Source organism: Phallusia mammillata, chromosome 5 (assembly GCF_965637545.1).
Source record: "Phallusia mammillata chromosome 5, kaPhaMamm4.hap1.1, whole genome shotgun sequence".
Taxonomy (NCBI): Eukaryota; Metazoa; Chordata; class Ascidiacea; order Phlebobranchia; family Ascidiidae; genus Phallusia; species Phallusia mammillata.
In genome coordinates this window covers 1,279,125-1,333,263 of record NC_137256.1, presented here as the reverse complement: position 1 = coordinate 1,333,263, position 54,139 = coordinate 1,279,125, and the positions used below count along the sequence as shown (strand labels likewise).

Below are 54,139 nucleotides of genomic sequence, written 5' to 3'. Positions count from 1 at the left end.
CACATGTGGTACAGGAAAAAATGCATAAATTAACTGATTTCTACAAACTGGTGGGCTTCAACGCAAATTAGACTTGCAAAATTAGATGAAACTTTTGGGTTTTAACATTTAAGCGTAATAATACACGCTGAATGGCGTGAATGCTAATATTTAAAGTCTACTTGAAAATTAGGCTGGCATATTCACATGAAAAAAGCTTCAGTTTAGGCATTCCTTAAAACATTTTTCTCCCCATCGGAAAAAAACGCGACCACATGTAAATCCTGATTTCAATTTCTTTCAAATTGGGGTCGCTTGTAAAAAAGGTTGAAGACCACTGTTTTACAACACACGACAAATGCAACATTTGTGACCTATTTTTGACCCAGACAAGTCAAAAAAAAATCGCTCATATTATACGATATCTTCCTGACATGTGCAAAAAACAAAACTGACTTTGTGATATTTTGTTTAACTAATGCGATATCTTGTTTTGCATGTGTCCACAAACTGTACGTGTGAACAACCAACAATAGACGGTAAGTTATTACTATCCATAGAACGAAACAGACCTGACATGTGTGATATTTTGTTTGACTAACGCGTTATCTTGTTTTGCATGTGTCCGCAAACTGTACGTGTGAACAACTAACAATAGGAGGTAAGTTATTACTATCCATACAACAAAACAGGCCTGACTTGTGTGATATTTTGTTTAACTAACGCGATATCTTGTTTTGCATGTGTCCGCAAACTGTACGTGTGAACAACCAACAATAGCGGGTAAGTTATTATTATCCATAAAACGAAACAGGCCTGACATGTGTAATATTTTCCGAAACCGCATCTTTTACGATAACAATTTTAAAGACTTAAACGTATCTTTTCTGCTTAAGGTTCCACGCAGATCTTTCAAAAGCCCAAACATAACGAAATCGCATCAATTTTTATCTTTTTCAACACATTATCGTTTTTCCTACTGTAGTCAAAAAAAAATTAGCAATTCATTGGCAGGTTGCCAATCATGCTTGAAGCAAATTTAAACCCCACAGAACTGAAATAAGGACGAAACACAACTATTCTGTACTAATTGCCTGGTAGATAAACATTTTTTCATGTCAAACGCGTAGGGTACGACCTCGCGTGACGTCATAAATTATTCGGTTGATTCGGCCGAATTGAAATTTCGCCGATTCGGTACATCACTAAATAGAACCTAGAAATACTAGAAATAGTTTTATAGCATGTTTATTAAATCAATTCTTTACATTTTCCGCAATACTTGATAAAAGTTGCATGAAAAATAGAAAAAAGTTGGAAAAAGTTGCAACATAAAATTCCTACAAACCGCTTATAACAGCATACTAGATAAATTCTGAGTATTTAGGAAGCTGCCGGAAGCTGTAAAAAAAGTTGCAAGAGTTGCCCTAGTTATTACTATCCATAGAACGAAACATACCTGACATGTTTGATATTTTGTTTAACTAATGCGATATCTTGTTTTGCATGTGTCGACAAACTGTACGTGTGAACAACCAACAATAGGGGGTAAGTTATTACTATCCATACAACGAAACAGACCTGACATGTGTGATATTTTGTTTGACTAACGCGTTATCTTGTTTTGCATGTGTCCGCAAACTGTACGTGTGAACAACTAACAATAGGAGGTAAGTTATTACTATCCATAAAACGAAACAGGCCTGACTTGTGTGATATTTTGTTTAACTAACGCGATATCTTGTTTTGCATGTGTCCACAAACTGTACGTGCAAACAACCAACAATAGTGGGTAAGTTATTACTATCCATAGAACGAAACAGGCCTGACTTGTGTGATATTTTGTTTAACTAACGCGATATCTTGTTTTGCATGTGTCCACAAACTGTACGTGTGAACAACCAACAATAGAATGTAAGTTATTACTATCCATAAAACGAAACAGGCCTGACTTGTGTGATATTTTGTTTAACTAACGCGATATCTTGTTTTGCATGTGTCCACAAACTGTACGTGCAAACAACCAACAATAGTGGGTAAGTTATTACTATCCATAAAACGAAACAGGCCTGACTTGTGTGATATTTTGTTTAACTAACGCGATATCTTGTTTTGCATGTGTCCACAAACTGTACGTGCAAACAACCAACAATAGCGGGTAAGTTATTACTATCCATAGAACGAAACAGACCTGACATGTGTGATACTTTGTTTAACTAACGCGATATCTTGTTTTGCATGTGTCCACAAACTGTACGTGTGAACAACCAACAATAGCAGGTAAGTTATTACTATCCATAGAACGAAACATACCTGACATGTGTGATATTTTGTTTAACTTACGCGTAATCTTGTTTTGCATGTGTCCACAAACTGTATGTGTGAACAACCAACAATAGCGGGTAAGTTATTACTATCCACAGAACGAAACAGACCTGACATGTTTGATATTTTGTTTAACTAACGCGATATGTTGTTTTTCGTTTGTCTGCAACTGTATGTGTGAACCATTGACAAGGTACGTAAAATCACTTTAAGATTAGTATTTGTCGTTTAGTTTGATCCTTTCAGCAACGAGCTGTTGTGTGACGGGAAACGAGATTGCCCGCTTGCAATTCGCAATGCTGATCAACGAAGGTTCAACCACGATGAGGACCCTCGTATCTGCGCGCATCGTAAACATTGTCCAACAACAAACGATCGTCTCAACATTCCTCAATCCAAAGTTTGCGATGGCGTTTTGGATTGCAAAGACGGAAGTGACGAAACCGTGGTGGAAATCTCTGGAAAGTTTCGTTCAAAAGTTTGCAATGGTTTTATAGATTGCAAAGACGGAAGTGACGAATATTCGAAAACTTGCACAAAACAAGGAAGGTTCAATTGTTCCGCGTTAAATGGAGCTAAGGTATGTTAGCATCTATGGATTATAATAACATCCCTACTCTATAAGCAGTGGTCTCAAACTTTTTCATTATTTTTTTAAGACGGTCTCGTTGTCATTATTTCAAGGGCTCGTGGGCCTTTAGATGGAATGTGTATTTTAGCAAAACGAAAGTTGATTGCAGAATTTTAAGTTACTTGTGCAAAATTACGTTTAACAATAATCCAAAAATTGTTTATGACATCACAAACAAGACAAGAAACATTACGATTGTGCGCGAACAAGTGCTTCTTTGTCACGCAATAAAGGCTATACGGAGACAGTTGATCTTTAAATGCTACTTTGATTTACACTTTTTTCAGTGGCATAAATTGACGCCAAAAAAATTATACAAGTTCTTCAACCTTTTCGCGGTCCCCGCAAAATTGCTTCACGGGCCCCTAAGTGACCGCGGACCGTAGTTTGAGAACCGCTGTCTTATAGGTTAATGTGTTTAGGTTTCCATAAGTAAATCTGAGATTTGTGATTTTACGATAAACTGTGATGATGAAAGCGACGAAACTAACTGCACGAGTGACGGGAGGTTCTATTGCGAAAACAAACAACCTTTGTTTGCGAAGAAGGAAAAGGTTTTTAATTATTCTATATAATTTTCTTTCATGGCAGTTTTAACAAAATTTGCCACTAATAGATGTTCAATGGATTTGGCGACTGTTCTGACTGGAGCGACGAATGCCCAACGAAGTCAAGCAGAGCAAATGAAAACGTTTTTTCCTCGCGATACGAGCTGATCGCTAACCCGGTGTTACGAACTGTTGTGTGGATAATGGCGTTCCTAGCAATCTTTGGAAACCTGGTATATTTTGTAAAGCTAAAAGAAAACACGTGGTTCTAAGTAGGTGGTTTTTGCAGGTCGTCATGGTTACTGAGATGAAACTGTTGGTGACGACAGAGTCACAATCGGCCTCATTTCAAACCAACCATCTTCTTGTCTTGAATCTGTCGATTTCTGACCTGCTTATGGGAGTTTATCTGCTCATGCTCGGCGTTGCTGGTGTTCAATATTCTGGAGACTACTGTGCCAACGACCTTGTTTGGAGGTCAAGCCAGAGGTGCATTTCAATGGGCATTTTGGTTTTGCTTTCCAGCGAAACATCAGTAATTACAATGGTCCTGCTAACAGCATTTCGACTTTACGCTGTGAAAAACGTGAGTATTTTTTAATGCATATGTGCTCTGGTGTTTCAACAAGCAACTTATTTTGCAGCCGTTTAATGCGCCATATTTCCCCAAAGTGAAAATTATTACCCTTTCCATCATCTTATCCTGGACTTTTTCATTCACACTGGCTTTTATTCCTCTCACGTCTCAATTTCAACATTTGTTTGAAACCAAAGCGTGGATGAAAGAAAACCCGTTCTTCAAGAGTCATGTCGTTGACTTTTCAAGTGAGCAATTGCAACACATGTGTATATTTAACCGTTTTGTTCCGCCGTATGTTTTCTTGCAGGCATGGACACTTTCATGAAACGGTTTGTAAAGTTTCGACACAATTTTACCATTAACGATTCCCAGACACTCGATGGCGCACTTCTAAGGGTACAAAATGTTTATTCTTGGGCGGATTTTGTGGATATTCTTGAAGATTATAACTACACTGAACTGTTTGACATTACAGGATATTTAGGGTACGTAGTTACAAGCAAATTAGATTATTATAGTTGTTGCTGTAACTGAATGTTTTTCTCAGGTACTACAGCACCAACAGTGTTTGCATCAGTAAACTTTACGTGACACCGACCGACAAGGCTTGGCCATTTTCACTTGCCATCATCACTCTAAACTTTGTGGCTTTTATGTTTGTTGCTGTGGCGTACGTTTGGATTTACAAGAGGTCGGCTGCCAGTGGCAGGCAAGTGAATGAGAGGGCCCAAAATGCGAGAGCTGAAAAACAGAACCAAGGTAAATCCGATAAGCGCAAATTAAATATTGTTCCTACTTCTGGTGTTTGTTGCAGAAATGCAAAAGAAAATCATCCGGCTGGTCTTTACTGATTTCTTCTGCTGGGTGCCAATCTCAATCATGGCTTTCCTAAACTTCGGTGGAACAACTGTACCTCCAGTGATTTACGCAGTGTCAGCAATAATCCTGCTTCCCATCAACAGCTCTCTCAACCCTCTCATCTACTCCAACGCCCCGAAAATGTTGTACGATCGAGTTCGGAAGCGTTTACATGACGTTCGACGACGTCAACAGCCACATGACAACCGACGAGTTAACGTGGCAGTTGTGGCTGAAGCCGCCCTCTGACAATTAAACGACAAGCGACACACATGATTGACAAGCCAAGCGGCTAAACCGCACAAACCACGTCTTGTGCGGCATGTACATATTTATTGCAATTTTCAATTGTTTGCGAATGTTTCGCAGTTTCGTGGTTCTTTGATCCTTTTTGCTATTTTGTGTAAAACTGGGGTCAAATATATGTTTTTATTTTGTGCATAATTTTGTTACAATGTGACTGCTGGGAACTGGCATTTACCGTTTTGAAACAATCATACAATGCAGTAAACCAGTGGTTCTCAAACTTATTCATTATTTTTTCAAAACGGCCCCTTTGCCATTATTTCGAGGGCTCGCGGTCCTTCAGCCTAAATAGGTTGTTCAGAAAAACGAAAGTTGATTGCAGGATTTTAGCTAGTTATGCAAAATCGCGCATAACAATTTCGATTGTGCGCGAACAATTACATTTTTGTTAGTTTCATGGGACAAAGGCTATTGTTTAGCAATGAAGACAGTCGATTCTACTTTGACTTAAACTTATTTAGTGGCACAAACTGACGCAAAATATGATTATACAATTACTTCAACCTTTTCGCGGTCCCCCCAAAATTGCCTTACGGACCCCTAAAGGACCGCGGACCCAGTTTGAGAACCGCTGCAGTAATGCATACCTCGGCAAAGTTTGGCGCAGTGAACTGAAGAGATATTAAAATCAAAAGGCTAGTTGGGCGTTGCACGGTAAGCCGGACTATTTGGGCTTGGGTTTAAGAAAACAAGTTTAAACTCTGCCAGGTTTGAGTAGTAGGTTTATTTTTCTATTCACGATTGATTAGTTGCACATAACCTGCATAAAATCCGACAACAAAATGATAAGTTTCTAAATGACAATCACACACAAACATTTGCCGTGAAAGGAACAAGACTCACCAAACTGCGATAATCACTAACCTTAGCACAAATGTCGGAATTAGTTTGTATTTCGAGGCGTTCGTACAATTATGTCATTCCCAAAGCCACATATTAAACACAAACAGTACAAATAATACAGCTACAATTATTAATTCGCACGCTACACATATTTGAAAGGACAATGACAGCAATGTTTTTAGGCGATCAATTGTAATGTTTGGCAGACTAACATCAAGGTTTAAAACCCTTCAATATCGAATCTGTCGATAAGTAACTTTAGGCGACAAAATGCAAATTATTCCAAACGCTCAAAACAAATGAGATTATGTCATAAAAATTACTATTAAATATATTCGTTTATTAGGAACTGCCACAAGCGGGTTTCTGGACTAGCTTCATACAATCAATCGTAACAAAGTTGTTTAAAAATTGTGCTAAACAGTAAATTACAAGCGGTGTTTTGTAAGCGATTCTGATGTCTTGTAACTAAATTTTAAATACAATTAATGTATTAAAACTGCATAAAACTCATTAGAAAAACATTCTAATCTGTTGGAGTTAATGTAAAAAGTAGGAAATGTTGAACCCAGGATAGTTAATGGAATCATCCGTTACAAACACCATCCATAAACCGCATGAGCCACAGTTCGGGGGATAACCGGAGGAAGCGTAACCAGAATAATAATTTCCTGACCACGACTGCTGGAAATTATTATGAGAATACAATTTTAAGATATCCACGTTCTGCTGGGTGCTGAAAAAGTTGAAGGTCAAATGAATGTGATCGTAATTTTCGGGGAAGTACCAGCTTTCGCTCCAGCGATTAGGATAATTACTGCGGTAATTGTGGGAAGAAATGCTTCCAGTAGAGCCTTGTTGGTGATGAGATAAATCGCAATGTGTGATATTGGATGATGGAACGGTGAGCTCATCCGGTATTTCTGTGGTTTCCTCGACAGGGTAGTAAGTTTCGTATCTTAGTTGAAAACCTGTGCTTGTGTAGTAGTGGTCCGACCATAAGCTGATGAGCATGTAGTACCCACTCGAGTATAGAGGTGCTGCGTTGTAGTAGTTACCCCGGTAAACTCCGAAGACATCAGAGTATTCCGAAGAACCGTCGAAAACTGTGACATTATCGCCAGAGGCAAGTTGCATGTGGAACACAGTAAGTTTTATGTTGTAGCCGTTGTAACCTGTGAACCGTCCACGAGCACTGCTGGTCGTCGGGATAGTTCCACGGGTAATTAGGGGAAGTTATATATCCGTAGCCCTGATAAATGTCCACGTGCTGTCCGTTCAAACAAGCCGCGGTGCTGGGCGCTCCCGTCGTCTCTGGCCGGTCGGTCGTCATGGCAACGGGAGTCGCGCGCACGCGGAATTTGAAACCGCGACTCGAGTCGGACGAAAACTCGACGGACATGCCGAATGTAGTGGTCCGAATCGGCGAAGTGTAGCTGCTGTAACCTGTGAAGGTCGCCAGCAGGTGGCGGTGTGCGTCGTACAGCTGAACTTTGTCGTGTGAGCTGAGCGCGAGATCGTCCACATTTAACTCGATGTCGTAACCCGCGTAATAATTATTCACAGACCACGTGCAATTCATGTCGTCGCTGTAGTAACCCGGGTAGTTTGGTGACGCAGGTCGCCTTCATCAGGCCCAATCATTTGTTATCGCACGGTATTTTCGTTGCGTTGTAACGTACTTGCGTTTCTTTTTTCCGTTGGTTTATCGTGCACTGTACTAGTAGCATTCAGTGTTATTTACCCTGATGAAGGCGACCTGTATAGGACGTCAAACGTCGGAATAAAAATGGCGCGCCTGACCCATATACAGACATAAAAAACCTGATCGGGATTCGTCCCCGGGAGGTTCCTGGGTTCGAACCCGGTGAAGAAAAAAAAAAAAAAAAAAAAAAAAAAAAAAAACTGTTTGTAGCAAAGGATCTAAAATCAAATTTTCATTCCGACCTTGTACATTATAGGCACTTAAAGACTTGAAAAACATTTTAAACAGTGGTGGGATTCAGCCGGATAACCCCGGTCCTATAGAACCGTGTAAGGAAATTTTATGACATTAGCGAACTGGTTAGCCTTACTGGTTACTGTCAATGGACATTTTGTGACAGAACCGGCTGAAAAAGATGACTTTTGTAACAGAACCGGCTGAAAAAGATGACTTTTGTGATAGCACCGGCTGACAACAAAATTTGAATCCCACCACTGGGTGCATCATAATGAATGTTTCTTCGTTTTATTATTCTGTTGAGAGCTTTAAGGATATTTGTACGAAATTCATTGCTTACGACGAGTTAAAATATGTTGGGTGGAAATTGAAAAGCAGCCGTGGATACGCAAGTTGACGAAAAAAGCAAAAAAAAAATCAACGTTGTACTCAACTTGTATTTCTTTTTTTGTGTTTTTATTACTTTAATGTGAAGACACATGGAAGAATTTGCAATGTAACCAATCACATAAGTTTTAAAGTTGCATATGTCGAGTTCAGATTTTGTAGTCTATTGTTTGCTTGTTGCAACAACAATTATGCAGCAAAAATGTTTACAAAAATATGTAGAAAAAGGAGTTGTAACCAAAGTGCAGGCAGATGGCTGAATGGTCTAGTGTGCCTGTCAACAAACAAGCGTTAAAATTTGATTTCGCGTCCTTGCTTCGGATCCCATTCGAAACGTAACCTGGAATGAAATTGGAATTCTAAATTTCTTTACTTTTGGGAAAAAAATTGAATTGGAAATGTATTAAAAAATGCTTTTGAAAAAATGAAAAACATTTTTGAAACATAAACATGCTTTGAGTTCTGCAAATATGTGTTGAATACTGGATAGATATAACATGTAACTGCACGTTAGGCGCATTATTAACCAAGTCAACAGTTTTACAACACCAGTTACTAACAGACCTCTTTCGATGTATGATTTTGATCAAATACATAAATTAAAAAACATATTTTTAAAACAAAAACCGGTTCAAACAATTAAAACAAAGTACGGGGTAAAATGATTCCAATTGTGTATTAAACTAGTATTAAAATAAGGTTTTTATTTTCCTCTTTTGCAAGTTAAAACAAAATCACTTCCGCGCCGAAATGCCACTCGACACACTTGAATAATTTTTGTGATGTCACAACCAATCAGCTTTCGAGCTTCTCCCGCGCCAGAGTCAACCCTTTCCTTGCAAAGTCATTTGCTTGTGGAGTTGGTGGCGTGCGGAGGTGGAAGGCTGGCGGTGTTTTAGGGTGAGTTGCTATCTGATTCTTTATAGTTATATATACTTACAACCAATTTAATTCTTTAATGTAACGTGAGTTTCAATGTAATTCTTCGTTGTAAAAGTTAAGTTATTGCTGTACATCGCCACATGTTATTGTGCAAGGATAATGTTTTGCCAAGTGTATGGCATGTAGTTTATAAATTTTGTGTGAATTGCAATTCATATTTCTATATACAACTAATTGTGTACCTATTTTTTGCGTCATTAGCGTAACAAATATTGTGAAAATTAGACTTGACATTAATAAGTAATATATTCTGCAGCAATCATCGAAAGTAAATACACCGTCAGAAGTTATAAAGAATTCTTCCGCCGCCAAGTTCAGGTAAAATTAACTTATTTAACATTTAAATTTGTGTTGTTAAAACTGGTAAACAAAAGTTAACTTGGCTGTCAAAACAGAACCAAGTCACTGAAGCGTTAACTGTATGTGGCAAGTTTATCAACGCACGCTTTTCTGTGACGTAACAAACGGCGCTTTTTCTTAAGGCGCTGATTTAGTAACTCGCGTCTCCCGCGCTTTTTGCCTGTAGAAGTGTTGGCTTCGAGCGCAACGAAACCTTTGTTGTTTTTCAATAACTACAAGGCTAAGCTTAAAACGTAGTGCTACAGTATATAATATTGTAATATAATGTATTTTTTATTGACAGATTCAAATCAACTCGTCTGCTCTACGATTTCATCTCACCCAATCTGAATCCATCAACCAACGTTCCTCAACTTCACATATTTATTTGTATGTAAACATAGGAGTCTGTCGTGGGTCAACCTGGTTTGCGGAACTGTTAGGCCTAACTTAGGTTAACTGGCGCTAGGGTGAGTGACCTATTCTTTGCCGAGGTTGACTCGTGAAGGAAGTCTTCCTCGGTGGTCAAAGAATAGTCCAAGTCTGCAGGAGTGCTACTATGTCAGCAAGTTGGCGCTAGGGTTATAACTAGAGTGGCACTCGTTAACTAAGGGTAGGTTATAGGTAACATAGGTGGGGTACGTTTGGGATTCGCGCGCCACGTAGGGCCTTAGTTTAGATCGATTTCTAGCTAGGCGTGGCGCGTTGCTAAATGGCTTTAGCTAACATAAGGTGCGTATAGAAGAAACACGGCCTTGGCATGGCCTCCACCGCATTCGCTGGCCGCGGTGTAGGCGGGGCCATAGTAGGGACACCGCTACTCCCAATGAAAGTCCAGGCTCGTGGACCTGAGGGGGCCGGCATAGCATTTTGCCCGAAAAGTCCCGCGAGCCACCCTGATAGGGCGCAAACTGATGTTAATTTTTTCCCAGCCCGGCGGTTGCGTAATTCATTTGGGTCCTTGCGGGGGGGCTCTGAGGGCAAGGGGCAGTGACGCGATACTGTTGAATTATACGCTGTAAATGTCACTGTTCCTTTTCAAACAAGACTTCTGCGCCTGTACTAACTGTAAAATTAGGGATGTTGTGGATTTTTTTTTCGGGTTTTGGCCAGCATGTATGATCCATGCTTGTATATCCGTTTCTAAGTTTTCTTCACTAAGAAGAGACTGCGAATTGGATGTCAAGCATGTGGTGTTAGTGGCCTTGATATTTACGAATAAATCGTTATTATGTAAAAATTGCGTTTATTTATTGCCCCAATGCCCTTGTTTGCTGGTCAAGCCCATTTTTATTCGTGGATTTAGGCAAACTTACTTACATCTTATTTCAGTTCAGTTTTTCTGCTTGACCCGGCCACCCAGTCATTTTGGGGCAGTGACATTTTGGGTGGTTGTAAAACACGACAGACTCACCTTCCACTTTTCTAGGCTAATTTGCGGCGGTTGTATGAAGGGCAGTTAGTTGAGGCAAGTTTGTGTGCTTTTACGTCGGCCGCGCAGGGACGATGGCGGTTCCAACGTTTTTTCAGGAATACTTTTCCGATCGAAGCATTCTAACACCGGTTGCGTGCGAGAGACCAACGAAGATTTGATCCACCGATTGCTTGCCTTTGTATTTTGAACTTACGTTTTCCCTCTTTCATCAACCAAAATGTGTGCCAGTCCACTTTTTCTATCCTTTTATTTTCCGTTAGTTAGACCAGTTCTTGGGGGGTGTTGTGCCTTTTTACATCAGCCGACAGGTTCTTTATTATATTGTTGTGTTTTTGTTTATTGCTCGTCGCTCTAACCATGCGAACCGCCATCGTCAAGTGGTAGAATGTAGAAAGTTCCAAGTTACTCCGAAAGTCCGTTTTTACATTACATTTCATTTTTAAACATTGTTTTGTGCTTTTTAGAATCAGTGCCACATTTATGTTCTTTATTTGTCAAAATTGGAAACAATTTGAATTGAATTATTGCATTCCAGGTATGTTTGTAATTTTGCAATATTTACAAACCATATTGTTTTATTTTTGCAGGTTTTTATTGTTTTTCAGAGTTTAACTATTACCTGCTTTTTTTAGGTTTTAACTTTATTCTTTTCTGTGTTTCAGCTTTTAGTATATTTATTGTTTTTCAGGTTTTAATATATTTTTTTGTTTTGCAGGATCTAAACTTTTCCTGTTTTTGCAGATCTAATAAGAAATTTGCATTTTAAATATTTTAATTTTCTTGCACTTTTCTGCAGGTGTAACTTATTTTTGTTTTGTGCTTTTGTGTGTTTTGTGTTTTTTGCTGAAATTGAATCTTTGCAATATAGATAAAGTTTTTAACCCCGTTTCTTATTTTTCAGGTTTAACATACATCTTGTTTTTGTTTTTCAGGTTTTAGGCGATTTAAGTTGTATGATTGTTTAAAAGTTTAGGAGTTTATGTGAATGTTGAAACATTGTTATGTTAGTTATCATTGTTTTCAAAAACAAAAAATCATTTTCTTGTCGTTCCGCCGACCTTTAGCGCCATCTACCGGCCAAGGAGGCCCCAAGGTTTTAAGATTCAACACGTCTGGTATTTGTAGTAAGGGTAAGCGTAGCATAAATAAACGATTACAACTGCCACTGCTTTACCAAGGTTTTACATACAACACGTTCTATACACATTTCATTGTAGAGTGTTTTTGTATTTTTAACAGGTCAACGAGCAAAGGTCAACAGGTCAACCAACGGGGGTCAACAGGTCACCGAACAAAGGTCAACAGGTCAACGAACAGAGGTCAACAGGTCAACGAAACCACCTAACCAGAATCGATGTAATATTTCTATGCAAGGTAATGCTCGTTTCGCGTTAGGCTGATAAACATTACACTGAACTATCTGACCGTTCTCCATATCTTGTAGTTTGTTTCCAGGTTTCACAGCAGATCAACTCAGCATCGATGAAATGGTCGAGATACACTTGCCCTTAACGTCCAAGTTTACAAGGTAGCTGTTTTATTTCTTAGAGAAACGTTGTTTGTGTTTTATGAGTGTTGATAAAAGTTGTTGATATTGCATGATTTAAATCCTTTTTCTAACATTGTTGGTTTGTTCAGGCGCTGAGCACATTAACTCATCACATCGCCGCAAATAAGGCGCCAGTTTGATCTGCGCACGAGATTCGCGACAAGCTTTAAAAGGTAGTTTGTTATTTTCATAGAGAAACATGGTGTTTTTAGTGTTTCTGCCAGATAGTGTTCGGTAAATGTATGTTGGGTTTTCCGTTGTTACATTCTTGGTTTTCAGGCGTTGCAGAAAAGGTGACAGCACAACATCGACCTTCTACACATGCAATGAAGTCACAAGGTAATGCCAAAAGTCTGTTTATGTGATGCTACACGAAAAAAACTTATATCTCATTTGTGTACATTTACAATAACTTAACACTGTCTTGAGCTAAAAGGAGTGTTTACAAATAAAATAAACTTTTTTGCCTTACGTACGCCTTCAAGGCAATTATTCCCGTTTCTTTTTATGCCTTGTATTAAGTAGCCTAAGTACACTGTTTTTTAAATTAATGTTATCCTATAAAATCGAAGGTAATGTTTTTAGCTTTGTGAACTTATATAGTTGGTGGTAATTTTCAATTTATTATTCAGGTCTTACAACCACATCACGTTGGTGAGATCCAACAAAACTAAGAACTTATCAACAAACCCACTTAACCATCGAGCTCAACGAACAAACTGACACAGCAAGAAGCATCAGCCTAGCTTCGAACCCAGCATCTACAAGTTCTGTGATGTTGCAACGGTTGTTATGCAATTGACAGGTGACTTATGCTGGACCAATCCGCTTGCTCGCTTGCCAAATCTGCTCAAATGTGTGTTGAACAATTTTCCAACGGTGGCGTTTGACAAACTGGTGCCGTTGCTGGCAGCAAAGTGACGAATTCAGTCACGCATTGGGACATAACGTGTTTTTAAATACATACTAACACTGTAAGCCGTGACTTGCATAGTCTTTACACCCACATTCAGGCAGCTTATAATCAAGGGCGGTGTAAACTTTTATGTTTAATGTTATTTTCCAGTCCGCTCTGCGTTTTTATTTTTTTCATGTTCAAAATTTATTTGCATTTATTCGTTACAGTTAGACCTACGTTCCGCTGGTTTATACGTTATATGAAACAATTTAGAACATTACAGTATCCGCTTTATAATCGATTAAATACGATGCATAATAGTTTGTAGAGATAAAAATAAAACCAGCATTGCACCAAATTACATTTCTAATTCTAACAAAACTTTCTTTTGTTTGTATGATTTTGTATTATTGTGATGAAATGCTCTACAACAGCAGTTAACCTTCTTGTTAAACAAACATTTGAATTTCATTTAAACCCCCTCTTTTCAAAAAGTAAATTACCTACCATAAGCAGCTGCTCTAGACCAAGTCTAGACTTGGACAACTAGATAATTCTAGTTGTCTAATTGGGCAAATTAGAGCAAAATGGCGGTAATTCTAGTTCTAATCCAATTTAGAATTATCGAGTAAGCTCTAATTCTAATCTAATTCACAGTTTTCCCCCAAAACGCTAGTTTGTCCAACGACATTTTTCGGCATGTGATCTGAGCATGCATTTTGTAACCAAAGCGCACAAAACCATGCAATTAACATGACCAAACTACATCACTGAAACACGTTTTTCAGTGAAATTTGGAACTCAGCTCCGTTCGAACACGTTTTAGTTGCACCGAATCGTATTGTTTTAAATGTGCAAATCTACACGTTCAAATTTGAAACAAACTAAAGTTGGTTGGCTTAAATCTAATTCTAATTCCAATCTAATTTGAAAAACCGAAAAAAAACCTAGTTGTCCAAGTCTGCCATAAGGTCACGGATGACAATGAAAATGACAAATTATCCCTTGGTTTTGGGGCGAGAAAGGGTAATTACCTACGGGGGAATATCCACTGCCGTTAAACCCGATATTAGCTCATTCAGCACAACGTGAAAAGTGATTTAATTTCTCCTTTCACTGCATTAGGTGTAATTGTTATGTTGTAGTACGTACGTGTTCTGGTGAAAACAGTCCTAAGCGTTTAAAGAGCAAGTTAAATGCCTTCTATCCAACTATATGCGTGCTGTTATTTATTAGGTGACAGCATTTAACATAGAAAATACTGAACAAACGTTTAATATGGTGTAGCTGCAGTGCGTTTAATGTTTTAGTGCCAAACGCAGATAAACCGGCACAATATCTCATTGTCTTGTCTGATTTATGCCTGATTAGTGTTTTTATGTGTTGAATCCTGATCATTTATGTACCAGTTACTGTTGTTACAATTCTTGCTTGTAACTGTGTCAGTGTTTCTTATTTTTGGTGTGATTCTGTTTGTTTGATGTTTTTTACGATTGTTTGATTCTTTCCTTTCAATATCAACATTTGTATTGTCTTTGCTTTTCTAACACATTTAAAGTACGCGAAGTGGATTAAATATAATATCTTGGTTTGAGAAACACTAATGGTCTGTCTTAGTGGTTCCCAACCTTTAAAGACAAAATCCTATCTTATCAATTTAAAACATTTCCATGCTTCCCCAATAGACCAAGATGCCAAACCATACAAAGATCATTTAATTTTATGTTGGTCTTTTATTAACTTCGCAGGGCACCTTACTAGAGATGTCTATTTACAAACCATATGTAAAAATGAAAGCGAATTCCTCCCCTCCCTGGTTTGAACCGGAATCGAAAATCTAAACTTTGACCCGATTTTGCGCAGTGTAAATGTTGGGAACAAGTTTGTGTGTGACATAGTTTATAAATTTACTTTAAATTGCTATTAATAACTTTTTCCAAGCATAATTAGGGTACAAGCATTGTGACAAAAATGCATTAATACTGATTATATTTCTGCAGCATAAAAACCAGGTAATTATAACTCAAACATTTAAATATGTGAGTCAAGTCAAGTCAAGTTTTTATTTGCATTGTCACTATATCCAATTGTCATTGATGACGAACTGTTTAATAAAAACAGCAAGGACACCGAGAAAACCCATTGGTTATCAAGTCAAGTGTCCTGTTATTTGAATGATGCTTGAAGTATTGTGGGTGTGTCCTGACGTAGGATCACAACCGACCGCACGAACCTGGCGGGGTACGTCCGGTTGCATAAGACGGTGGTTGAACCCGCGGGTTCTGCTGGCCAAATGAAACCCGCCTAAACGGAAACGTTTGGTTCCTCAGGACGTTTCCTGTGATCCAGTAGGCAGACCTGGGTGTCCCGAGGACAGTTCGTTGCGATGGAAGTTGGTTGAAAAGTGGCCGTCGCTCATCTCCTCTGTTTCCTAGGTTTCGTAGGATCGATGGCGGGGATCTCAGATGATCTCAGAACACATGTTGTAAATTGTAAAAGATTTAAACAACCTAAGGCTGGCCAAAGAATGGAGCATCCAAATAATGGTCACAGGAACCCACATTTTTTACATTGCCAAAGTTTATTGTCAGCAATCCAACATCCAGTAAACGAAAGTTACCAAGTCGACATTCAAACTAAAACACGAACTGAAATTGTGGAACTATTGGAATGACAAGAAAAACTTCTGGCAAACAAGTAAACTAATTTGTTCATTGTTTTGTCGTTGGTTTTTTTATTGTTACTGTCAGTATAGATCAATTCGCTGTTCTTGTTAGTATGATCATGATCACTATACTGTTTATATATAGTGGTGGGATTCAAATTTTTTTTTCCAGCCGGTTCTATCACAAAAGTCAAATTTTTCAGCCAGTTCTGTTACGGAAAGTCCATTGACAGTAACCAGTAATGCTAACCGGTTCGCTGATCTCATAAATTTTGTGAGGCGGTTCTATAGAACCGGTGCGAACCGGCTGAATCCCACCACTGTATATATATATTTATGCTTTAATCCAATAAATGATAAGATAGCCGCAAACAGTGCACACTGTTTCGACCTATAAAGTCTCATTAGTGCAGATGGTGGCAAGACATAGGTCTTGGTTAGAGTAGTTATCACCATTTACATTTGTATGAACACCATTGTATGGGTTTCAACCTTTGTTTTTAGACAGTTTCTGTCGAAATTTCCTGATGGAGGCAAAAAGATTGAAATAAAAGCTTCACAATTGAAAACAAGATTGCAAGAAATTGATGCCGAAAGCAACAGCCATGTGGAATTGCAAACCTGTACAATGGCTGTTGAAAATGTAAGTTATCGTTCTGGGCACCAAATGATTGTGGTGTAAATTTAACATATTTGTTTTCTATTCACTATTAATTATCAGGAAAGTGAATCTGTATCATCTGCAATGGATGAAGCAATGCTGGAAACACAAAATAGTTTGAAAGTGTTGATGCCAAGGTACAAGTTTCATACTACATGTGTTGAGGATGCATTGCTGCTTAAACATAACTTTGCTCTAGAAAATGAATGTGGATGAACTAAAAATTGTGGAAAGAGGCTTTCATGAAATGTCAATCCACGAAGGTCCATTTTATGATGTTGTAAAACAAGCAAACACCAAACGATCAAAATCAAAGTTTGTTTTGAACAGGTATTGCAATGTTTCTACACTTTTTATTTAACATAATAATCTACACTTAAAGTAGTCATCATGATAGACAAACGGTTAGTGCAACCACTTAAGCTACAAGATTGTGGGTTCTAATCCAATAGGCAACTTGTGTTTCTCTGAGAAAAACTTTATGTCATTGCTCAAACTTAGTGGAATCTGATTGGGTTGGACTTAATTCAAGTCACAATTTTGTAAAGTCAAAACATATAAAAAAGGATTTAACAGGCTTGCAAGAAAACAGGCAGCTTAAAGACCCGTTACACTGAGCGTAGCGTAGCGAAGTTGAGCGAACCGGGTGTTTACACTGGATGTAGCGTAGCGAAGTTGGGCAAACATGTAACTTCTTCTGGGAAACTCTTACACACATTAACATTTTGGCAAAGGAATACAAACATTTTAATGTTTATTTGCCAATAAATAACTTAAATCATATATATTTCACTACAGTTTGAATTAATTGACATTGTGACGTCATATTACGTGTACATATGTATCTGTTTACTGTACAGTAATAAAATGTTTGAATGGAAAAGGTTTCCGGATTTTCCTTTGCCATATCTTGACAGGATGTCATTAAACATATGTTACCGGACCCAACTACTGGTTTCTAAGGAAAATTTCTGTCCTATTCTTGATTAAAGACCTGCCTTTTTTATGTAAAAATGATGGTCACTTTTCATGTACAACATGGAAACATAAGCCATAGCCACAAACAGTTTATTGAAATCAAAACTAACATCAAAAATTACAGGTAAATTTGCTACAAATAATTATGGGTCCCCTTTGCTGAAGGGGACGCATCTTGATTTCACCCTTTTTTTTCTTTTTTTTCCGGTCAAGTTTGACCACGCACTTTTGTCCTGAAATCTTCAGTGGATTTGGATGTATATACACAAGTACTTTGGCAGTAGTGTTTATGATTAAAATACTTTTTAAGTCCGTGTAAAGTGTTCCTTGGTACTGGACAGTTGTCTGTAAACAATCTTCTGAGAGTCTTTTGGCTGACAATACCTTGTTTTGTACATATGTTCTTCGAACTATGTTTTCCTCACTACAATGTGTCTTAAATTCAAGGAGTAGTCTGGAAATTTGTGTTTTGCAGCTAAGTTATTAAATGTCTGCATTTTTTACAACTTTGTTAAACTTATTCTGTCATTTTTGTAACTAGCAAACTTGTAGCAAAACGTTCTGCTAAACATGCAAACTTGTTTTTTAGGTTTTAGTAAAACTGTTAACAAACAAAATTTAAACATGGTTAATAGCAAATCATCTGTTGCATATTTTCAAAAGTGTGTCACTTTTGATATGGATTGCATCAATTTCGTTGTTTGCTTTCCTACATTTTGCAAGTTACAACCAGAAAGCAATGCCAGATCAGTACATGGGCCCTGTTGGAACATTTTATCGATGGTTGGCTTACGAACATCCTTGGGGGACAAGAGTTGCTTATCAAGTGGCATTAGTTATTCATCTGGTTGAGGCTTTTTACACTCTACATCTGACAAACCGATACGGAATAACGGACACAGTCGCCAAGATAAAGTGGTTTCTGCAGACCCTAGTTTGTGGATTTTCGTCTTGGATGTTGTTGAACAAAAACTTTAAAAAACAAGCAGAGTAAACTTAACCACCAACGAAGACTGGATCAGTGTGTGTATGTAAATCATGTTTCAGATATTTGTGATTAATTGATCATCATCATTAGACCCACCAAACCTCCGTTGTATTGTTAATGACTTCCATGTCAAATTTCCTGTTCCATTGATTTATTGTTTAGTTTTACAAGTTCACTCTTGAGTGCATTGTCAACTAGTAATAGAGAACTTATGAACTATCGAATGTCAATAGTAAAAAATGAAAAAAAAACTGCTTATTTTAATCCAGTAAAGATTGTTTATATTTTATGTCTACAATTTATATTAAAGTTGTTGGCTACCATTCAATAACTTTGGATTTTCAAAATGCTACAAAAGTGAATTAGATGTTTTTATGCACTTTCTCTATTTCTTTATAAATCTATGTGTTGAAATCCATTTAACAGCACTTAATTTTTTTAATCAATTTTAGATGTTTTAACTTTTTTAGCTCACACATTTTAAATGCTCTCATCTCTTTTTAAAATATTTTAAATTGAAAATGTTGCTCCAGTTTCAAAACAACTTTGCAGTTCCATTTCATTATTGCTCTTTTTATGCACTATTTGGTATTAACATTTGTGTGGTACAGTATATTCAATTCAATTTAATTTTATAGTGTATAACTTTGTTTCAAAGCGATAACATGGATATGCATGATTACCACACTTATATGTTTCATTTCACTGCTCATTAAACTGTTAAGCAATTAAATTAGTTTTTTGAAAAACGATTTTAATCAATAAAACTTTTACCCCTAACAGCTATATAAGTGTGAGTCGTACTTAACATTTTTCACGATATAACTTCTTTAATTTTGTATTCAGGTCTTTGTTAGTTATTTCATAATATCCTAAAAATGTATTAAATTAAGAAAAGAATTCAAAGATGCCAAAACAGGAATCAACAACATTTTTCAAGTCCCCACATATTTTGTGGATGTTTCTGGTTCTTGCTGGAATGTTTTTATGTCATTGTGGTTGTTACAGACCTTAGTCTGTTCCGGACAAACACATGGGGCCTGTTGGTGTTTTATTCGTTTGATCTATCAAATTCGCGTTAAAGCCCACCAGTTTGTAAAAATCAGACAATTTATGTGTTTTTCCCTACACCTGCTGTATTAATTTGGACACAAAATGGCGTCCATGCGGTTCTATCGCGTAACAATGGGTTGGAAGACTTGTGTTTTACATATACTTTGATCAGGGCTGGTCGGTTCAAATTAAATTTTCTTTTCAGACCAGCGCTGCGGTGAATGGATTCACTTCGTGTTGTCGAAATAAAATTGGTTCATTGAGGTCACTTCTATCCTTGTAACATTTTAACCTAAAACGACTAAATCCTGCAATTTATAAGAGGAACATGCCACGCTGGGCCACTTGAGTGCGCCCCTGAGCTAAAATGCTCTGCCTTAAGCTAGGCCTACCATATTTCCACCCCAAAAAGGAGGACACATTGTAAAAAAATACTTTAAGAAATAAAGCTTCAGAAACTTAGACGTTGGATAGAGTTTAACGTTTATCACAATGCTGAAATAAGCGTAATACTTTCCAAAAATGTAAAACCTGTATTCGTAAAAAATAAGCTGAAGATGTATATTTGGCTGTTTTCAAAGGCATAATTGTCACATATGTGTTTGGTAAATCAGAAATTATTTAAAAAGAAGGGTATTTGGGCATTTTTTTGTCCTCGGAGGCCAACTTGGTTTTTGTTAAAAAGGAGGACATGTCCTCCAAAAAGAGGACGTATGGTAGGCCTACTTAAGCAAAACAGCTTTTAGATCGCTGGTTTCCCAAGCTTGACGATTCTATTTTATAAAAAAAAACATTTGTGCTATACCAACCACCACAAAAATACTTGCACTTTTCTTTTCTTGGCAACGACTGGTTTGTGGAGCAGAAAAGGAAGAAATCTGGAACGTTTGTTTGTGCTTGGTTGCGAATTTGCGAACTAAATTCCCTTGCATTGTTAGTTGGGGCATGAACAAAAGAAAAAAGCATTCAACCTGTAAAACGAAATTGTGCTTCGAAAAACCTATTTGTGATGTCACAAGTGTTTGTATTGCGCAACAAGAAATTGTTTTTAAATGTTGTAACCGGTTCAAATTGAGAACCTGTTCCAAATAAGATATAAAGCTGTTAAAATTGTCTCAATTTAATTCTGGAAAAATCTTATGATTTGCGTTTAAATTGTGGAATTCTGGTTCTATTTTAAAGATAATATTTTTGCAGCCATTTTATATCAATGTTCTATTATTAACACATGCGTTTAAATAAAACCACCAATATAATAGATTCGGAATTTTCGTTGCGCAATAACGGCTGAGGAAACGTCAATCAATATCACCAATAGCGGGATTTCTGGGAATTTATTGTTGTCTGCAATTAACAATTGATTTTTACAAGCTGTGTTTTGAGTTTAATCTAGTTGCCTACCACAAAAACTTACAAAAATATTTTTCGCTTTAAAAAGTACTAGCCATTAGGGATGTGCCAAAACTGCAAATGTTCTGTTTGGTCGAGCACCTCACGTTACCCTCGGGTGCATTATGTCACAAACATTCCCTATTACACGCAAGTGTTAGCATTACAACGTCGCTTACGTCACCAGCGGTGTATTAAGCTGTACAGGCCCATGAAGTACACGTTTTGTCACAACGTTTTTCACAAAAATTGTTTTTTAAGTTTTTGTTGCGTAGCAATAAACCAAATATCTACACGTTTTTTCACAATAATAACGCATTTAAATAAACAGTCATTTGTGTTCTTGTACAACCTTTCAAACAAAATTATCGTATGTTAGTATGAATATGCAAATTAAGTGCTCGGGTCAGTTTGTGCAACTGCTCGGCCGAGCACCGAGCATCAAAAATAGCGATGCTCGGTACCGAGTACTCGGGTTCTGGCTCGGCCCATCCCTACTATAGCCATTACTTCTGCGGCATTTTGCGTAAATATTTAGTGCACAGAAATTAATTTGCGTAATTTTGCACGAGAATGTAAACAGCGGAACAAATATTAAGAACAGTTTATTTTTTCGTAACAGGAAGTCTTGCTGACGTGCGGGGCTTGGGAAGTGACAATCATCTGCCTGGTTTGCTGAAAGCGGAAAATACGTTTGGAAACCATTGTGGCCGCAGAGGTAGAAGTTCAGTATTTTTAGTAAACAGCCTGGTTAATCCTTTATACTTTTTTTTGGGTAATTCACAGTTTAGAAAGTTTAAAAATTTTAGTTGTTTATTGAGAAAACTTCGACTAAAAGATTTAGGAAGAATGTTGCACCACTTCGTGAAAAGGTAATCAAATTATCTTACATGTAAAGTATGTTATGAGCACACGCTCAGGGAAAGACGCAGGTTCAAGTTTGTCACTCATGTAACAGTGCCGCTGTTGTGTTTCTTTAGAGATCTCATCGTAATGATTTTCGCTGCAACCTTGATTTGGTTCATCGCACCGGCTCCATGCCAAGCAGGGAGTAACTTTGAATGTTTGATTATTGAACAACAAACTAACGCTTTATTTAAAGCTAAGTTTATTCAGTGAAATAAATAAGTTATATTATTTAGAGGTTTTAATTTTTTTATTTCTGCTGTGCTTTTAAATAGTTATGTTGTAGCGCATTGGTTAACTGTCACTGTGATGCAAATATAAAACGACCCACAATTATATGTTTGTGATTGTTGATTGCAGAATTTACTTGCGATGATGGGAGAATAATTGACTTAAGGGACTTTTGCGATAATTATCCTGATTGCAGAGACGGAAGCGACGAGAAACGAGCCACATTTCCCACCTACCCTGCTAACCCATCGTCGAGTTATATCAGGTGAACTTTGTCGGTTATCATATGACGTTTATGTTGTTATTTACTCTACTTGCCGCTTTAAATGTTTAACAGTGAAGAAATAAATACTGATCAAAATTTTGTAGAAACGTCATTGTTGTTACAATCCAGCATCTGGCTTCGAAATTATACAGCATGCTTAAACCGTGAAATAAAGCAACAGTGTTTGCGCGACGCGTGTAAAGCAAAAAACTAGCAACATTTTTCTTCATTCCAGTCTTATCTATTTTACGCGTTGTAATAATTTATCGTTTATTACTTCATTAATGAAAAAATTCCTTATTAACCCGATAGTACAGATACTTTTGGTCGTTTACCCTGGGAAATACCCTGATGTGGGTGGGTAATTAGCAGCAACAACACGCGGCCAAACTTCAGATTGCTGGTTGTTGATTACACTTTAATCTGTGCTTATAACAGTCAAAACAGAATAATGCCACTTTTACAGCTGCGACAACACACGTGATATTATTTCAATAAACAAAGTGTGTGCGCTACGGAGGCAGGAATATTGCAAGGGTGAAATCTCTTGTCAGGATAAAACTCTATGTGACGGCGGTTGCCCCTCCCACTTTCGCTGTCCGAATTCGACATGTTTAAAGCGTTCAACTGTGTGCGATGGCGATCCTTGTAATGACTGCCATGCCTTTCAACACTGGAGTACTGGTCACGGCTTCAAATGTGTCAAGAACAACCGGATGTGTTTACTACCGCAAATGTTCGTGTGGGACGGCGTACAAGATTGCGATAATGGCTCTGACTTATGCTACACGCCTGAAAATGGCGATCCGAGGTATGTATATGTTTTTAGGTCGGTTGTGCTTCATACATAAACTGAGTTTTAAATACTATTGTGGCGCCCAATTTATTGGTTTTCCTTCGAAAAATGCACTAACGTCTAGCCACGAAAAACCCTAGTTTAGACGCGTTCGAGCACTGCTGTCTTTATTTAAAAACACTGGATAAAACTCTACGATATTGGCAAAGTCACTGCTCAGCACAATATTTAAGACATGTTAACATACGACAGGCGGGGAAGAACTCCCATCAACAGCACGTGGCCCACAAAAAATGCTTAAAGCACACGAAAAACACACGGCTCGCGACAAAACTAATACAGAAACAAGGAAACTCGCAAGTCACGGGGGCGAACTGGTCAATTATCATCACCCTAACGGTTGTTTAGTTGGTTACACTTGAAATTGTAGCTGCGAAAGGTTACGACAGGATAGGAGTTAAAAAGATGTAGTGAGCGCAAAGTGTGCCGGGGAATAAATTTATAAGAGGCAATCAAACAGTTAAAATGGTAAACTTGAACGTGACAAAAAGATGTGAAGAGGGATTAATGTCAAAAACATTAAAAACACATCGTGAAATTAAGATAAGCAGGTTTTGGGCAAATAAGCACCCATACAGAAAACAAATTATGATAAAAAACTTTGTAAATTAAAGACAACATAAGGACTGCGAGACACAGGTGACTACTGTAAAAAAAAGTGATAACGTAGAGACACAAAATTTATGGTAACACTTATGCAAGCGTACACATTTTGGTTATGCCTAAAAAGGAAACTTGCAATTATTAGATTTTTGGCGTGCAACGTTTTCAAGGCAACAAGTAAAAAATCATTTTACGCGTTTTTTTGTTAATTTGTGATGATGTGATAGGTTTAATAATGACCTTTATTTCGTTCTCAGGGACACCCGTCGTTCCTCCAAAGCCTCGTTCAACAATCAATTGTGCTTCCAGTGCAAAAACGACTCCATGATCATTGCAAGGTCAAGTGTGTGTAATGACGTCATCGATTGTCCTAATTTGAGCGACGAATGTAATTGTACTGGGAAAGTCCCCGAAATATGTGACAAATCAAAACGTTATCGTCGGTAGGTTTACTTGATTTTTTGTGAATAAACGATCGTGGCAACAAAGTAAATATTTTTAACAATCGTTTCTGAAACCCTTTTGCTATACTGCTTTAACAGCTTGACGGTTTGAAAACGTGATCCTTAATATGGACAAATCTCAATAATGGTTAAGAGTGGACAAACTGACACCAGTTTAACATCGGGATTCATGTTAAATTATAAAAACATTTACTCAGTACTCCCATGTGCAGATGTTACCAAATTTGCCTTGTTTAATTGTCAACGCGCGGGGCACCGGCGCCTACTCTAGGAACCATTGTTTTTGTTGCAACTAGCGTAACTATTTTTAACCCAGCTCAGCGGGACGATGCGATTGTTTCGACATTCATGGAGTTTGTCGCAATGTAATCGATCCAACCAACGCTTCCTGTCCAAAAACAAAAGATGAGGTCTGCAAATCATATGCACCTTGTGATGGAAATTCCCCGTGCGAACATCTCTGCCCTTCCCACTTCTGGTGTTCGGAATCGGTTTGCTGGAAGCGTTCATCGGTGTGTGATGGCGATCCCTGCAACAACTGCCCTGCGCTGCCCCGACCGAACGGACACGGCTTCAAGTGCATCAGAAACGGTAAAACTTGCACGTTGCCCCAGCAGTTGCTGTGGGACGCCATACAAGACTGCGACGATTCCGCTGATCTCTGCTTTACATCGGTTGATGAAATGATGAAGTCAGATCCCAGGTATGTTAGAGCGCTCACAATGCCCGATGTTTTAATCGTAGTTTTCAAATTTAATATTTCCCCTGCAGAGACATCCGCCGCTTGCCGTCTGTCACCTTTAATCACTCTTTGTGCTTCCAATGCATAAATGACCCCACGGTGATTTCAAGGTCAAGTGTGTGCAATGACGTCATCGATTGTCCTGATATGAGTGATGAGTGTCTTTGTGAGACAAAACAACCCACCGGTTTCGGAAAATTTTCAATGTAGGTTGAAACGAGTATTTTTCGGAACTAGTCCGTCTATTAATGACTAATATCGTCGCTTTTATTTGTCCTTACCTTGCTACCACTTTTGTCAAGATAAATTGAACCAAAAAAAAACCCACAAACACATTATTTTTGCATATATTATACATTGACATATATTATTTACATGATAACACAGTGTATTTCAGGGGTGGCAAACTCAAACAACTTTGAGGGCCAAATACAAACTTTTAAGTAAGTCAAGGTCCGCACTTTGCAAACATTTGTTACAGTGTAACATGACAACAACCAAAATGCACATGTCAAGAGTAAAATGTTCAGTAATACTATTGAGTATGTCAAAAAACAAATTGGTATTGTAATAAATAACAAACAGATATACATTGTAGCAGAGTGAACCAACTATGCTTTGAGTATAATAGAATGGCATACAATGACGCAACAATCGCAATTGCTGATTCTAAGGATGGGTACTTGATCATCCTTAAAACGTTGCATACATACCACTAAGAATGATTGAATTGTATCATGTGAACTCACTGATCTGACAGGGTATTCCGCCGGAATAAAAAACATAACTTCTAACAGTAACTTTGCGGGCGGCATGTTTGACACCCCTGGTGTATTTAATAAAAACGTTTTTGCTTTCACGAAACCTGAACATTACGACTGCACAGAGCGACCTGCGTAAACCCGAGCAGCTGGAAACGCAGGAAACGCTGGATGGCCAAACACGCATTTAGAAAGTGAACGTTCCAATAGTTCGCGTCAACACAGTAATCCACAAATTCGATTCTACCATGTTTACACAATGTAAGTGGTGGTGCGATTGTTTACAGTGGGAATGTGAGTGCCGAGATCGACTGTTCCACAACCAACAAGATTACGGAGGACGGGTGGAAATGTTTTGGTGTGAGTAAAATGTTAATTATGTGTTGGTTGAATTTACATGTGTGATATTTTGTTTAACTGACGCGTTATCTTGTTTTGCATGTGTTCACAAACTGTACGTGTGAACAACCAACAATAGCTGGTAAGTTATTACTATCCATTGAACGAAACAGACCTGACATGTTTGATATTTTGTTTAACTAACGCGATATCTTGTTTTGCATGTGTCCAAAAACTGTACGTGTGAACAACCAACAAAAGTGGGTAAGTTATTACTATCCACAGAACGAAACATACCTGATATGTTTGATATTTTGTTTAACTAACGCGATATCTTGTTTTGCATGTGTCCACAAACTGTACGTGTGAACAACCAACAATAGGACGTAAGTTATTACTATCCATACAACGAAACAGACCTTACATGTTTGATATTTTGTATAAGTAACGCGATATCTTGTTTTGCATGTGTCCACAAACTGTACGTGTAAACAACCAACAATAGGACGTAAGTTATTACTATCCATACAGCGAAATATAACTTACATGTGTGATATTTTGTTTAACTAACGCGATATCTTGTTATGCATGTGTCCACAAACTGTACGTGTAAACCAGAGCTTCCCAAACTTTTTTGATCGCGACCCCTTTTATTCTCCGTAAATTTTTCGCGACCCTTGACGGATAATATGATAAACAGTCAAAAAAATACGTTTGTTGTATTTATTGAAACGACTAATTCGAGCAAAAACTAAGAACAACCTACCGGTACTCGAAGTGTACTACTTTAACTTTCACGTGCTTTAGCCTTAGTTTCTGACATATCGTTTTGTAATTAGGCACTTGTCACAATTTCTTCATGTGGTTTGGAAGTTTGCTGTGCGTCCAGAACATACGCACGATACGTAAAGAACGTTTTAGGTTTTAGGTAATTGGTTAGGGCGGAAAATAGAAGTAAACGCAATTCAAGTTTCAAATCATGTATTGTTGACGCCTAAACTGAGGTCACATTGGACCAAGTTTAGGCCGCAGTGCTTTGCAAACAGACATTAAACACTGCTTAGAAATCGTAAATTTATTGTCTATTTTTTATTAGAGTAAGTTATTGCGCAAAACAATACTTTAACGTTAGTCTATAACCAGGGTTGCCATACCGTCCTTATTTCTAAGGTTTGTCCTTATTTTGAAGGGGTGTGTCCTAAAAAAGTTCATTGTCCTTATTTCTAAGAAATGTCCTTATTATTGACCGTAGTCTTTATGTTGTCTTGTTTTCAACAATTACAAGTCAAATCCCTACTACAGGGAAAAGTAAACCCAGACCTGAGCTGTTGTGAGATGCACGAAGTATTTTCTACGAGCAACGGGTTGCTGGAACAAATTGTTTCTGGCCAAAATATTGCAAATGATATGTCATGACTTGTATAAAAGCAAAGATTTGTTCAAAAATGTTTGTTACGTTTCGCAAAAAACTCAATTTTTCGGTTGTCCTTGATTTTGGTTTCAAGTCGATGGCAACCCTGTCTATAACTCTATGTGTCATGTTTATGCTGCATTAAAATGCCTGTGTATTTCAAAACAATTGCATTTGTTGCGTTTTAACTGACGTTTGTTCGATCAATGGCGTCACTACAAGCGCGTTTGCCCTTGGCTGAAAACGTTTAAACTCCGGTGTAAACTAAACAAAGATGCGATTTTGACGTTATACAAAGACAACAGCCGGGGGTGTACTCTACGCCAGTGTATAGAGTTGTTTCTGCAAAAATTGGTAGAGCTCTCTGCGACCCCTCTAGTTTGTTAGGCGACCCCTCTAGGGGTCGCGACCCCAAGTTTGAGAAGCCCTGGTGTAAACAACCAACAATAGGACGTAAGTTATTACTATCCATACAACCAAATATACCTTACATGTGTGATATTTTGTTTAACCAACGCGATATCTTGTTTTACATGTGTCCACAAACTGTACGTGTGAACAACCAACAAAAGTGGGTAAGTTATTACTATCCATACAACGAAATAGACCGTACATGTTTGATATTTTGTTTAACTAACACGATATCTTGTTTTACATGTGTCCACAAACTGTACGTGTGAACAACCAACAATAGGTGGTAAGTTATTACTATCCATACAACGAAATAGACCGTACATGTGTGATATTTTGTTTAACTAACACGATATCTTGTTTTGCATGTGTCCACAAACTGTACGTGTGAACAACCAACAATAGAACGTAAGTTATTACTATCCATACAACGAAATATACCTTACATGTGTGATATTTTGTTTAACCAACGCGATATCTTGTTTTACATGTGTCCACAAAATGTACGTGTGAACAACCAACAATAGGACGTAAGTTATTACTATCCATACAACGAAATATACCGTACATGTTTGATATTTTGTTTAACTAACACGATATCTTGTTTTGCATGTGTCCACAAACTGTACGTGTGAACAACCAACAATAGGACGTAAGTTATTACTATCCATACAACGAAATAGACCGTACATGTTTGATATTTTGTTTAACTAACACGATATCTTGTTTTGCATGTGTCCACAAACTGTACATGTGAACAACCAACAATAGGACGTAAGTTATTACTATCCATACAACGAAATAGACCGTACATGTTTGATATTTTGTTTAACTAACACGATATCTTGTTTTGCATGTGTCCACAAACTGTACGTGTGAACAACCAACAATAGGACGTAAGTTATTACTATCCATACAACGAAATAGACCGTACATGTTTGATATTTTGTTTAACTAACACGATATCTTGTTTTGCATGTGTCCACAAACTGTACGTGTGAACAACCAACAATAGGACGTAAGTTATTACTATCCATACAACGAAATATACCTTACATGTGTGATATTTTGTTTAACTAACGCGATATCTTGTTTTGCATGTGTCCACAAACTGTACGTGTGAACAACCAACAACAGCTGGTAAGTTATTACTATCCATAGAACGAAACAGCCTTGACATGTGTGATTTTTGTTTAACCAACGCGATATCTTGTTTTGCATGTGTCCACAAACTGTACGTGTGAACAACCAACAATAGGACGTAAGTTATTACTATCCATACAACGAAATAGACCGTACATGTTTGATATTTTGTTTAACTAATGCGATATCTTGTTTTGCATGTGTCCACAAACTGTGCGTGTAAACAACCAACAATAGGACGTAAGTTATTACTATCCATACAACGAAATATACCTTACATGTGTGATATTTTGTTTAACTAACGCGATATCTTGTTTTGCATGTGTCCACAAACTGTACGTGTGAACAACCAACAACAGCTGGTAAGTTATTACTATCCATAGAACGAAACAGACCTGACATGTGTGATTTTTTGTTTAACTAACGCGATATCTTGCTTTTCATGTGTCCACATACTGTACGTGTAAACAACCAACAATAGTGGGTAAGTTATTACTATCCATAGAACGAAACAGACCGTACATGTTTGATATTTTGTTTAACTAACGCGATATCTTGTTTTGCATGTGTCCACAAAATGTACGTGTGAACAACCAACAATAGCTGGTAAGTCATTACTATCCATAGAACGAAACAGACCTGACATGTGTGATATTTAGCTTAACTAACGCGATGTCTTGTTTTTCGTTTCTCTGCAAACTGTACGTGTGAACCATTCACAACATAAGGTACGAAAAATAAATTTAATATTTGTATTTGTCGTTTAGTGGGATCCTATCAGCAACGAGCTGTTGTGTGACGGGAAACGGGATTGTCAGAATAAAATTCGCAATGTTGATAACCGAATCTTCGACTACGATGAGGATCCTCGTCTCTGCGCGCATCGTAAACATTGCCCAACAACAAACGATCGTCTCAACATTCCTCAATCCAAAGTTTGCGATGGCTTTGCTGATTGCAAAGACGGAAGTGACGAAACTGTGGTACAAATCTCTGGAAAGTTTCGTTCAAAAATTTGCAATGGTTTTATTAATTGCAAAGACGGAAGTGACGAATATTCGGAAACTTGCACAAAACAAGGAAGGTTCAATTGTTCCGCGTTAAATGGAGCTAAGGTATGTTAGCATCTGTGGATTATAATAACAACCCCTACTCTGTTCATCTTATAGCAGTGGTCTCAAACTTTTTTATTATTTTTTCAAGACGGTCCCGTTGCAATTATTTCAAGGGCTCGTGGACCTTTAGATGGAATGTGTATTTTAGCAAAACGAAAGTTGATTCCAGAATTTTAGCTACCGTATTTTACGGACCATAAGGCGCAATTTAAATCCTTTTTTTCCCTCATAAATTGATCGTGCCCCTTATAAGCCGGTGCGCCTAATGTATGGATCAAGTAGTGCTTTATTGCCTACACTCCAGTACCGATACTATTATTATATAAATAAACCACCGTCTTACACAATAAACTACGGCAAAAGCAACTAGCAACTATGAAATTCGCTAGGCCCATTTTTTCCTTTGCTCATTGTACTATTGTGACTTGCTTACATTTGCTACGTAACAACGTAATGAGCTTTATACGCATAGGCGTAGAGTTTTAAAAACTACCGGGGTGCGCCGTTTGATCTTCCAATAACGATGCCTATACCATGTACAGTATCTGTACCCGTATAAGACCAAATAACGACACCTTTTTCTATCACATTAATTTGCAAATAGTCACTTGGCGCAATTCCTTTGTGTTCTATTGGAATGTTTGCTGTGCGTCTAATAACGTCTGATGTAACGAAAGGACGATTTGCCGAATCAGCAATTTTAACAACGATTAAGTTTAAAGTAACGTGTTACGGCGGGGAATAAAAGTAAAGCAACTCACGTTTTAAATATAGGCGACTATGTATTGTTAACGCCTAAACTTAGGTCACCTTGGATCAAGTTTAGGACGTTTCAGAGCTTTGCACACGGACATCAAACTCGGCTTAGAAATCAATATGTTAACTATTTTTATATTTATTTTTTATTGCAGAGTTATTGCGACAAATAATACTAAAACGTTGGTCTATAAGTCATGTTTATGTTGCATTAAAATGCTCATTTATTGCGAAACAATTACGATTGTTACGTTTCAACCGACGTCTGTTCGATCAATTGCGGTAATGCAAGCGCATTTGTTTAGCTGAAAACACGTTTTAATTAACCGACGTAACTTGAACAAAGATGCGATTTTGACGTTATACAAAGGTTAAGGCTGGGGTTACGCGGCACCCCCGCACCCCCGTACTCTACGCCAGTGTTTATACTTTAAACCATACTCCTTAAAATACGTTGCGTTCTATAGCCCGGTGCGCCTTATGTATGAACAAAAAATTAATCAAAGCAATTTAGTGACAGTGCGCCTTGTTTGTGACATCACAAACAAGCCAAGAAACATTACGATTGTGCGCGAACAATTGTTTTTTGTCACGCAATAAGGGCTATACGGAGACAGTCGATCTCCAAATGCTACTTTGCCAAATAAAATTATGCAAGTACTTCGCGGTCCCCGCAAAATTGCTTCACGGACCCCTGAAGGACCGCGGACCACAGTTGGAGAACCGCTGTCTTATAGGTTCGTGTGTTTAGGTTTCCATAAGTAAATCAGAGATTTGTGATTTTACGATAAACTGTGATGATGAAAGCGACGAAACTAACTGCACGAGTGACGGGAGGTTCTATTGCGAAAACAATCAACCTTTGTTTGTGAAGAAGGAAAAGGTTTTTAATTATTCTATATAATTTTCTTTCATGGCAGTTTTAACAAAATGTGCCACTAACAGAAATTCAATGGATTTGGCGACTGTTCTGACTGGAGCGACGAATGCCCAACGAAGTCAAGCAGAGCAAATGAAAACGTTTTCTCCTCGCGATACGAGCTGATCGCTAACCCGGTGTTACGAACTGTTGTGTGGATAATGGCGTTCCTCGCAATCTTTGGAAACCTGGTATATTTTGTAAATCTAAAACAAAACACGTGGTTCTAAGTTCCGACAAACTAGGTGGTTTTGCAAATAAATAACTTTTTGGTTTCCTTTACTTGCAGGTCGTCATGGTTACTGAGATGAAACTGTTGGTGACGACAGAATCACAATCGGCCTCATTTCGAACCAACCATCTTCTTGTCTTGAATCTGTCGATTTCCGACCTGCTCATGGGAGTTTATCTGCTCATGCTCGGCGTTGCTGGTGTTCAATATTCTGGAAACTACTGTGCCAACGACCTTGTTTGGAGGTCAAGCCGGGCGTGCAATTCAATGGGCATTTTGGTTTTGCTTTCCAGCGAAACATCAGTAATTACAATGGTCCTGCTGACAGCATTTCGACTTTACGCTGTAAAAAACGTAGGTATTTTTTAATGCATGTGCTCTAGTGTTTGCAGCAAGCAACTTATGTTTTGCAGCCGTTTATTGCGCCATATTTCCCCAAACTGAAGATTATTATCCTTGCCATCATCTTATCTTGGACAATTTCATTCACACTGGCTTTTATTCCTCTTACGTCTCAATTTCAACATTTGTTTGAAACCAAAGCATGGATGAAAGAAAATCCGTTCTTCAAGAGTCATGTCGTTGACTTTTGTAACACATGTGCATATTTAACCGTTTTTATCCATCGTGTGTTTTCTTGCAGGCATGGACACTTTCATGAAACGGTTTGTAAAGTTTCGACACAATTTTACCATCAATGATTCCCAGACACTCGATGGCGCACTTTTTGGGGTACAAAATGTTTATTCTTGGGCGGACTTTGTGGATATTCTTGAAGATTATAACTACACTGAACTGTTTGACATTACAGGATATTTAGGGTACGTAGTTGCAAGCAAATGGGATTTTAGTAATTGTTGCTGTAACTGAATGTTATTCTCAGGTACTACAGCACCAACAGTGTTTGCATCAGTAAACTTTACGTGACACCGACCGACAAGGCTTGGCCATTTTCACTTGGCATCATCACTCTAAACTTCGTGGCTTTTATGTTTGTTGCTGTGGCGTACGTTTGGATTTACAAGAGATCGGCTGCCAGTGGCAGGCAAGTGAATGAGAGGGCCCGAAATGCGAGAGCTGAAAAACAGAACCAAGGTAAATCTCAAAAGCGCAACTTAAATTTTGCTCCTAACTTCTGGTGTTTGTTGCAGAAATGCAAAAGAAAATCATCCGACTGGTCTTTACTGATTTCTTCTGCTGGGTGCCAATCTCAATCATGGCTTTCCTGAACTTCGGTGGAACAACTGTACCTCCAGTGATTTACGCAGTGTCAGCAATAATCCTGCTTCCCATCAACAGCTCTCTCAACCCTCTCATCTACTCCAACGCCCCGAAAATGCTCTACGATCGAGTTCGGAAGCGTTTACGTGACGTTCGACGACGTCAACAGCCACATGACAACCGACGAGTTAACGTGGCAGTTGTGGCTGAAGCCGCCCTCTGACAATTAAACGACAAACGACACACATGATTGACAAGCCAAGCGGCTAAACCGCACAAACCATGTATTGTGCGACATGTACATATTTATTGTAATTTTCAGTTGTTTTGCGAATGTTTCGCAATTACGTGGTTCTTTGATCATTTTTGTTATTTTGTGTAAAACTTGGAGTCGAATACATGTTTTTGTTTTGTGCATAATTTTGTTACAATGTGTCTGCTGGGAACTGGCATTTACCCTTGGCAACCCGGGAAATCCCGATTAGTTTTCATGAAATCCCGGGATTGGAGGCGATTGTTTAAATTAAATGGGGGTACGCGTTGTTTAATTTTCATAATAACCTTATTTTGAAACAATCATACAATGCAGTAAAGCAGTGGTTCTCAAACTTATTCATTATTTTTTCAAAACGGTCCCTTTTGCCATTATTTCGAAGGCTCGGGGACCTTAAGCCTAAATAGGTATTTCAGAAAAACGAAAGTTGATTGCAGGATTTTAGCTAGTTATGCAAAATTCCGCATAACAATTTCGACTATGCACGAACAATTGCATTTTTGTTAGTTTCGTGGAATAAAGGCTATTGTTAGCAATGGAGACAGTCGATTCTACTTTGATTTAAACTTATTTAGTGCCACAAACTGACACAAAATAAGATTATAGAATTACTTTAACCTTTTCGCGGTCCCCCCAAATTTGCCTTACGGACCCCAAAAGGACCCAGTTCGAGAACCGCTGCAGTAAAGCATACATCGGCAAAGTTTGGCGCAGTAAACTGAAGAGACATTAAAATCAAAAGGCTATAGTTGGCGTTGTACGGCGAGCCGGACTATTCGAATCGGGCTTGGGTTTAAGAAAACAAGTTTAAACTCTTTTAACACCTGGCAAGTTTTTAAGCTGCCAGGTTTGAGTCGTAGGTTTACTTTCTATTCACGATTATTAGTTGCACATAACCTGCATAATAACCGACAACAAAATGATAAGTTTCTAAATGACAATCACACACAAAGATTCGCCGTGAAAGGATCAAGGCGCGCCAAACTGCGATAATCACTAACCTTAGCACAAATGTCGGAATTAGTTTGTATTTTGAGGCGTTCGTACAATTATACCAGTCCCCAAAGCCACATGTTAAACACAAAAAGTACAAATAATACAGCCACAATTATTAATTCGCACGTTACACGTATTTAAAAGGGCAATGACAACATTGTTTTTAGCCGTTCAGTTGTAATGTTTGGCAGACTAACATCAAGTTTTAAAAACCTTCAATATCGAATCCGCCTACTAGTAACTTTAGGCCGTAAAATGAATCCGCCTACTACAAAATGCCAATTATCCCCAACTCACAAAACACATAAGATTAAATCATGAAAATTACGTTTAAATCTAATCAAGATTTATTGCGCAGTGGCACAAGCGGGTTTCTGAACCAGCTTCATGCATTCAATCGTAACAATGTTGTTTAAAAATTGTGCTAAACAGCAAATTACAAGCTGTGTTTTGTAAGCGATTCTGATGTCTTGTAACTAAAGTTTAAATACGATTAATGAATTAAAACTGCACGAAACTGAATTAAAACTGAAATGAATTATTAGTAAACATTCTAATCTGTTGGAGTTAATGTAAAGAGTAGGAAATGTTGAACCCCGGATAGGTAATGGAATCATCCGATGTAAACACCATCCATAAACCGCATGAGCTACAGCCAGGGGGATAAATAGAAAGGGTGGAAGAATAAGTTCCTGACCAAGACTGCTGGAAATTATCATGAGAATACAACAAGATATCCACGTTCTGTTGGGTGCTGAAAATGTTGAAGGTCAAATGAATGTGATCGTAATTTTCGGGAAAGTACCAGCATTCGCTCCAGCGATTAGGATAACTAGTTGGGTAATTGCGCGAAGAAAAGCTTCCAGTAGGGCCTTGTTGGTGGTGAGATAAATCGCAATGTGTGATATTGGATGATGGGACGGTGGGGTCATCCGGTATTTCTGTGGTCTCCTCGACAGGGTAGAAAGTTTCGTATCTTAGTTGAAAACCTGTGCTTGTGTAGTAGCGGTCCGACCAGAAGCTGATAAGCATGTAGTTCCCGCTTGAGTAGAGAGGTACTGTGTTATAGTAGCTTCCCCGGTAAACTCCCAAGACATCAGAGTATTGCGAAGAACCGTCAAAAACTCTGACATTATCGCCAGAGGCAAGTTGCATGTCGAACACTGTAAGTTTTATGTTGTAGTCGTTGTAACCTGTGAACCGTCCACGAGCACTGCTGGTCGTCGGGATGGTTCCACGGGTAATTAGGGGAAGTTATATATCCGTAGCCCTGATAAATGTCCACCTGCTGTCCGTTCAAACAAGCCGCGGTGCTGGGCGCTCCCGTCGTCTCTGGCCGGTCGGTCGTCATGGCAACGGGAATCGCGCGCACGCGGAATTTGAAACCGCGGCTCGAGTCGGACAAAAACTCGACGTACATGCCGGATGTAGTGGTCCGAATCGGCGAAGTGTAGCTGCTGTAACCTGTGAAGGTCGCCAGCAGGTGGCGGTGTGCGTCGTACAGCTGAACTTTGTCGTGTGAGCTGAGCGCGAGATCGTCCACATTTAACTCGATGTCGTAACCCGCGTAATAATTATTCACAGACCACGTGCAATTCATGTCGTCGCTATAGTAACCCGGGTAGTTTGGTGACGCAGGTCGCCTTCATCAGGCCCAATCATTTGTTATCGCACGGTATTTTCGTTGCGTTGTAACGTACTTGCGTTTCTTTTTTCCGTTGGTTTATCGTGCACTGTACTAGTAGCATTCAGTGTTATTTACCCTGATGAAGGCGACCTGTATAGGACGTCAAACGTCGGAATAAAAATAATTGCCAAAAATCTGCCTTGAATTTAGGAAGGATGGAATATCAACAAACTGCTTTGAAACATGGCTTTGTGAGTACAACATACAGTAGATGACGCTATATATACTCTATAGGTTTCATTAGGGTAAAACTGTTTGTAGCAAAGGATCTCCGATCTCGTACATTATAGGCACTTAAAGACTTGAAAAACATTTTACACAGTGGCGTGATTTAGCCGGATAACCCCGGTCTTATAGAACCGTCTCAGGAAATTTTATGAGATCAGCGAACTGGTTAGCATTACTGGTTACTGTCAATGGATTTTTGTAACAGAACCGGCTGACAAAAAAATTAATCCGACCACTGCTTTTACACTATGTTAAATATTGTCTTGTATTGCCCACATAATTACTATGTTAAAAATGTAGTTCTCAATCTTTACTTTTTTACATGTAATACGTGAGTCAATAGGACATGAAAAAAAGTGTTTCGTTTGGCAATATAACATTATGACATAACAATAAAAAACGCGAGTTGTGCTCATTAGTTGTTTTCAATTTAAATGTTTGAATATTGACCATTTGTAAAAAATCCAAAAGCTTTGTGGTAACTTGAACCTGCATCGCGTGAACTTGCGACTTGACCTTGTATTTATGGTTGGTCGAGCAACAATACAAGCGGTTTTGTGAATGATGACCGTACTGAACCGCCACGGACCTCCCATAACGTTTGTGCGTCTGCAGCTGTTGAGTGTTAGCCAATCTCTACATCATGTGACCGGGTGGCGTTTGGACTTGGCCAAAACTTAACCTGGAACTCATTTTAGTGCAGTAAATATTAAAATTAGCATTATCTTTTTTTGCGTTCAATACAAGTTTAATTAAATTAAAATTACCCTTTTTGCACCCTAAAACACTTCAATAATTTCTGTGATGTCACAACCAATCAGCTTTCGAGCTTCTCCCGCGCCAAAGTCAATCCTTTCCTTGCTAAGTCATTTGCTTTGTGGAGTTGGTGGCGTGCGGAGGTGGAAGGCTGGCGGTGTTATAAGGTGAGTGTCAATGTATTTGTTCTTCCTAAATAACTGTTGGATATTACTGATACACATTGACACTTGTATTAGGAAAGTGTTAAAATTTGTTACAAAGGAAATTAAAGCAAGTTCATTAGGGCAAGTGTTACAGTTATGTACTACTTAACTACTACTAGCTACGGTACCGGTAGTTCATAAATTTTGTGTATGCCGATATTTACAAACATTGAATAAAATTAATCAGTTCTTATGCACATTAAAGAAGAAAGATTAAACTATCCATCAACTCAATGATATTAATTTAAAGTTAACTTAACATATTTAACGTTAAGTGTTGTTAAAATTGGTAAACAAAGTTGACTTGGCTGTTAACAACAGAACCAATTCACTAAAGCATTTACTGTATATGGCAAGTTTATCAACGCGCGCTTTTCTGTGACGTAACAAAAGCGCTTTCCTTAAGGCGCGGATTTAGAGCATCGCGTCTCGTGTGCGTTTTTGCCTGCACAGGTGTTGGCTTGAGCGCAAAGAAACCTTCGTTGTTTTTCAATGATACAATACTTTCCTCAAAAACGTAGTACTGATGTCATATATATAATGTGCTTTTTATTGACAGATTCAAATCACCTCGTCTGCCGAACGATTTCGTTCAACTCAATTCTCATCCATCAACCAACGTTCCTCAACTTCAAATACTTACTAGTATGTAAACATAGGAGTCTGTCGTGGGTCAACCGGGTTTGCGGAACTGTTAGGCCTAACTTATGTTAACTGGCGCTAGGGTGAGTGACCTATTCTTTGCCGAGGAGGATCAGTAAAAGGAAGTCTTTCTTGGTCAAAGAATGGTCGATTTAAAATGTTTTAGTTCAGCAGAAACGAAGATTTGTTGTCTACAGTTGAAAAACAAAAAGATCAAATTTCACGTTATGAAAGTCAACTAAGAGGTAAAAAAGTTGGATTTTTGTTTTGCTGTGTAAATTTCAGATAAACTTAATGTGGTCAATATGTTTTACGTCTTAATAAAAACCCAAAACTGATTTGACAAGACACCTATGAAGTTTTTTACGACTAAGTTTTACACCAAAAAGTAAAACACAGAAAATCATACAGTTTGTTATAGTTCGAAAACTCAATGACACAATGTTAGCTTTATGATGACATTCTAACCAAGTTAAAAAAGCTATTTCTTTTTACGAAATATATTTCAAAATGCAACTTGACAATATCAATTCCCTTTTTAATGTTTTCTGTACATTGTCAATATGATTTTTTCGCAGATATTGTGCAAGCTTACAAAAGTTAGCAAAATGAAAAAGATGCTCTTGAAGTTGGGATGAAAGCTTTGACTTCGACTGCCGCGAAAAGTTCAGAGAGATTGAAAAAGTCACAAAATGACAAGACGCAGCGGGTAGTTAATGTTTTGTATAGTTTTTGTAATGATGTAACATGCAATACAGCAGAAAAAGTGTTTGAAATTGTGACTTTACTCATAAAAAGCTTTTTTTTCATGATTGTTAAAACTGCTATGGACATTCTTTATCTTGTACTATGTAAGCACCAGCATCAGATATGTTTTACACTATTATGTAAACCTTTCACCAAAATAAAGTAACTATTTACTTAGTTTAGCTTGTACAGTGAACCATGGTTAATTCAGATCCATTTGGACTAAAAAAATTGATCCGGATTAACCAATGTCGATTAGTTCAAGCCTTACCACATTACAATTTTGTTCCTCGAGTTTTGTGTGAAATCTGGATTAACAGAATATGTTTTACGGAGCGTTTACTGTATTTAAAGATGTAGTCAACCTGTAGTTGCAAAGGCTGACAGTTATATTTCGCCTTTTTAGCTTTTATTGAACATGATAGAAGTTTTGAAAAACAGATAATTGTGCTTTTATTATACAGAGCTCAAATGATGACGGATCTGGAAGTGAAGACCAAAGCAATGCAGAATCCAGCAGCGAACAAGGTACATGGTTTCTATGGTAAAATTGTGAATTTGTGCTTTTTTCAAGTAACTGTGGTGCAGTGGTTCCCAACCTCAATCAACAAAATCCTGATTTAATAATTTAAAACGTTTTCATTCCTCCCCCATAGACTACATAGTAAATGCTAAACTATACAAAGATCATTTGAAATCGGATATTTTATCCACTTCACAGGTTATATCTAGTGGTGCGATTCATTTTTTTTGTCAGCCAGTTCTATCACAAAAGTCATACTTTTCAGTCGGATTTCAAAAATCGGTGTATCAGATAATATTCAAACGTCCATTGACAGTAACTAGTAATGCTAACCGGTTTGCTGATCTCATAAAATTTTGTGAGATGGATCTATAGAACCTGTGCGAACCAGCTGAATCCCACCACAGGTTACTTTTTCAGAGGTGTAGTGTCTATTTATAAACCACATGAATAAATTAAAGTAAATTCCTCCCCTCAAGCTAAAAAAATCCACTGCTTTAGTGCATCACTTGAAATGGATTTCTAGGTTTAACAAGCAAGCTTTTTGCTTATGCTAAAACACCACTGCCAGCTTTAGCATGTTTTCTAACTCTTTATTTTTTTATGTTTCAGCTGACGATGAAAGTTCTCATGTTGAAGAAGAAAATGCAGATTCTCAAATCCAGCATCTCAGATCACAAATCTTCACACTAACTACATCATTGTCAACTGTCACTAAAGAAAAAGCAAAGATTGCGGCAACATACCAAGCTGATAAGAAAAACCTGAAGGTTAAAGTCATTGTATATGTTGTATAGTATATGTTACTGCTAATAGATAAACGTTATAAAAGCCACAGAATAGGAACAAAAATACAATTTATTCTTGTATTTCATTATCTAGCAGACACTTAGGCTAAAAGATAAACATACATTCTATACAGGGGCGAGCCCTGAAGCATTCATGCAGATCAGCAATCTTAGCATAACTATTAATGAACCATACTACACCACGCCTATAGGGGGGTTTAAATCCTTTGCGGACTGGATTTTCCCACTCAATGCCTTGATATCCTTGGGAGACCTGGCATAACACCTCAATGGCCTAAACAGACACTTTTATCAGTTGCATATGCTTTAAAATAACTTTTTGCAAAAGTACATATTACACCTTGAGTTTACTGTTTTCTGCCTTCGCACCACTAATAATGGCTCAGAATTTCGTTGGAACAAACTAATAAATTGATTTTTTGATGTGCTGATGCAATTCTTGATGCATTTACAACAACATATCAAAAATTTATTACATCTATGTAAAAAATTCATATACGGCAATTTTTTTGTTTTTGTAGCTTGAACACAAACGGCAGCTGGAGTTAGAGCGCCACCATGTGGAAGAGGTGGGGATGAGAGAAAGACAAATTGCAAAGAATGAGGAAGAGCGAGTGGCCGACCTTGAAAACCGACTCGTGCAAATTTCAAACAAACTTGGAATGTACGACGGATCAAGACAGAAGGACCAACTCTCGATACAGTAAGTTCAGCAATTGGTAAAATTTTTGAGTTGATTCAACGCGACTGATCAATTGTTAAATTTGTTTGGTGTTTGCAATTGAAGTGTCCCTGCTTTTGTTTTTTAAAGGTTGAGTTGTTTGCATTTAAAAACAGTGAAAAGTGTCATAGGAAATTACACTTTCAAGTTTGTACCATTGATAATACGCTTTAAAAATCTAGTTGATAATACGCTTTAAAAATCAGGTATTCCTATGGCAACACAACTAATCTATTTAAAATGCGAAACTTGTTGGATGTTCGCTATTAAACTGTTCTTGCCTTTATCTTTTATAGTGGATCAACTTTTGCATTTAAAAACATTAATTGCCAGAAGAAACCTAAAATAAACTACAATCAAAAATTGACTAGTTTGAAAATAGTATTGAATAGCTTTATGTACATTGGGCAGTAGACATCCCTCTCAACGAGTTATTATGCCCACCTAAAACATTTGCTGTTAAAAATCACAGAAAACTGAAAGACAGAATATCGCAACTTGATGTGGAAAACACCTTGCTATCAAAACAGCTCGATGCATTCAAACTAAGCAAGAAGGAAGATATGAGTTTGTCATCGTTAAAATCCAAACTGGAAGAAGCTCTGGATATCGATGGATTGAAAGAGCAACTTGTGAGATATCAACAACTGCTGAAAGAGGCGGCAGCAAAAAGCAACGAACCAGTTGATCTCACAGGTTAATAACAAGATTGGATTCTCAATTGTGGTCATAATATAGAGCAGTGGTTCTGATTCTTATACGGAAATCATACCACCTAACCTAACCTAACCTAACCTCTGTTGAAAAAATACCACCTAACCTAACCTCTGTTTGAAAAAATAGACACATGAATATGCCCATTTTCTTACCCTGACTAGTATAAGAATGAATAATTTTTAAAACTTTTAAAAGCAAGAAACCAAACTTTATTCTTGTGTTTAACTTCATCAATAAACAAATAATAAACTTCCCAAAGAAACAAGGAATTATAAACTCTAAACGTTACAATATACCAAGAACAATTTTTTAATGAAAGTGAAATTATCTTTTTGGCAATAAATGATGACTTGATCTATAAAGTAATATTAACTGTTATTTTCCACGAACCCAATTTTGTAATCACACGTCATCACTTTAGATGTAGTGATGTCGTTTCAATCTGAGGATTACCAAAAACTTTATCTTGAATCTCAACAAGAATTGCTTCAACTTAAGGAGGAATTTGAACGATACAAGGTGAATTACGACTTAAATTTTAATAAGTTCAATTTTATTGGTCCCTGAGCATGGAACATGGTTCCCTATTAGGAAGCAACCATGTACTGTATCAGTTTTTTAAGGCTTTTCTTTTGCTGAAGGAGGACATATATTATTTTCCTTCATACTTTTTTGGTTGTTTCACCCATTTAGTCAACAAAAACTTTCCCATTTAGTCAAAAAACACTTTCCCATATAGTTAACAAAAAAACAAAAAAGATTCAAACTTTTTCAAATTTACAAAATTTTTAGATATTTACACAAAGTTTATCCTTCTTAACTTCAACCTCGGCTGACCCAGTGATTTACCCACAGGCTCCCAAAACATGTAACTTTAAAAATGGCCATACTTGTTGATGCAAATGCATAATCTACGATTGAAAGGCCAATTTGTGAATAGCTGATATGTTGGATTTGTTTTAAATAAACATGATTTCAGACAAGAGCTCAGAACGTCCTGAAGAACATGAAAGGAGGTCATTCCTCATCCGGAGGAGGAGCTGGATGCAACAGAGAGCAGGAGGAGCTGAAGAGACAACTCCAGGAGGCGAGGGAGCGACATTTTCATCTCCGAGCCACTTGTGATGATGCGCAAGAAAAATCGGCCCAACTTGTAAGTTCGATTGAGTTTTAAATAATACAAATTTTCTGGCAATTGTATTTATATACATGTCGTCTTGATCAGGGTAAATGTCACTGAATGCGCGTAGTACATACACGATAAACAAAGGAAAAAAGATTTAAACGCAAGCACGTCACAACGCAATGAAAACACTGCACGATAACGAATTGTGCCTCTGATCTGTGAGCAGGTGCCTGTAGCACGCTGAAAACATTGCGTTTATTTCGCATCGCACCAAACTAGTGTTTTTCAACCTTTTTTGAGCCACGAAACATGTATAAATTTTTTTATCTATAATAATAATACAGTATTGCGAACATAGGCGCCGACTTTAATTTTTTCCCGGGTGTGCCATATTATATGACGTCATGAAATAGCAAATTCATTTCATGTCGCTACATATGGTTAGACTACGTTACAACTTGCAGTATATAAGATTTCACAACGTAATTCCACCACCAGGCCCTTATGCTATTGTTGCAATTCAATACATGTTTGTGCGCAGCAATACATGTTTGTGCGCGTTGCACATTACCAAAAATGGGAACCACTTGCCGAAATTACGGGGAGGCGGAACAATTAGGATAAAAAAGATTTAGCTCAGACGTCACCTTACGTCACAAATTACTATAATGTCTAACATTTATTTTGTATGTAATAAATATTACTAAAATGCTTTGTTTTTACGCAACTCAGCACACATACTTCTGGCCTAGTCATCGCAAAAATCATTTCATACGCTTTTAAGTCGCTTGTTTCGTTTACAACGTGTCGCCTATTTAACCCAGTGAGTTGTATGTGACGCATTATTAACTTTAAAGTTTGGTGTACTTCAAACGATGTCTTAAACTGCAAGAAACTTTCGACAAGCTAACAAGTTAATTTTGTAAATGTACGTTTGTGAAGTAACATTAAGCGTTGTTGTTTTTTCGGTTGAAACTTGACAGTCGTTGTCCTTGCGGCAGAGGCAGTCAGAACAAATAGTGAGCTGTATTCTCATAATTTAGTTCACAAACGCAAAACTTTTTTTGTCACGTGGTTGTTGACGTATAACCCGAGGCTGCGGTGTTTTCCCTCCTCCCGTAAGCAAGCGCCAATACATACCTGTGTTGTGCTTTTTGCCACCGTATTTGTTTAAATTCCATGCTTCTTGAAGACGTTAAAATTGTCACAATTGTAATGAATGCAAACAATTCATAGGTTGTAAAACAATAAACGCGATTGAAATCAATTGTGTATGTCACGTATTGGTTCGTATCAGAATAATTTTCACAAAGCATATAACGCATGACTAACAATGGTCCGATTTTCGGGTATGCGGCATACCCGAGGATTTCGTCCGGGTATGCCTGGCATACCCGGCATACCCGGCATACCCGTGTTCGGCGCCAATGATTGCGAAACCACAAACGAAATTTTAGAAATATGCAATAAAGTAAACAAGCTCACGCTCAGCTACTGTAGTGTGTAGCAACATGCCCACCCAAATACATTCTTTTTATTGCACAACAAAAAATAAAGTAAATAACGATAGAATATCAAACTGGTAATATTTGATAATTATTTGAAAGAAAAGCTTATTACCCCCGGTGTTCCAAAAAAATAATTAAGCTAATAATTTTCTTGCGGAACTACTGACGAATACCGGTTAAAGATTACTGCACTAAACAATCACCAAGCCGGAAATAGCTGCGCAACGTTGTAACGTTATGGAGCGCTAAAGAGTGAAGGGTACAATTGGTGGATTATGATTATACGCGCTGCAGCTACACCGTATTACGAGGCGGTATGTGTTTGGGGGTCACAAAACAGTGGAATATTTTTCCTGTTTTAATGGCATGTTTATCAATCTTGTGGCAAACTATCTACAAAAATCACATTTGTAATCTTTGGTAGTGACTGAAGAGCAAAAAACATTTTTCGTCAAGTTTTAACCTCAGTTCAGTTTTGTATGAGTGCCTTATACTAGATGTCACATGTAAGTCTCATAGTGCATTTTTTTGTGAAGGTGGTTGAACATCAGAGGGAGCTGGAGAAGCTGGCTGCCATCCACAGGGCTGAGCTAGAGAGTCAACAGGAGAAACACAATCGTCGAATCACTGAAGTGGAACGCGAGATCCGCTCACAACGTGAACGGACGGTTGCAATGTTGGCTGATAAAGACAAAGAGATTAAACATCTTAAAGCTTATACTTCGGCCTTCAGTAGGTAGGTTGCTTTATTTGTGGCTTCCAAAAGCAAACCCACACTTTGCTTTCTTTCCTTTAAAACCTCTTTCTTGGAGTGTTTTTGATAGATTTGTATGAAGGCCTGATACTTGGCCCCTGATTAACCCTGTTTTTTACAAAATAAAACAAAGCCCGAACCCGATAGTTGATAAAAATGCGGAAAAATCATGCCGAGTCCAAAGTTTGTCCCGATTTACGTTCGAAAAGTACTTCTCAACCTGTGTAGGTTTATGGGCTTAGACCTCCGAAAAAATTATTCGCGGAGAAATATACGAAGTAACGTAAACAGTAAAAAGTGCTGAGATATATTTTTCGTGAACACAAAACCTTTCACAAACTTACTTAGTTTCGTGATTTAGTTGCGGACTCACAAAACTTTTCACGGACTCATTTAAGCCCTTTGAGTTTTGGACATGAATAAGCAAACAGAAAACCACACAGTGATTTTATTCATTCTTGTTTAAATATCTGTTCTTTTTATTTCAGTGAATACCAGACAGTCGGTCACGTGCCTGAGTACGTACCACGTCGGTCAAGCGGAACGGATGACGTACAAGATCCGACTGAAGAATCGGTGTCGGAAATTATGAACAAAGTAAGATTTCTATGTGAAACCATAAAAGGAATTTCACACAATTGGAAAAATGTTAGGAAAGAAATGGTTTTGTATCGTTACACTTTTAGGGGAACGTATGACACAGACATGAAATTTACCTTAATCAAAACTAAAGTGCCATAGAGGCGGCCGTTGGAGAAATAAGCACCTGGAAGGACCAAAAGCCAAAAGATTGTACACTTTTGGCATAATTGTCAGGGTTATACAATTTCTCAAATCTTTCAGTACGGACCTTTCAGTACAAAATATTCTTTTGTATGCCTAGTGGTATTAGAAAATAAAAAAGAACAAATTAGGATCTGGCTGAAAGAACATGGTAATCCTGGCAGTTTTGTACCGTAGTCTGCTCATGGTTAATTCACATGAAACATATTTTTACCACAACTTTCAGGGTTCCATCAACGACTCGAACATGATCCATTACGTGGAGCAGCTTGCGAGGAAAGACGTCACAATCAACAGTATCAGACGTCACAAGAAGCAACTTGAACTTCAAATCAGACAACTGCAAGGGGCCGGTATCATGAAGTAGGTTTAATCCTAATATGCAGTGATTCTCAACCTTTTATACACCCATTACAGTTTTATTACCCGCTGTTCTGTTTATTGGACAGTAAGTAATGTTCTGTCAGTCATATGTATCAGCTTTTTTTCACTCTCTATGCACAGTGGTTCCTAAACTCTTCAAGCATGTAGTCGACAACAAACTAAACTTTTTTTCCGTGACACACTTTGCAGGGCAACATATCAAAGTTTAATAAAACATACTTGCAACTTTGTGTTGGTAAAACCGATTGTGTGTTTTTATAACCACTAAGAAACAGATCAGCTTCTAAACTTTATTATGCATGATCGCATTTCGTCATTAGATCCTAAAACAGCATGGAATATTTCCATTTTTAAAATAACGTACATTTCGTGGCACAATCACTGCTCTAGGCACAGCACTCACCCCCTACGTTTAAACCGAATACTTTTGGACAGCGACTCTCAATTTAAAATTCATCACACAGTTCTCACACCTCTTGTAGTAGTTTTCTGAAAAGTAAGTATAATATTTCATAAGACTGGTGCTGGTTGATTGTTTTTGCACTTCTTGGGGGTCGTTTATTTTAGGTTAAGCACCCTCTTTATAATGTTTGTTTAAAAAACCTTAAAAAATGTATATTTTAATTCAGAGACGAGAAATATTCACAGGAGGTCGCCAAACTTAAGGAAGCCATGATGGAATACGAGCGGAAAACGTGAGTAGCTTTATCCTCACCAATACTGTACAGTGTAATTGTTTCGCAGAGAATTAACAAGCTAACAAAATAACAGTTAAAAAACGCTTTTTTGTGCCAATACAAGATATGAGTCTCTACTTTAAATTTCCTTTGTAATGTTGTTTCTGCCACGTCTTGTTATTCTATTCTCGCTTCAGATTACGCGAGAGCGCCAACATGGAATATCTCAAGAACATCCTCTTCCAATATCTCACCACTAGCGACGCCACAGCGCGCCAATGCATCCTCGTTGCCATAACAACCATCCTCCAGTTTAGCCCCGACGAATCGCGTCGCGCTGGTGTCAAGATGCGCTAGTGCGCATGCGCAAGCTGCAGCCACGTGACGTCGGTATCGTGACAGATAGCGCGTGATTGTTCGTTGATTATGACGTCATTAGCGGTGACGTAACGGTGTTATGTAGAGGTTTAAACGGAGGGACCAGTTTTATCAAGAGGTGTGTGTATACAGGCCCTGCGCCCTTTGTATAAAAGTCAATGGCGAAATCATGAAGCGTTTGATGTGCAAACTGTCGCAAGCGCAATCATGGCAAAAAGTAGAAATATACTGTAGTAGCAAATGGTCAGTTGTGAATCATGGGTGCCATATTTAAAAAGTTTTATGACTCATTTTACCATTTGTTGTATCACTCCTCAAGACTCTTTAAGACAATAAGCCTTGTTTAATCCCGACCCGTTTGGAACAAAAATTATGGAAAAGTTAGTATTTCTTGGTGTAGCAAATTATCGGTTTTAATTCACGGGTGTCATATTAAATTTTTAAGTGGTTTTACGAATCATTTGGCTGTTTGTTTTGTATCGCTGTTTAGGACTTTCAAACATCAGCAAAAGTATTATGTAAACTCTGTTTCAAACTAACACAACTTTTATGGAACGTTTAGAAGCAAACTTTGAATTTTTAAATAATCCGGAAAAAGCTGAGTAAATACAAAAACAATTCGCCAAGCTTTTTTATGCGATTACGCAGCGTGTGTATTTCTACACAAGTGTGCCGTTTATTGGGGATGGGCCGAGCCGAGCCAGAACCCGAGTACTCGGTACCGAGCATCGCTGTTTTGATGCTCGGTGCTCGGCGGAGCAGTTGCACAAACTGACCCGAGCGTTAAATTTGCATATTCATGCCCTGCTAACATATGTAACTAGTGTTCTGAAGGGTGTCTATAAACTACAACGAATGATTTTTCAAATGCACTAGATGGTGGAAAACGCGTACTTAATGGGCATGTACAGCTTAATAAAACACCGCCGGTGACGTAAGAGGCCTTGTAGAGCAAAAACGTAGAAAGGGGATTTTTTGTGACGTCATAATGCACCGAGCGTGCTCGGCCGAGCACCGAGCATTAAAGAGAGATGCTCGGTGCTCGACCAAACAGAACATTTGCAGTTTTGGCCCATCCCCACCGTTTATTGTTGTAATCAAAACTCAAATGCCAGAAGACACGCAATAAGTGATTGTGTATTTCAAGTGCTACAAAATCATGCACTAAACTTTCCAATCAAAATATTCTCTATCAAATATTTAAGCTATTTCTGCCAGACATATAATATCAAGTTTAAAGAGCTCTTCTGGCAAATGTATCAATACAATTGGCAGAAGAACTCTATGTTCAATAACTAACAATCTTTATCTCGTACGCAATTCGCATTTGGTCTATTTTATCCGAATCCATCCTGATTACGCAATATTAATATTGGTAATATTTGTTGATATTTTCTGTGGGTTGAAAGTTGTTGACATTTTGTTGTTTTATTGTGTTTCTATCTCGCTCTGCATTGTGCAATAAACTGTGTAACGAAGCAAGTTTCGGTGTCTAGCACTGCAGCATTGTAAGAAAATCAAAAAAATAATTTTAAGAAGCCCAGCACAGGTTTAGTTTCATATGTGGATAATATAAAACTCCGGTTTTGGTTACCTATTGCCAAAAAACATTCGCCGATATTATTAACTCAATTAGTTGCGTCTGTCTGCTGAACTATGACATCACAGTTACAATCAATCAAAAGCAAAACTGGCACTGTCTTTGTTCTAAAATAACATTAAGCAAAAATGTTCGATATTTGAAATTGAACAACTATTTGATGGGAATAATAATTAAATTGTTTTGCAGAAACGTTTCAGGGGTGATTCAATGATTGTTAACTAGTTTTATGTTTTAGTAACTGTTGTTTTTATATCATTAGAACTAAATGATTTGCATTTTGGTAGGAGTTCGTTTGCTAACTAGTTATGTATTTGACTTTTGAACTAATAATTTGTAAAAGGTTGTTTCACCAGCCAGATAACACATCTGAGCTGTTTCTGGAATGCTAGGGGCGTTTTTGTTCAGCGATGGAAAAGCGCTGTCCTGCTGATTGCTTACAGCGTTGTAGTAAAGCAGGCAGTTGACATTTTAGGTGTTCAAGTTGCACAGTTTGTTTTGATGATGATAAAAATGTCGACAGTTACACTGTGCACTGCGGGTTAGACAGGAATGAGGCTAATTGGTTAAAGTTACCATTTGTAACTACATGGATCTAAAGCTAAGATTTTCATAAAAATAAGTCTAGTACAGTTAAGTAAACTGATGAAGAATCAATGTAACTGCAAATCAAAGTGGAAAAAGTGCACAATGCAAATGACCTGGTCAGTAGATCAAGCACAACGTTGGTGGATTAATTGATAGGAAGACAAATGATAACTCGGAAATACAAAATGGTAGGTCCTCAGTAACCAGGTTTGTGAACAAAAATTCCTTATTTTTGTGATAGGTGCAAGTTTTTTCTTCTGTTTTTTTTAAATAAGGCTAATCAAATAAGGCTAAAGTGGTTAACAAAAAACAAAATAAAAATAAGATAGGTCTATCATAGAATGTATTGCATGTATGTGTTTTGCCATGTATATTTTCATACTTGCTTAATTTTAGGATTCAAGACTACTAATGTTGAATGACATCCAATCATAGACAATTGTTACGCCCTTCAACTGGAAAGTGATTATTGGAGGTCTTGTCACAGGTTAGCGGATCAAAATCTAACTATAATATCGATGGTCTTTGTGCAAGAACTCTTTTAAGTCAGGCCAGGCTTTTCCGGTAATTTTCTGACTTAAGTAAAAAGATAACAGATTCGGTCCAGAACTCAAACCATTTTGCTTATAATGGGCTTTTTTTATACCCAACTTTAAGAATTTTGATTTAGGAAAAGCATGTGCTTTAGGGCATATCCTGTAATTATGCGAGTATAACGCTTTTATGAGCGGAAGTTTTGCAGCACGAAGAAATAAGACAATTAACAATGGCGTGAATTTTGCAAAACTTCCTTCACAACGTGGCAGTTTTAATCCTTGGAATTCAATACACGGGATTTGCGCGTCCGTGCATTGTGGATAAAGTTTCTTCATAGAATTTCCGTTTTGCTGCGCTCGTAATGCAAACAATACTAAAACACTACAATGCGTTGCGAAACTCCATTAAGACATTTTCACGAACAAAATTCCATCAAGCGCATTTCGTGCTTCCGTCCTTTGTAGTTTGTTGCAACAATCCACGTTTTCGAAACTTATTCTTCTTATTTCCCGGTAAAACCCCACGAATCGTTATAAAAACCCTGGCTGTTTTGGAATTAAAGTCAGAGTTTCCATTGCAGTGAAAGAGTCGGTTGTTTGGTCGAATACAGGGGAGATTTGTTTATAGCGTGTGTGGGATTGTGACATCACTTTGTCGCTTGTAAAAGTAAACCCCTTTTAGTTAGGAATGTTTTTTAGGTTTGTGCAGTTTATCATTGCTTTAAATAATTTAGATTTGGTGTATCTGTTTACGCCCGACTAGCCGTAAGTTTAGCCTTTTTTACACAATGTAGCAACACATTATGTGGTCAATCGTTGAAAACGCCACTGTATTTGTAATGGTTTCTTGTTATGAAAGCGTACCAAAATCAAGTTACTCGTATATTGGTTTTGCTCCCTGCACTTAATATACGAACGCTTGAAACTGCAGCTACCGACCTTCTATTACTTAAATGTCCCTTGAACAGTTTAGGTATTAATAAGGGTAGTACAGTATTTAAACTTTAAACCAGAATCTCCCAGCTGATTGCTTGGTGGATAAAGATTGTAATATAAATTGGAATCTTATGCTTTGATAATTTAATAAACTTGAACCATTAATAAACGTGGTATCTAAAAACATGGCGCCGTAAAGTCTATTCCCATTGCCTTTTGTTTATCTGTAGGTTTTAGTAATGCGGTTTGCTATCGATCTAATGGCGTCATGCGAAACGCTTTACACTTTTATAATTGTTTCAACAAAGCGGTATGTTGATTGTAAATTGAGGTCTGAATTGCTGAACATAATAAACCGCTGATAATTCACCAGGCAAATGGGGTAATTGTTGTAAAGTTGCAACCTTGAAAATGCCGGTTGTTCTGTATGGTCAAGCGCAGTGCTTAACGACCGATGTGTTGTAGGAGGATGCAGGGGTAGTGCACTACTGTAATTTGCAACAAATTAGGCCAGTGCAGAATCTTGACCGAATAGTTCGGGGCGCCTGCTTGAGAGCGTTGTGGGTTCGAACCCCGTGAAAAATTTCTTCGGTTGTTCCGATTTTACGTCGTTGTAGTATTTAGACCGATAAATACTAGTTGTTTTGCGATCTTGTTGACGTTTCGTCCACCAGAACGGTAAGGCTTCTTCGGCCCAATGAAGTAAAGTATTTGCGAACGCACAAAACAGCTAGATACGATAAAATAATTACATGTGAACAAAGGCCTTGAAGAGTTGCGTGCGCCACAATACAACAGTGCATATCTAATGTCCATTAGATGCTGGGGAGGTTGGCCGTAAAATGGGCTTAAGTTTCTGTGATTATTGCGATTTGAGACATTTGAATTTGTAAGGCAACTTTCAAATACCAACATCTTCGACCCATTGGGTTGATGTTTTAAAGATTTGGACAATATTCCAATCAATGCTGTGGTCGCATTCCAAAACGTGTTCGCATCAGGCGGACTTTTTACCTCCCCTGTTTTTGACTGCCATTTCGTGTTCTTTGTGGCGCGAATTTAGATTTAGCTTGGTTTGGCCGATGTAAACCATGTCGGAATCACGGCAAAGCACCTGGTAAATAATTCCTGTACGGTATCGTGGCATCTTTTGGTCTTCGTAGCAACTGCCCAACTGTGTTTAGACGTTTTTTAGATTTAGACGTAAGCAAGTGAATGATTTAAACTGTCTGTTTCGTGGGGTGGTTGTGTTATTTGTCATGTGGTGCAAGCGGGAAACCGTTATTTCTCAACACGCGTGCAACATTCTTGCATTGGTGTTTGTGAATAGAGGTAGCTCTGATGTGTGTTTTGGCTCTGTTGTAAAGCGTTTTGGAGACTGTAAGTTTTTGGTGCCGTGGATGGTGAGACGTGTAGTGTAAATAGCGGTCAGTGTGCATGGGTTTCTTGCATATGAGCTTTTAGTCCGACCGTCTGGTGACAGCCACTTTCAAAAACGCGGTAATTTTGTGTTGTTCATTTTTATAGCAATGTAGGTTTCGGTTTTAACCCCAGTTGATGATCACAATAATTATTTGTATCAAACATTTGGACGTAAAAATTAAGATTCAAAACAGCTTAGAGAGTAAAGGTTAATAAACAGTGTTGATTAAATGCTTTACGATCCTTAATTTATTTTAAGCGATAGAGTGATATAAAAAAGTTTTATTGTTGATTTATTATTGTTGATTTATCTCCAAATTTGGATGCAGACCCAAAAGCAAAATTACTTGTGATCTGCTGTTATGAAAGATTTAAGTTTATTTAAATAAATTTTAATGACAGTTTTGTTTCATGCCACTGTTGTGATACAATCCGTACATCTGTAACTGAAGTTTGTGCTTACTGGTCGATGATAGATACTTTATGCGAAAATGATTCAACCTTTCTAGATGCATGAAAAAAGCCAAAAAAATCGCCCCGATGCAACTGAACAACAACTTTACACATTCCGCATTTGAAGTTTTTTAGTCGAACTTTAACCAAAATGTTGTTTGTCACAGTTTAATTCAAATGTTGATTTTATTCAGAATTCCATAGATAAATAACAATGTTGTGGTTATTGTTTCTATGGTTTGTCATCGGATGCGTGGAAGGTGAATGTCCGGGTGAGGATTTCAGTCTCGCTCCTCGACTTTTCACAAGTAAGTATTAAATTACTAACAAATTAAACATTTGCGCAAATTAAACAAACCTTGTTTGTTGACACAATTGGTTAAAAATGGCATAAAGTTTAGTAGACCTTGTTTTCGAACAGCAAACGCAACTGACAAAACAATTTTACAGAACCTGAAAATCTCTCGGTGTGTGAGGAACCATATCGTGATCCCAACTGCACCTGCCCTTCTTCAATGTTCCAATGTGCTTGTCAAAAGTTCGGTCGGTGCGAACGCAAACCAGGATGCATCGAGATGTCGCAGGTAAATAACGGATGGGCAGAATGCGAGGATTGGAGCGACGAGTTCGGTGACATTTGTCCCAAAGGTAGCTTTCACTGTGACTGCTTCAACACCACTTGTAAAAATGGATTTGGTTGTGTACCTGAGACCTGGCGATGTGATGGAAAAATGGATTGCCCAGATGGCAGTGATGAAACTTGCACTTGTCCCGCTAATAAAATTGAGTGTGAATGTCACAAAACCCACAACTGCACTTTGGGTAATGGCTGCATTAAGAAAAAACAGCTATGTAATGGACACAATGACTGTGGTGATTGGACCGATGAAGTTAATTGTACTTGTCCTGTTCACAAGTTTGAATGTTCTTGTTACCAAAGTAGAAACTGTACATCGAAAAGAGGTTACATCGGCAAAGATAAACAGTGTAACGGAGGAAATGACTGTGGAGATTGGA

The 54,139-nt window shown here is 37.9% G+C and overlaps 5 protein-coding genes and 2 long non-coding RNA genes across 11 annotated transcripts; 6 read left to right on the top strand and 1 right to left on the bottom strand.

Annotated features, from left to right (window-relative positions):
- Nucleotides 1–3,786: 3,786 nt before the first annotated feature.
- Nucleotides 3,787–5,225, top strand: LOC145230093 (G-protein coupled receptor GRL101-like). Its single transcript, XM_080095468.1, has 5 exons — nucleotides 3,787–4,069; nucleotides 4,128–4,308; nucleotides 4,371–4,548; nucleotides 4,611–4,822; nucleotides 4,878–5,225. The coding sequence occupies exons 1-5, from the start codon at nucleotides 3,791–3,793 to the stop codon at nucleotides 5,168–5,170; spliced, it is 1,143 nt and encodes a 380-aa protein (XP_079951594.1). The 5' UTR covers nucleotides 3,787–3,790; the 3' UTR covers nucleotides 5,171–5,225.
- A 4,034-nt stretch (nucleotides 5,226–9,259) lies between these two features.
- Nucleotides 9,260–11,001, top strand: LOC145229037 (uncharacterized). The gene is made up of 3 exons (XR_013860340.1): nucleotides 9,260–9,299; nucleotides 9,598–9,659; nucleotides 9,985–11,001. It is a non-coding gene; the product is annotated as an uncharacterized LOC145229037 (long non-coding RNA).
- Nucleotides 11,002–12,051: 1,050 nt separating this feature from the next.
- LOC145230635 (uncharacterized) lies at nucleotides 12,052–15,160 on the top strand. Of its 3 annotated transcripts, none has more exons than XM_080096106.1 (6): nucleotides 12,052–12,245; nucleotides 12,355–12,489; nucleotides 12,571–12,643; nucleotides 12,754–12,837; nucleotides 12,944–13,003; nucleotides 13,297–15,160. In XM_080096106.1, exons 1-4 carry the CDS (start codon nucleotides 12,101–12,103, stop codon nucleotides 12,758–12,760), a joined length of 360 nt encoding a protein of 119 aa, XP_079952232.1. In that variant the 5' UTR covers nucleotides 12,052–12,100; the 3' UTR covers nucleotides 12,761–12,837; nucleotides 12,944–13,003; nucleotides 13,297–15,160. The 3 variants fall into 3 exon arrangements, with proteins under 3 accessions (XP_079952232.1, XP_079952234.1, XP_079952235.1); XM_080096108.1 differs by having other exon boundaries at nucleotides 12,944–13,015; XM_080096109.1 differs by having other exon boundaries at nucleotides 12,560–12,643.
- A 471-nt stretch (nucleotides 15,161–15,631) lies between these two features.
- Nucleotides 15,632–17,874, top strand: LOC145230637 (uncharacterized). The gene is made up of 4 exons (XR_013860708.1): nucleotides 15,632–16,259; nucleotides 16,732–16,870; nucleotides 16,949–17,025; nucleotides 17,088–17,874. It is a non-coding gene; the product is annotated as an uncharacterized LOC145230637 (long non-coding RNA).
- A 4,326-nt stretch (nucleotides 17,875–22,200) lies between these two features.
- LOC145228017 (uncharacterized) lies at nucleotides 22,201–34,101 on the top strand. Its single transcript, XM_080092988.1, has 15 exons — nucleotides 22,201–22,234; nucleotides 22,563–22,698; nucleotides 23,165–23,509; nucleotides 24,415–24,600; nucleotides 24,938–25,324; nucleotides 25,393–25,569; nucleotides 26,412–26,484; nucleotides 30,196–30,543; nucleotides 32,051–32,182; nucleotides 32,245–32,409; nucleotides 32,508–32,804; nucleotides 32,864–33,041; nucleotides 33,094–33,271; nucleotides 33,334–33,545; nucleotides 33,602–34,101. The coding sequence occupies exons 1-15, from the start codon at nucleotides 22,201–22,203 to the stop codon at nucleotides 33,892–33,894; spliced, it is 3,141 nt and encodes a 1,046-aa protein (XP_079949114.1). The 3' UTR covers nucleotides 33,895–34,101.
- Nucleotides 34,102–35,508: 1,407 nt separating this feature from the next.
- On the bottom strand, nucleotides 35,509–36,541 carry LOC145228013 (neuropilin-1-like). Its single transcript, XM_080092982.1, has 2 exons — nucleotides 36,135–36,541; nucleotides 35,509–36,067 (listed from the first exon to the last, which is right to left on the bottom strand). The coding sequence occupies exons 1-2, from the start codon at nucleotides 36,539–36,541 to the stop codon at nucleotides 35,509–35,511; spliced, it is 966 nt and encodes a 321-aa protein (XP_079949108.1).
- Nucleotides 36,542–37,720: 1,179 nt separating this feature from the next.
- On the top strand, nucleotides 37,721–49,065 carry LOC145229259 (GRIP and coiled-coil domain-containing protein 1-like). 3 transcript variants are annotated; one of them, XM_080094560.1, is made up of 15 exons: nucleotides 37,721–37,779; nucleotides 38,378–38,543; nucleotides 38,635–38,705; nucleotides 39,039–39,169; nucleotides 39,672–39,735; nucleotides 40,343–40,500; nucleotides 41,061–41,242; nucleotides 41,733–41,956; nucleotides 42,399–42,496; nucleotides 42,957–43,130; nucleotides 45,148–45,347; nucleotides 45,854–45,962; nucleotides 46,375–46,511; nucleotides 47,162–47,227; nucleotides 47,407–49,065. In XM_080094560.1, the coding sequence occupies exons 4-15, from the start codon at nucleotides 39,095–39,097 to the stop codon at nucleotides 47,564–47,566; spliced, it is 1,647 nt and encodes a 548-aa protein (XP_079950686.1). In that variant the 5' UTR covers nucleotides 37,721–37,779; nucleotides 38,378–38,543; nucleotides 38,635–38,705; nucleotides 39,039–39,094; the 3' UTR covers nucleotides 47,567–49,065. The 3 variants fall into 3 exon arrangements, with proteins under 3 accessions (XP_079950686.1, XP_079950688.1, XP_079950689.1); XM_080094562.1 differs by having other exon boundaries at nucleotides 38,627–38,705; XM_080094563.1 differs by lacking the exons at nucleotides 37,721–37,779; nucleotides 38,378–38,543; nucleotides 38,635–38,705; nucleotides 40,343–40,500 and having other exon boundaries at nucleotides 39,089–39,169.
- The last annotated feature ends 5,074 nt before the right edge of the window (nucleotides 49,066–54,139 follow it).

Coding starts and splice junctions, on each gene's coding strand:
- LOC145230093 (XM_080095468.1), top strand. CDS start 3,791: ATGAAACTGTTGGTGACGACAGAGTCACAATCGGCCTCATTTCAAACC. Junction 4,070..4,127: donor GACTTTACGCTGTGAAAAAC/GTGAGTATTTTT, acceptor CTTATTTTGCAG/CCGTTTAATGCGCCATATTT. Junction 4,549..4,610: donor GACATTACAGGATATTTAGG/GTACGTAGTTAC, acceptor TGTTTTTCTCAG/GTACTACAGCACCAACAGTG.
- LOC145230635 (XM_080096106.1), top strand. CDS start 12,101: ATGTTGAAACATTGTTATGTTAGTTATCATTGTTTTCAAAAACAAAAA. Junction 12,246..12,354: donor GTCTGGTATTTGTAGTAAGG/GTAAGCGTAGCA, acceptor TATTTTTAACAG/GTCAACGAGCAAAGGTCAAC. Junction 12,490..12,570: donor ATGTAATATTTCTATGCAAG/GTAATGCTCGTT, acceptor GTTTGTTTCCAG/GTTTCACAGCAGATCAACTC.
- LOC145228017 (XM_080092988.1), top strand. CDS start 22,201: ATGAGCACACGCTCAGGGAAAGACGCAGGTTCAA. Junction 32,410..32,507: donor TCGCAATCTTTGGAAACCTG/GTATATTTTGTA, acceptor CTTTACTTGCAG/GTCGTCATGGTTACTGAGAT. Junction 33,546..33,601: donor AGCTGAAAAACAGAACCAAG/GTAAATCTCAAA, acceptor TGTTTGTTGCAG/AAATGCAAAAGAAAATCATC.
- LOC145228013 (XM_080092982.1), bottom strand. CDS start 36,541: ATGAATTGCACGTGGTCTGTGAATAATTATTACGCGGGTTACGACATC. Junction 36,068..36,134: donor TGCTCGTGGACGGTTCACAG/GTTACAACGACT, acceptor CGATAATGTCAG/AGTTTTTGACGGTTCTTCGC.
- LOC145229259 (XM_080094560.1), top strand. CDS start 39,095: ATGAAAGCTTTGACTTCGACTGCCGCGAAAAGTTCAGAGAGATTGAAA. Junction 39,170..39,671: donor AAAATGACAAGACGCAGCGG/GTAGTTAATGTT, acceptor TTTATTATACAG/AGCTCAAATGATGACGGATC. Junction 43,131..45,147: donor AAGAAAAATCGGCCCAACTT/GTAAGTTCGATT, acceptor TTTTTTGTGAAG/GTGGTTGAACATCAGAGGGA.